This window comes from Macaca thibetana, chromosome 6, assembly GCF_024542745.1.
Source record: "Macaca thibetana thibetana isolate TM-01 chromosome 6, ASM2454274v1, whole genome shotgun sequence".
Lineage (NCBI taxonomy): Eukaryota > Metazoa > Chordata > Mammalia > Primates > Cercopithecidae > Macaca > Macaca thibetana.
The window spans coordinates 61,449,996-61,522,084 of record NC_065583.1 but is presented as its reverse complement, the minus strand read 5'-3'; positions in this window follow the sequence as shown (position 1 = coordinate 61,522,084).

Genomic DNA, 72,089 nt, shown 5'->3' with positions numbered 1-72,089 from the left:
ATTAAATTCTCTTCATAACCTTAGCTGAGTTTTTTCTGTTTGTTCTCAGGACCCTGATGAATCCCGAAAGAATAACAACAACAAACTGTTGAGAAGTAACTGTACTCTTTACCGATATATAGCGTATATGTTAATCATTTCATTTTAAATTTTGCCATTATCATTTAACAGAAAAGGAAATTGAGGCACAGAGAACTTCGATGACTCACTTGAAGCAAATCTGTCTTAAAAAAGCCACATTGTTACTGAGCATGCTGTATTTTGTAATTAACTTAAGGTTCAGACTACTTTTTTAAAGCACAGTTTCTTTTCTTTGCATGATGTAAATTTTTTCTCTTCTAAACAGGCCTGCACTCCTATTTTAAATTATTTTTTATTTTTGAATGGGGGTCAAGTGTGGGCTGTCTTACCTGTCTCTGATTGCATAAATCATCTCATTTTGTTCTACTTATAATGCTTCAAGTTACAGAACTCATAACATTATCACATTTATTACTAGCTAAGAGAGCATTAATCATAGATGGCCATAAAAGCTAGAGAAATTAACCATAAAGTTTGCTGGAAATTGCATTAATCATGTGGAATCTTGAAAATGTCAGATTACAAAAATGCTGCTTTTTTGTTAATACAAGTAGAAAAAATTGTGGAAGAGAAAAGACATCAAACAAAATTAATGTTATTCTTTAAAACTAACCAATTACGTTACACAGATATATGGACTAGGCTCTGTTGTAGGCAATTTATATATGCTATCTTTTTTAACCTTACCAATGACCCTGCAAGTTATACACAACCATCCATTTCTCATATATGGAAACTAAGATCTCCTAACATTGTCAAGGTCACATAACTATTACGAAGTAGAGCTGGAATTTGGACAGTGGTCTGTCTGATACTGAAATCCTATTGCTCTTCATTTAAGAAAAATAAAGTATCATAAAACTTTGATTTGTAGGTTGGTTAGGTTACATTTCAATTCTTAGTGCTAATGTTTGACTTCATTTGAACTGTTTGTCCCTTATGCATAGGCCAGTCCTAGTCAACATTCTTTTGTGGCCTTTCGAGTTGAGGACTCTGCTTCAGAGAAGGCTTATAAAAACTGGCAGTATTGTGGATCAGTAGGAGGTATGCAGTTTTACAGGCCTAAATTTATGAACTATTTGTAGGTCCTTTCAACATTAATGTAAAGAGACCTGTGCTTATGACTAAAAATATAAAACACATTGGCTTTAAATGCAGACCTATATTTATTATGTAGAACCTCATATGTTCTTTTATTTTGATTGTTTAGAAGTATAAAGCTTGCTGGTGGCAGTTGACCACAGTGTGACTATCGGGAGCAGTGAAATCAGCTGGAGAGAAGCCACATGTCTACATTAAAGTAATGTGTGATAAGACTGAAAGGTTCTAGATTATGTGGTGTTTCTCTTCTTAACTTTCTGGCTGCTCCTTATTTATGTTCTTATTTTGGTTTCGTCGTGTTCTGCTGACTTCACTTCCAGATGATTTCTAAAATTCTGTTCTTGGCTTTTTGCTCTTCTTTTTCCATTTCTTTCTTCATGTTTTTATCATGTCACCAAGTATACATCAAAACTGAGTTCTAGGTCTCATTTTTAAATGCCTGCTACAAGTAGAGACATCTCTTCCATAAGTACATCCAAAATGCCACACTACTTTCCCCCTCTCCAGCTGTCCTTCTATTCCGACTGTTTTGTCACTTAAACATCCTATTTTCCCTCAGGCACTCAGACCTGAGAACGTGGAATCCAACTTAATCCTTGTCTCTAATTCTCTCTCCCAAATGGTTATTCACAGAGTCCTTCCAAGACCACCTCAGTCAAGGAGACCCTAACCCAGCAGCTCTAGAGGAATTAAAGACACACACACAGAAATATAGAGGTGTGAAGTGGGAAATCAGGGGTCTCACAGCCTTCAGAGCTGACAGCCCCAAACAGAGATTTACCCACATATATTTTAACAGCAAACCAGTCATTAGCATTGTTTCTATAGATAAAATTAACTAAAAGTTTCCCTTATGGGAAACGAAGGGATGGGTGGAATTAAAAGAATAGGTTGGGCTGGTTAACTGCAGCAGGAACACACTCTTAAGACACAGATCACTCATGCTATTGTTTGTGGCTTAAGAATGCCTTTAAGCGGTTTTCCACCCTGGGCAGGCCAGGTGTTCCTTGCCTTCATTCCAGTAAACCCACAACCTTCTAGCTTGGGCATTAGGGCCATTATGGACATATCACAGTGCTGCAGAGATTTTGTTTATGGCCAGTTTATGGCCAGATTGTGGGGGGCTTGCTCCCAACAGAGTCCTATAAGTTATTCATTACACTGGATTGGCTCCTGCCTTTCCCTCTTTTCTGCTTCTATTCTAATTTAGGGATATGCAACCTTATAGATACTATAGGAAGACTTTTTTTTTTCTTATTTTGCATATCATTTAGGAATAGAAACCCTAATCAGGTTGATAAATAAATGACCTGTCTATTGTAGCTCTTGCATGGTCTTTTTATATCCACTTTCTCTAATCTTAACTCCCTTATATGTGCTCTCTTAATATTTTATAAATAATCCCCTCTAGCCGTTGTCACATATTTTGTAGTGGTAGAAGTAGGGGTGACAAGGTGGGTTGGGGAGTCCTTTGAACTCTCCTACCACAGTGAGCTCTTCAAAGTCAGGGTCATGTCTCATTCATTGTTGCTTCTCCAGTGTCAAGCATGGTGCCTGGCATATAATTGAGGACTAAGAAATGTTGAATTGAATCTACAAATGTGAAATTTGTAGGTTTAATTTATCTATAAGAAATAGTATCTCCCAGAAAAACTGGTGAGGCTTTTTGGGCTATTTCCTTGTGTTCAACGCATAGGAAACCACCAAGGGCGAAAAGGTGGTAGAGTCTAGATTGGGAAGAGACTTTGATGCTAGGCTGAATAATTTAGCATTGATATTTTTAGAGATAGCATTTTAGAGGGATTAATTAGGTAGCACTCTATTAAATGTCCTAGAAGAAAAAAGACTTTAGGAAGACAGTAGAAGTATTGAAGTGATTCTGGTGTGAGGTTACTAGAGTCTGGAGTTTGGTAATGGAAGAGAAAAATAGAGATGTGTTGGGAAAAGGAGGTTGAGTCAAGGGAAGAAAACGTTTAAAACAGGAAAAATAAAAGTTGACTATAAGATTTGAGGCAGAAGAAATCAGACATAGGAAATTAGAATTCTCTTTGGGATTTCTTCTAGCCACGCCAGTATGACTGCAGATGGAGTTATTCCCAGTAAAGTGTAAGGATGCATTTTTGGAACTTTTAAAACTATCTAGGATCTGATGCACATGAGTTGCAATCCTTAAGAGAGAGTTGGGGACTGATTTTACTTTGGAATACTTTTCATCAGAATTCCTTTTCTTCAGCTGTTTTCATTCCCTCAGAAGAATAGGATAACTTACAATTCAGCACTTACTTTATTTTTTTCCCAAATGCCAAGGTTATTTGAGAAAACAAAACAAAACAAAACAAAAAAACAAAATCCAAAAAACTTCTGTGTAAATTCTGTCCTCAGAGCAGTTAGAAGATAATATTTTGTGATATTTTAGGCATTAAGTAATTTGTTGATTTTGTCCAAGTTCCACTGATGATTTTGCTTAAAATTCTTCAAGAAACCTTTTCTAAGAATCTTTGTCCTTACGGACACTTTAGGAGTAAAAAGTTCTTAAAAGGATGATTATACGCAGTTCCAGAGAGTAAGTTGGGGGGATTCACTCTTCAAGGTATTATATAACTTTAAAGGATTTGTTTTAAAAATAGTTTAAGTCCTGTGCCATGAGCAAAATGGGGTCAGAATATATTATTCACTCCACAGCTTGGATTTCAGAGAAAATGCAATTATGCATTTTTGCAATTTTCTTTTTAACAAATCTAGTAATCCTCTTGGGGCTCATTTGTTGGAGTTGGGGAATAGAAAGCAGTGAAATAATTAAGTATAAAATTCAGTGTAAAGCACGTATGATGTGGCCATGTAAACTGTTTAGTTCGTTAATGCTTTGTACTCAGCTTGCTATCCCTATTGCTCACTACTCTCCCTAAGACAGTATGCTTTTATGGGAGAGGAAAGGGCACAGATTACAATATTTTATCATGCAGAGAAAGATATGCTGTTTATGAAGTAATCTACTTGTTCCTGGTCCTTGTCCACTGGGCAGGGCCAGCTTCATGAACATGCAGTTGTCTAGGGCCCCATGATAGAAAGGTTTTATGCTTGATTTCATGCTCTGCCGTTGCTAATTTGAACTTCATAATAATTTTACATTCGAATCTGTGTTTTGTAAGTGAATTCTGATGGGATGATGGTGGATGTGTGTAAGCAAATGTGTGTAAGCATTACACAGTATGCGTGTCCGCACTGTTCCTTCTTGCCCTATTCACATATAGCACTGCAATACTCCATAAGCACAGAATTCCAATGGACCCAAATATTAGTTTTGTGCACTGTATAATAATTTGCCACAAACTGAGTGGTTTAAAACAACACACGTTCATTACTAACACTTTCTGTAGGACAGGAATTTGGGCATTGCTTAACTGGGATCCTCTGCTTAAGGGTTCATAAGGCTGTATTCAAAGTTGGCTGGGCTGCATTCTCATTGGGAGGCTTAGAGAGGGAAGGATCTGCTTTCAAGCTCCCTCATGTTGTTGGTAGAATTCATTTTCTTATGGCAGTAGAGTTCATGGCAACTTGCTTCTTCAAAGTTTTAAAACAATGGTTCGATGGTGGGAGGGGAAAAGGAGGAGTGTAGGGAGATGGAGAGAGAGTCTCTGCTGTTGCTTGGAGTTTCTGATCTGTAGTCTCTCTTTTAAAGGGTTCATCTGATTATATAGGACCCACCTAGGATACTCAATCTTTTTATTAACTTCAACCAACTGAGTTGGGACCTTAATTACATTTGTAAAGTCCCTTTACCTTTGCCACATAACATAATATAATCATGGGAGTAATATCCCATCACATTCACACAGCCCACTGCATTTAAGTGAGGGAATTGGACAAGGTGTGCACAACAAGGGGAAGAACACGTGGGGGCCATCTAAGCATTCTACCTATCACAGTCATTGATATGTGGAGGTTCAGCAAGGCTCAAAGGAGTATACAGTAAGCATGTTACATCTACCAACGAGAAAGTGGGGATGTGAACATCCCTGAAGGCCATGCTTTCTGTTTCAAACATAATTTGCTTTGAATGTAGAAATATGTCAATGAGCACTGAGAAACACAAATGACCAGAGGACCCTATCATTTTGTACTTCCCTGCATTACCCAACCACTTCCACTAAAAATGATGAAAGAGAAGGAAAGGGAAATAGTGCAACCCATAATTCCTTTTCTTGTTAGTCCTTCTTACTCATCAATAAGGCAGAGTTAAAGACCATCAGTAGATTGTGCATACATCAAGAAGTGAAATAAAAGCAGTTGTGTTAATTTTCTGTAGATTTTCCACTCTTCTGGCAAGACTATAATATATATTCATATATGAGCTGAAAAAAGTAAAGCCTGAAATTTTGTTAATTCCATGTATGAGTTAAATGCTCTTATATTTGCATTTAAGATTGGTACTGAACAATATAAAGATGAATGGTAAAAGTTTTAGTAATAATTTAAATTTTCTTAGAATAACATTACATAGCAAATGAAAACACCATAACAAATTGAGACAGACAGACTGTGGAAGGAAGGAATGGACTTTACATTTTAATACTTTTAATGTACTTTTTCTGTACTTTGGGACCCACATTTTCATTTTACACTGAATCTTTTAGATTGTATAGCCTGTTCTGCACTTGGATGTTGCTTGCTGGGAGCTCTGCTAGCCTCCAGAAACATCTGTGACTTGTAGACTTTTAGTCTATTTTTCTTTTTTTTTTGCTTGAGTCATATTCTGAGTAGGATTCCCTGGCTGATTTGGCTTTCACTCTGATTATTCTGGTTCTATGTACTCTCCTGAGATTGGGCTGTTATTTTTCTCAGAGCTCATATCATCATTTATCCAACCATTCCAATTTCCGCGTTCCTTTTTTTATATTTATTTATTTATTTATTTATTTATTTATTTATTTATTTATTTCTTCATTTCTTCTTGGACCAGTATTACATGGGTTCTCATCTATGGCTTTGTAGTATTTCTTAATGTATGGTAAGTTAAGTATTATTTGCATTTTATGGTTGACATTGCTATTTCTGGACTTCTTTTTCTCAGCATATATTATAGAGAATATGTAAATTCACTTACCAAACATTCACAGAAGAATTAATACCAATTCTTGAACTCTTCCAAAAACCAAAGTAGCGGTCTTACTTTGAAACTTATTTTATGAGGCCAAACTTACTTTACGAGGCCACCCTGATACCAAAGCCAGAAAGATACCACAAGAAAAGATGGTCCAGTTTCTCTGATGAAATTACTAGCAAACCAAATTCAACAACACATCAGCCAAGATATGAAAACAACCTGTGTTCATAGATGAATGAATGCATAAAGAAGTTGTGGTATATAGGTACAATGGAACAATATTCAGAGTTAAAAAGGGAGATTGTGCAATTTATGACACATGGATAGACATGGAGGATATTATGCTAAGTGGAATAAGCCACACAGAGGAAGGCAAATACTGCATGATTTTAGTGAAATTTTAGGGAAAAAATGTCAAATACTGTATGTGGAAACAAAGAGTATGACAGTGATTACTGGGGCATGGAGGGGGAAGAAATGGGGAGATGTAGGTCAAGTTATATAAGATAAATAAGCCTAGAGATCTAATGTACAGCATGAGAACTGTAGTTAATATTATATATGATAGACCTTCTAAATATATATATTTTTAATATTTTGGGAATAAACGTATTTATCCTCTGGTTTATACTGAATTCTTTGGCTAAAACTTTATCTTTGATACAGATTTTATTGATGCAATTAACAGTTTCTCTTATATCAAGGCATTTGAAAATTTATAGCTATTTAAGAGTAGAAACTTAAACAAACATGAACTTTACTCATTATATGACATTATATGACATTTTTCTCCTTAAGAAATTAATAGACAAGGGAAGGATAAAAAACTGTAGTATCATCTTGAGAATTAAATTCTTTGAAGAGCTGATTAATGTAGCTATTACACATTCTTGTATAAGAAATATTTTCAGACTTCATCAAATGTCAAAATAGGGAGATGCTAGTCTTTAATCACCTACTACACATTTGGCTGCCATAACTGTCATCAGTTAGTGTGATAGACCAGCGTTATCCCAAAATACATTTTTAAATGTGAATTTGAAGTAGTAGATGGTGTAGATTCTAATTTTGTACAGTCAAGCCTCCAAAAGTGTTTTGTTTCATGATTTTTTTTGGGTATGACATCAATGTCTTTAATTTCTGTTGCCTTGAAGAAACCTTTCATCAGTGTCTGAAACATATTTTTATTCTTCATCCAAGACCTTGGGATGTAGTCGTCACTGGACAATAACAATGATCAAGCATGAATGTCATTGTATTGCGTTAACTTAATTATCTCTCTTTTTTCCATCTATTCCCCTTTCCTACTTTCCTTAAATTTTTGATTTGATTTTCAGCCACAAAATTATAGATTTGAGGTTTAAAATAAAGCAAGACATTGGGATTAAATGAAGAATTCTTCAGATTTTTCAGTTTTATAACGTGTGCTGGAGAATTATCAAACCCAAGAAGAACCGTGCACTATATTCTGTTCCAGTGATCCCTCCCAAGTTGTGGGTTTCTTCACCTTCATTCCATAACTGAAAGTATTTCCTGGAAGACCCTTTAGGATTGAGGCATGCTCAGGAAATGTCTGCATCAGGTCCATAGCGTGTTCACAAATTTGCTACGATGCTCATAAAATCCCACGGAATGAATGGGACTTGTCAATTCTCTGTAATGGGGTGTGTCAATTCTGGATAGCTTTGTGGGTTTCAAGATGCTTATGGAGGGTTTTTGCTTATATGGAGTTGGCCATTTTCTTAAATAGTAAATAAATAATTTGTGGCATATATGGTCAGATCTGTTTTTTCTTCACCTCGCCTCCATAAGTGCATATTGGGTAGTTTTACCTATAACTTAGTAATAATACTCTACTCTTCTGTTACCCTTGAGGATTTATAACGACATTCGTGAAATAGTTTTCTATTTCTACTTTATCATCATTTACTCAGGAAGAAATTAAAACCCTCTTTTGTTAAAATAAGGAGCAAACAAGCAAGGAAACAAACAATAAATCATTCTTCATTCTGCATTGGATAACATATAGAATAAGAAGCACTGTGCCAGTAGGAGAATGACATAAGGCACAGTTCCTGACCATTTGCAGTTTAAGAGAAACGTTAGGAAATTTTTTCTTTGATTTTTGTTTATTTTTTATTATAAGTTTTTCAACTTTTGTGGCATAATAACATAGTCCATCATGAGAATACAACATGTTTCCCAAGTATTAGTTTAGACTGGAGAACTTTACAGCATTTGAAGAGGTTTATTGGACTTTGGCATGCTCATTAGTTTGAACCTAAGATGGAATCTGAGTTATGTTGTATTTCCCAGCCAGCAATTTTAAAAATATTTTAATTTGAACATCTTTGGTTGAGGAATGCACTCTCCTGTTTTGCAGGCTTTACCACTTCCAGCTCCCTTGTGCACTTCCTGGCTTTTAATTCCTGCCTTGTTCTGTAGCATTTGAAGTTGCTACTCTCAGTTTACACTAAAAATGTCAATGAAAATTACAGAATTATAGAGTTTTCTGCTTAAAAGTTATCAATGACCTTGTAATTGTAAAGTAAATTAATAATGAACAGAGCAATTATATTCTTCAAGGCTAATGCAATCAGGTGTATCAATATAGCTATACCAGCAGGTTATGCAGTGCTCATTCTGATTAGACATTGCATTCATTCTGATGGTTGGTACCCATGCTGCCTCTACAGTTGTTACATATTTTGAATATCAACACTGGTTAACATAATTTCTAGCATGGAGTTATGTGTGTGTGTGTGTGTGTGTGTGTGTGTGTGTGTGTGTGTGTGGTGTGTGTTTTACATTTTCATCTATTGCAAGCACCTTGCACATGACTTTTTCTATGACACAGAGCCCTTCAGCATCAGTAGGCTCCTTGTTTAACTTTGACTGCTTCCTGCACTAACAAATGACTTTTTGTTCAAGGATGACAAGAGATCAATTAAGGAGAAAGAAGAATGTTAATCCAAGATGGAAAAGGCCCACCCTAATTGAAGAATGGTGAACAGGATTCTGGTCAATGAATTATAGTCTCATTTTAAAATTCACTCATCCATTTGATAATTAATTATAATGGCATCTTACATAATCATCAGAGGCTTTCCCTGAAAAATACATGAAGGTAAATGAACCTTTACTTCAAGCTTGACATCTATCTTTGGCTCACTGTTGAAGAACACATTATAAGGAAAGCAACAGACAGGATGCCTGATCACTCAAGTTTGGTGAAGAAGCCAGAAAGATTAATAACACTACTGTGGAATGAAATAATTTCAAAACATGAAACACTGAAAAGAGCTCTTTAATCCTGTGGATTTAGAAATATTTCATTTTCATTTTTGTGATTAGAAAAATATTAAATTCTCATTTGAGTGTGATTTCTAACTTTAGTAAAAGTAGAAGGAATGGATTAATAAAATCTTTGGTACCAGAATAAATTTGTTGTTCGAGTTACTGCTTCACTTGGTTAGAGTTCATGAATAAATTGTGACAATGGAGGATTTCACTCTCAGAATGTAAAGTTGACCCATAAATGGGAGTCAGGAGCTGATCCAAGGGAGTATCCAGACAAGCCTCACCATATTATAGGAATAGTTATTGCATCCTTTGAAGTCAGTCCCCATTGCTTACAGAGCTTCATGTACTAATAGAAGCTCCCTGGGGCATATAGGACTCTTTGTGGTTACTTATCATTAATTAGACTCAGGGAACTAAAATACTGCTGACCTCCCTAAGATGTGCTACCAAAAATTAAGTCATAGTCCTAATATGGAGTTTAGAGGGTGCTCCAAATACTCTAATCATGAAAGCTTCCTCTTTCAACCTCCCTAGACAAAACTGTTCAGGCAAACTAAAGCACTCACTTTTCTCAGTATTTGAATAAGACCCTTTCTTATTGGATTATGGATGTTAATATCCAGAATTCAACATGGCAACATCCAGTTTGCTACTTGTCCTGTAGTAATGAATCTGTTTCAAGCAGAGGCCAATGGGCTTCATCTAGGAGCCATGGGAATCGATCTGATAGTTAGCAATCTCACTGGACTGGACCTGTCTTAGTGGGTCACGGTTTTAACATGCATCCAAACGTGGGAGAGTTGTGTTGGATCTCCAGCAAGCTCCAGACCAGTAGGATGGGTCCTTTGGTGCAGTTCCTCTCCTCTCACAGGTTTTGATCTTCTTGGACTATCTTTTTCTACTTCAGTCACCAGAAGTGGGAGATTTATTTTTTATCAGCTCATTAACTTCTGACTCCTTAGCAAGATAAAATATAGTCACACTTGAAGTAAACACATTTTTATTGTCAGCAATTGTTGACAAATACAAGCTTATGCTTGTTTTCTTAAAACAATATATTCAATGCTAAAATCAACTTGACAACTGAAAACTCCCATCTCTTCTTTCCCTAAGGCAAGATATTTGCAAACAAACATTTGTTACATACATGTCCTTGACAACTGGCAACTCCCATTTCCTCTGTTCTGAAAGCAAAGCACAATAATCACAGCAAAAGTTGTAAAGAAAATCCCCATACATTCATTTGAGGTCTAAGCATTGCCTTGCGTGCTAGAGACAAATTGGATCAGCAGAATAAGGAAAGAAGGAAACGGGTGCAAAGGACTGGGGTTTTTCTGTTCTTTGAAACATTAAAAAAATTCTTGACAACCCAGAATTATCCTTTGATCATTTATTTTTCTGTGTAGTTCTTTCCTTGTAACATTAATTATCTTTGCTGCTCCCTGTGTCTCTTACCTTTTTAATGTGATATCTTAATATTTAATGTTGAGATAGGCTTTTGGAGACATGGTTCCAAGCTTCAGCTATAAAATTATCATTCATAGTATAGTGAATCGTGGTTAAATCCCAAGGCATTAAATAGAAAATGGATTTATGATATAAAAGAAACCAAAAGATGAAAAACCTGACCAATGGCTTTTATTGAGAATAAATACGAATGATTTCCTTTATTTTATTCTTTACTTAAAAATATCATAATTATTTAAAATATAGACATACGTGTATATTTAAGATAGATATATTTATGAACCTAATAATTTAAGACAGATATAGAGACTTACATTGTATAATGAAGTACAAGTAAAAAAGTCATGTAGTCCAAATCTGGGACTTCTGAAATGTGTTAAAATGTCGGTTCCTCTTTTGCGGAGTTTTGTGCTATTATCAACAGACCCAGCAATTGAACCTAAATTCTGAGTGTAATGGAAGCCATTAATCACTATCAAGTTCATCATTTTTTTTCATGGCAAGTAATATTCATATCAGTGATTGCTATTCCACTAAGAAATTCTAAGTGTTCCATAAAAATGAAACACCACATAGTAAGAAACTAAATCATATGAAACAAAATTTTGACTCTTGAATGTATGATCACTCAAGGCTGGTGGATGATAATTTCTCTTTATGATTCTACAGGTAGCTCATTTATTTTTTTCTCATATATTTGACTTATTATAGGGCCCTGCAGCCCTTTCTGAGCATCATTAAATATATTTGTTGAATCATTAATCTAAAAATTAAAAGCTATTTAATACTTTTGTTTCATCTGCTTAACTAATTACACAGAAATAAACCACATTTTTCTATTACTTTTCTTGGTGCCTTCTGCATTTATATAGCCTTAATGCATTGTGCATATGTATAGGTCTTTCTCTTAACCCAAACCCCTGCTGTTGTTCTTTCTGCACCCATGTTAATGACTCATGATCACTATAACCTCACTAATCTTTTATGTCTTCCACTCTAATGACCTTGATCAATTCATTCACTATATAGAGCTTGTTGTCACCTGGCTTTGACTTACTAAACTTCAAAGTTTCACCCCTGATTACTCTTCTTTTCTCATTTTCTTCCTCCTCTTCCTTAAGTCCTTGATGATATCATTCCCTCCACCTCTCTGAATATTTTCAAGATATTTCTTTCTACCATTGTTTGCTCCTCTCTATATATTCCGAACCCACTGGGCAGATACTCTACAGTATCTCATTTATGCTCATTAATATAAAAATCACAAATATATAGTTTCAGGTTAAACTTCTCTCCTGGGCCACAAACATATTTTTCTAGTGTGTTTTCTCAAATACACTTCCAAATAAAAATCCTTAATACATCTTCCCCATCTTGTGTTCTTTATTCTACTTAAAGCCATTCAGAATACATACTTTATCATCTCTATTTCTCTCCTTTCTCATAATTTTATTCAATCATCAAGACTTGCTAACTCACTTTCTATGAATATATCAAGCTTATATCAAAAAAATTCCTTCAGCATTGCCTAGTTAAGTACCTCACAATCTCTCACCTGAAAAATTGCAACAACTTTGTAGAATAGTCTCCTTTTTTCCCTTTCTCCCTACTCCAGTGAATCTCTCCGGTCCAATTTTATCCTTTCTGTGTTTAAAATCCTTTACTAGTTCCATACTGCATTCAGAATGTTGTGTAAACTTTGACTCTGACGTTAAAGTACATTGACTATAAATCCTATTCCATTTTCCAGCATTTTATCTCAATTTTTCTACTCCCAAAGTTTACATTCTACTCAAACCAAACTACTTTTCCCTTTTTCTGTCTTTCATTAAGATGAATTATCATGATAATATAATTTGAAAAGCTTTGGAGTTTTATTTTATCTTATTTTAGATTCAGGGAGTACATATGCAGTTTTGCCACGTGGGTAAATTGTGTGATGCTGAGGTTTGAACTCCTTTTTTTAAATTTATTATTTGTTTTATTATACTTTATGTTCCAGGGTACATGTGCACAACGTGCAGGTTTGTTACATATGTATACATGTGCCATGTTGGTGTGCTGCATCCATTAACTCGTCATTTACATTAGGTATATCTCCTAATGCTATCCCTCCCCCATCCCCCCACCCCACAACGGGCCCCGGTGTGTCATATTCCCCTTCCTGTGTCCAAGTGTTCTCATTGTTCAATTCTCACCTATGAGTGAGAACACGCAGTGTTTGGTTTTCTGTCCTTGCGATAGTTTGCTGAGAATGATGGTTTCCAGCTTCATCCATGCCCCTACAAAGGACATGAACTCATCCTTTTTTTATGGCTGCATAGTATTCCATGGTGTATATGTGCCACATTTTCTTAATCCAGTCTATCATGATGGACATTTGGGTTGGTTCCAAGTCTTTGCTATTGTGAATAGTGCCACAATAAACATATGTGCGCATGTGTCTTTATAGCAGCATGATTTGTAATCCTTTGGGTATATACCCAGTAATGGGATGACTGGGTCAAATGGTATTTCTAGTTCTAGATCCTTGAGGAATCGCCACACTGTCTTCCACAATGGTTGAACTAGTTTACAGTCCCACCAACAGTGTAAAAGTGTTCCTATTTCTCCACATCCTCTCCAGCACCTGTTGTTTCCTGACTTTTTAATGATTGCCATTCTAACTGGTGTGAGATGGTATCTCATTGTGGTTTTGATTTGCATTTCTCTGATGGCGAGTGATGATGAGCATTTTTTCATGTGTCTGTTGGCTGCAGAAGTGTCTTCTTTTGAGAAGTGTCTGTTCATATCCTTTGCCCATTTTTTGATGGGGTTGGTTGTTTTTTTCTTGTAAATTTGTTTAAGTTCTTTGTAGATTCTGGATATTAGCCCTTTGTCAGATGAGTAGATTGCAAAAATTTTCTCCCATTCTGTAGGTTACCTGTTCAGTCTGATGGTAGTTTTTTTTTTTTTTTTTGCTGTGCAGAAGCTCTTTAGTTTAATGAGATCCCATTTGTCAATTTTGGCTTTTGTTGCCGTTGCTTTTGGTGTTTTAGACATGAAGTCCTTGCCCATGCCTATGTCCTGAATGGTATTGACTAGGTTTTCTTTTAGGGTTTTTATGGTTTTAGGTCTAACATTTAAGTCTTTAATCCATCTTGAATTAATTTTTGTATATGGTGTAAGGCAGGGATCCAGTTTCAGCTTTCTACATATGGCTAGCCAGTTTTCCCAGCACCATTTATTAAATAGGGAATTCTTCCTCCATTTCTTGTTTTTGTCAGGTTTGTCAAAGATCAGATGGCTATAGATGTGTGGTATTATTTCTGAGGGCTCTGTTCTGTTCCATTGGTCTATATCTCTGTTTTGGTACCAGTACCATGCTGTTTTGGTTACTGTAGCCTTGGAGTGTAGTTTGAAGTCAGATAGCATGATGCCTCCAGCTTTGTTCTTTTGGCTTAGGATTGTCTTAGCTATGTGGGCTCTTTTTTGGTTCCATATGAACTTTAAAGTAGTTTTTTCCAATTCTGTGAAGAAAGTCATTGGTAACTTGATGGGGATGACATTAAATCTATAAATTACCTTGGGCAGTATGGCCATTTTCATGATATTGATTCTTCCTATCCATGAGTATGGAATATTCTTCCATTTGTTTGTGTCCTTTTATTTCGTTGAGCAGTAGTTTGTAGTTCTCCTTGAAGAGGTCCTTCACATCCCTTGTAAGTTGGATTCCTAGATATTTTATTCTCTTACTAGCAATTGTGAATGGGAGTTCACTCATGATTTGGCTGTCTGTCTGTTATTGGTGTATAAGAATGCTTGTGATTTTTGCACATTGATTTTTGTATCCTGAGACTTTGCTGAAGTTACTTATCAACTTAAGGAGATTTTGGGCTGAGACGATGGGGTTTTCTAAATATACAATCATGTCATCTGCAAAGAGGGACAATTTGACTTCGTCTTTTCCTAATTGAATTCCCTTTATTTCTTTCTTCTGCCTGATTGCCCTGGCCAGAACTTCCAACACTATGTTGAATAGGAGTGGTGAGAGAGGGCATCCCTGTCTTGTGCCAGTTTTCAAAGGGAATGCTTCCAGTTTTTGCCCATTCAGTATGATATTGGCTGTGGGTTTGTCATAAATAGCTCTTATTATTTTGAGATACATTCCATCAATACCTAGTTTATTTAGAGTTTTTAGCATGAAGAGTTGTTGAATTTTGTCAAAGGCCTTTTCTGCATCTATTGAGATAATCATGTGTTTTTTGTCTTTGGTTCTGTTTATATGCTGGATTACATTTATTGATTTGCCTATGTTGAACCAGCCTTGCATCCCAGGGATGAAGCCCACTTGATCATGGTGGATAAGCTTTTTGATGTGCTGCTCGATTCTGTTTGCCAGTATTTTATTGAGGATTTTTGCATCGATGTTCATCAGGGATATTGGTCTAAAATTCTCTTTTTTTGTTGTGTCTCTGCCAGGCTTTGGTATCAGGATGATGCTGGCCTCATAAAATGAGTCAAGGAGGATTCCCTCTTTTTCTATTGATTGGAATAGTTTCAGAAGGAATGGTACCAGCTCCTCTTTGTACCTCTGGTAGAATTCGACTGTGAATCCATCTGGCCATGGACTTTTTTTGGTTGGTAGACTAGTAATTATTTCCTCAATTTCAGAGTCTGTTATTGGTCTATTCAGGGATTCACCCTTTTCCTGGTTTAGTCTTGGGAGGGTGTATGTGTCCAGGAATTTATCCATTTCTTCTAGATTTTCTAGTTTATTTGCGTAGAGGCGTTTATAGTATTCTCTGATGGTAGTTTGTATTTCTGTGGGATCAGTGGTGATATCCCCTTTATCATTTTTTATTGCATCTATTTGATTCTTCTCTGTTTACTTCTTTATTAGTCTTGCTAGTGGTCTATCAATTTTGTTGATCTTTTCAAAAAACCACCTCCTGGAATCATTGATTTTTTTAAGGGTTTTTGTGTCTCTGTCTCCTTCAGTTCTGCTCTGATCTTAGTTATTTCTTGCCTTCTGCTAGCTTTTGAATGTGTTTGCTCTTGCTTCTCTAGTTCTTTTAATTGTAATGTTAAGGTGTCAATTTTAGATCTTTCCTGCTTTCTCTTGTGGGCATTTAGTGCTATAAATTTCCCTCTACACACTGCTTTAAATGTGTCCCAGAGATTCTGGTATGTTTTGTCTTTGTTGTTATTGGTTTCAAGGAACATGTTTATTTCTGCCTTCATTTCGTTATGTACCCAGTAGTCATTCAGGAGCAGGAGGTTTGAACTTCTAATGATTCCCTTGCACAAGTAGTGAACATAATATCTGATAGGTAGTTTTCCAAGCCTTGGGCACCACCTTCGTCTCCCCCGAAATGCTTTTCATAAATTCTATGATGTTTGACTCTACTTTTGTTTGTCGATTTTTTTTCTTATGCTGGAATACCCTTCTCCATTCATCATCACTTGCCAAACAATTCTTACCAACTTGTCAAACTCCATTGATATTCTACCTTTTTATAGTTCTTTACTCAGTGCCTCCAGGAAGAAATAAAATCTCCTTCATTTATGTCCCTGAATAGTCTACTTACCCAACCCCCCCTTTTTTTTAAGGAAAAAAGAACAGGTGCCACATTTTACTATACTTTTTATGAATCCCAGAATAAACCCAATTGAACAGACCTTTATTGTGCATATAATATATGTCAATCACTGTTTTGGAAAGAAAACTATCCATGAATAATACAAAAATCCCTGCCCTTCTGGGTAGGGAAGACAGACAATGAGTAATACTCATTATAAATAAGTTAATGATATAGTAAGTTAGAAGATGATGAATGTTATGGAAAAGAGGACACGTAAGAGCAGGGCAAAGGGAATCAAGAGTTCTGGGGTGATATTAAGGTTGTAGGTTGAATTTGGAATAGAATGGATGGAGTATGCCTTGCTGAGGAGATAATTTGAGGAAAATCATGAATAAGGTGAAGGGAATAGTCATGTGGAAATCTGGGGAATGACCTTTTAGAGATGAACAAAATGTTGAAAACCATAGTCTTGAGTACACTTTGCTTATAAAAAGGGGGATAAAACTAGGAGATGAAGTCAGAGAGGTAGCAGGCATTATATCAGGTCTTGTGGGTCATCAGGAACTTTGGCTTTTACTTTGAGTGAAATGGAGATCTGTTGCATGGTTTTGAGCAGAGAGACAATAGTTATTATCTCACTTTTTATAAGAAGCATTCTGGCTGTTGGGTTGAGAATACACAGTAAGGGAGCAAAGAAGAAAAGAGAAATCCATGCTAGAACAGATGTTGATTGGAACTAGGATGGTAGCAGTGGATGAAGTCAGATATAATCAGTTTCTGGTTGTATTGTGAGGGTAAAGCCAATGGATTTGCTGGTATTTTGTATGTGTGGTGTAAAGGTAAGGAAGGAATTAAAGATCATGCTAAGAATTATGACCTGATCAACTATAAGTATGGAATTGCCTTTAGTAGAAAAAGGAAAAATTGGGGATAAAGCAAGTTTGGAGGGTAAAATTGGCAGTTCAGTTTTGGACATGGTAACTTTAGACAACCAAGTGAAGCTGTTAAGAGGATTGCTGAATATACTAGCCTGGAATTCAAGAGGGAGATCTGATTTTTTATATACACACACACACACACACACACACACACACACACACACACACATACATACACACAAATACATACATACATACATTTATGTGTATGCACACACACATAATTTACAGCCATGAAACTAAGTAAAATCACCAAGAATACGAGTGTTTATAGAGAAGAGACCCTAGGGCTCTTCTACATTAAGAGATCAGTGAGAAGAAAAAGAATTATTACAGGAAAAGGAGAAAAATGATCAGTGATGTTGGGAGAAAACCAAGAGAGAATGGTGTCTTGGATGCAAGTGATGTAAATACATTAAGAAAAAGCAAGTTATTCACTCCATCAAGTGTGGCAGAGAAATGATATTTGATAAAGACTAGCAATGAGCGCTGGATTTACTAACATGGAGGTCATAGGGAAAATGGGGTAGAAGTAGCAATGAGAACAAGAAGCATCTCCAAGTCCAATACTATAATGACTGTGGGAAGAAAGGAAAACCTAATGCTTGAAAGATGGGAAGGCAAAAAGTATTTTGAGATGATAATCAGATTTTTATTAGAGCCAGAAACTGAGGCAAACATTCAGAAATATTCAGATAGGGAATTTTGATAATGACGAATGATGAATTTCACAGGGCATAATGAAAGAGTTTTAGAAGTTAAGAAGGGTGTTGAGGAAAGAATTAGGGGATCCAATTTGCATTGTTGGAATAAAACAATTGTGACAAGAGTGTGAATTTCGGGGATAGGGAGTGGTTGAATTTTGGAATTCCCTGTTGAATGGTCAAGAGGATTTGGCATCATCTTGAGATGTGGTGTCCATCTCGTTATACAGTCTTCCTCTTGACCTCTGATATAGGAGGGAGAAGGCCAACAGGAGCATGATCTCAATTCATTTTGTTGAGGAATGGAGCTTACACCACATGTGGAGGCTCCACCTTAACACTTTTGATTAGACTGGCAGCTCTGGGGAAGCTGAGCATCCCACTGTGCTGGCCTCCTTTAACTCCTGGCAACACCTGTAAAAGGCCTCGGGGTGTGTGGTCAGAAGAAACAGTGACCACCTATGCTGTGTTCAGCCAAGTGTAGCCCACTGATTAGATGATGGGACAGCATGCACTGTTTGCATGCACCCTGAGGTGCCTCTTTGGAGAACACTCATGCCGAGGAAAGAAAGAGTCAGGTAAAATCAGCTAGGTGCCATAGCAAAGCGGGGTGCCAGAGGAATGGGTTATAAATAAAAATGGAAAGAACCATGTTCCCTGTGTGGGATCACAGTGCATGTCAGAATTTGAATAATATCAGTACCACCTGGGAGGAACAGAAAAGAGCACCTGGGAGACACCGTTGCAGAAATCTTTGTGTGGATTCAGGGTGAGGTGGAAGGCTATGCTTCAGCAATCAGGTAAAAGTTAGGAAAATTAGAGTTATTACTGTTAATATGAACTCTATTTATTATCACTAGACTAGTGAGGGCTGGATACATTTGGATTACATGATAATGAAGGCACATGTCTCATGTGCCTGCTGGACTGCAGACTTGAATGGAAAAGGCTATGCCAATATCCGCCACAGCGTACAGTTTAACACATTTGTTGACTTGTCTTTATAAACTGGTTATAAATAACTTCTAACGCTGAGATATGATGTTGCAGGTGCTTTGTCAGTGTTCAGACATCTCCCATAACAATTTTGAATCAGAAGGGAAGAAGAAAAGAAAACCAAGTTATGTTTATGGGATAAGCAGCCTTACAGGCTAATTCAGTTTCTATTAAAAAAAAAAAAAGATCCGGGTTATACAAGAAATTCAAAGTAAATGGTGAGAGAATATGCTTGTTTCACATCTTAAACAGCATTTTCCAGTAAAATGTGACAAAGTGATGAATATGAAGTAAATAATGATTGAAGAGTTTTGACTTGTATTTCCACATACCAGAGAAAAATGGTTGATTTCCTTATGAATTTCATCCTGAGAGGCTCGATACACAGTGACCAAGGTAAGATGGAGCAAAGAGATTGGAGTAAATTAATAAGGAAACCAAATAAATATGAATGAAAAAGAAGAAAATGCATAAGGGTGTGACACTTAAACTAGAAATTTGAAGAAATAAAAAAAGGAGATAATCTAAGGATAGCAAAAAATGGAGCAAGTAGAGACTTTCCCTATAGGACTTAAATTTTACCTTCTCTAAGGGCCTCCTTTGACCATTTTATCTCAATATGTCTCCATTTTATTTTCTAGTGGCTCAGACTATAGCTTTGCACTTTATGTTTGTTCACTTGTTTGTGGTCTATCTCCTTCACTAAATGGAAAGTTTTATCAGGTCAGAAGCCACACTGTATTTTGTTCATCACTGGGTCCTTTACACAATGCCTAGTACATAGTAGGCACAAATATGGTAGAATAAATGAATAAATAAAGATAAGAAAGGATAGAAAGAATATATATGTCAATTTCATGATTTTTCGTATTGGCAGTGAATCAGTAACAAAGAGCATTCCCTAAGGTAATTTGTTCAAATACTGTTATGACTCTGTGCCAGGAAAAAAACACCAATAGTCTTGGCATAACTTAAGAATTTCTGATAGGTTTTTAGTGAGAAATTCACACTTATCTATAGCACTCTGGGTATGGGAGATGATCTGAGACCCTGTTGGGTGTATCAGACAGAGATATAACCCTGCGTTACATAAATAACCTTAATGATAGAGTCCTGGTGATACAAAAAGTTCTGTAGTGTAGGTATTAAGGTAGAAAAGAAATTTTATTTCAAATAGATGATTGGTAAATTATACTAGTCTAAATTTTCCCAAGCACCCCCAAAAGTCACAACTTCTAGATAAGTGAGTTTGCAAAAATCACTCTTGCATAATCTGTTAAGCTTTAACATGGCATGATTGTTTTAATTACGGGATTGCATGTTTCATGGGTCAATGCCATCCTCACCCTGAACTGTGAAAGCCTGTAAGTTACATATCTGCATCTGAGGGAGGTGAACAGTGTGTGGGAAGTAAGGTGTCAGATCCGTCTTTTTCCTTCTTCAGTTGCTTTAGTAGTTTAAACAGGTGAGAATGCACAGGGCTCAGTCATGAGCTCTACACATTGTACGTGTCTCCTCATGTTGTATCACCATCCTCCCCTTCTTTTGAATTTGTGTTTCTGCTCTGCAATTTAAGAGAAGCAAATATCCTAGACTCTGCATTCAGCAAGCTTGATTGAAAACTCAGCTATGGTGACTATAAGCTGCTGCTGGTTTATAACTCTTCTTTTGGCATACTTAGCAACGAGTCCCTTGTTCAGTCTCAAGAGCGTTCTGCACCGGAGTACAAATTAGCCCTAATAGAAAGTTGTTCCTCAAGAGACTGTTCTGGTTTCCAAAATCTGGAACAGAATCACCAACTAAATACCACCAGAATTTAATCCTGGTAGGCCCTGACTAAGTATGCAAAAAGGACCCAGGAATACCAAGGCAGGTCACCAGCAATCATTTTTGGTAAAGCTTTGTAAGCAGATTTGTAAATGTTCGCGACAGAGGATTGTTCTGACTGCTCTTAGGTACCAGAGCTGGTGGAAGTCAAGACTTACAGGTAATACAAGTGGACAATTACTAGGGGCTTTAGAGTTTTCTTCACACTCTTGGAGATAACTCTTCATAATCTCCAAATTTGTAAATATAGTCATGCCATATATATCTCTCTAATAAAAAAAGGAAATGTTCAAGTAGTTTATGAAGTTTAAAATTCGATTTCTGCTAGCAAAACACACCTTACAGTGTCTTAGCTTTCTTCATTTTTATAATATTAACCTTTAACCTCCTTAAATATACAAGATGAAAGCAGGGCTGACGAGTGTCAGGGCAGTTGCTCTGGAGCACAGGGGACACATGGGAATGTTTGAAAAGACACTTCCCTCCAACAGATATGGGACACTGGTTCTGGGCCACACCCATCATCTTCAATTAGTTTTCTCAGATTGAAGGAAAACAATTCTGCAGACATGTGATTATTATATTCAACTTTTCCAGTCAACTTCATATTATATGCAACACAAGTATTTCTGTTTTCTTCCTCGTTACCTGTGTTAAAGGTTAGTTTGCCTATGTTTGCCCCATGAAAAGAATTTGTATAGGCACATGGCTTTCTAAAGATTCACATTTTTTACTAAAAGCACATGTTACCTGTGTATATTTTCACATCATAAATTAGGCAGATTTTACCTTTCATCAAAATTTTCTTTCTTGATGAGTAAGTAGGGCACTGGTAGAATAATTTCATGAACCTTTTTTCTTTGTTTGTTTTCAGTTGAAACAAATATAGATAGTAAACTTCAAAGAAGCAAGAATCATGCTTATTTTGTTCTTCGTTTAGTCTTAGCACCCATTACAATACCTTGTACATGATGGGTGCACAATTAATATTTATTCAGTGACTCAAGTATCTGATGGTTCTAAAATTCAGATCTAAGCCATAGTCATTTCCTGGACTACAGCCTTTGATACTTTTACAGTTTTTTAACTTCTACTTTTTAAATAAGAATATTTCCTTAAAACATTTCACAAGAGTTACTTTCTTTTTTTTCATTTTTTAAAATTATACTTTAAGTTCTGGGTTACATGTGCAGAACGTGCAGTTTTGTTACACAGGTATACACGTGCCATGGTGGTTTGCTGCACCCATCAACCCATCACCTACATTAGGTATTTCTCCTAATGTTATCCCTTCCCTAGCCCCCAACCCCCTGCAGGCCCTGATGTGTGATGTTCCTCTCCCTGTGTCCATGTGTTCTCATTGTTCAACTCCCACTTATCAGTGAGAACATGCAGTGTTTGCTCTTCTGGTCTTGTGATAGTTTGCTGAGAATGATGGTTTCCAGCTTCATCCACGTCCCTGCAAAAGGGTGTGAACTCATCCTTTTTTATGGCTGCATAGTATTCCATAGTATATATGTGGCACATTTTCTTAATCCAGTCGATCACTGATGGACGTTTGGGTTGGTTCCGAGTCTTTGCTATTGTGAATAATGCTGCAATAAATATACGTGTACATGTGTCTTTATCATAGAATGATTTATAATCCTTTGGGTATTTGCCCAGTAATGGAATTGCTGGGTCAAATGGTATTTCTGGTTCTAGATCCTTGAGGAATTGCCACACTGTATTCTGCAATGGTTGAACTAATTTACAGTCCCACCAACAGTGTAAAAGCTTTCCTATTTTTCCACAACCTCTCTTGCATCTGTTGTTTCCTGACTTTTTTATGATCGCCATTCTAACTGGTGTGAGATGGTATCTCATTGTGATTTTGATTTGCATTTCTCTAATGACCAGTGATGATGAGCATTTTTTCATGTTTGTTGGCTGCATAAATGTCTTCTTTTGAGAAGTGTTTGTTCATATCCTTTGCCCATTTTTTGATGGGGTTGTTTGCTTTTTTCTTGTAAATTTGTTTAAGTTCTTTGTAGATTCTGGATATTAGCCCTTTGTCAGATGGAGAGATTGCAAACATTTTCCCCCATTCTGTAGGTTGCCTGTTCACTCTGATAATAGTTTCTGTTGCTGTGCAGAAGTGCTTTAGGTTAATTAGATCCCATTTGTCAATTTTGGCTTTTGTTGCCCTTGCTTTTGGTGTTTTAGACATGAAGTCGTTGCCCATGCCTATGTCCTGTATGGTATTGCCCAGGTTTTCTTCTAGAATTTTTATGGTCCTAGGTCTTAAGTTTAAGTATTTGATCCATCTTGAGTTGATTTTTGTATAAAGTATAAGGAAGGGGTGCAGTTTCAGTTTTCTGCATATGGCTAGCCAGTTTTCCCGACACCATTTATTAAATAGGGAATCTTTTCTCCATTGCTTGTGTGTGTCAGGTTTGTCAAAGATCAGATGGTTGTAGATGTGTGGTGTTATTTCTGAGGTCTCTGTTCTGTTCCATTGGTCTATATCTCTGTTTTGGTACCAGTACCATGCTCTTTTGGTTACTGTAGCCTTGTTGTATAGTCTGACATCAGGTAGCTTGATGCCTCCAACTTTGTTCTTCTTGCCCAGGATTATCTTGGCTATGCAGGCTCTTTTTTGGTTCCATATAAAGTTTAAAGTAGTTTTTTCCAATTCTGTGAAGAAAGTCAGTGGTAGCTTGATGGGGATAGCATTGAATCTATAAATTTCTTTGGGCAGTAAGGCCATTTTGATGATATTGATTCTTCCTATCCATGAGCAAGGAATGTTTTTCCATTTGTTTGAGTTCTCTCTTATTTCCTTGAGCAGTGGTTTATAGTTCTCATTGAAGAGGTCCTTCACATCTCTTGTAAGTTGTATTTCTAGGTATTTTATTCTCTTAGTAGCAATTGTGAATGGGAGTTCACTCATGATTTGGCTCTCTGCTTGTCTGTTATTGGTGTATTAGAATGCTTGTGATTTTTGCACATTGATTTTGTATCCTGCAACTTTGCTGAAGTTGTTTATCTTGGGTCTGAGACGATGGGGTTTTCTAAATATACAATGTCCTCTGCAAACAGGGGCAATTTGACTTCCTCTCTTCCTATTTGAATATTCTTTATTGCTTTTTCTTGCCTGATTGCCCTGGTCAGAACTCCCAATATTATGCTGAATAGGAATGGTGAGAGAGGCCATCCTTGTCTTGTGCCAGTTTTCTAAGGGAATGCTTCCAGTTTTTGCCCATTCAGTATGATATTGGCTGTGTGTTGGTCATAAATAGCTGTTATTATTTTGAGATACTTTCCATCGATACCTAGTTTATTGAGAGTTTTTAGTGTGAAAGACTGTTGAATTTTGTCGATGGCCTTTTCTGAACCTATTGAGATATTAATGTGGTTTTTGTCATTAGATCTGTTTATGTGATGGATTACGTTTATTGATTTGTGTATGTTGAACCAGCCTTGCATCCTAGGGATGAAGCCAATTTGATCGTGGTGGATAAGCTTTTCGATGTGCTGTTGGATTCGGTTCGCCAGTATTTTATTGAGGATTTTCACATTGATGTTCTTCAGGGATGCTGGTGTAAAATTCTCTCTCTTTTTTATGTCTCTGCCAGGCTTTGGTATCAGGATGATGTTGGCCTCATAACATGAATTAGAGAGGATTCTGTCTTTTCCTCTCAATTGGAATAGTTTCAGAAAGAGTGGTTCCAGCTCCTCTTTGTATCTCTGGTCGAATTTAACTGTGAATCCGTCTGGTCCTGGACTTTTTTTGGTTGGTAGGCTATTAATTGTTGCCTCAATTTCAGAACTTGTTATTGGTCTATTCAGGGATTCAGCTTCTTACTGGTTTTGTCTTGGGAGGGTGCATGTGTCCAGGAATTGATCAATTTCTTCTAGATTTTCTAGTTTACTTGCTTAGAGCTGTTTACAGTATTCTCTGATGGTAGTTTGTATTTCTCTGGGATCGGTGTTGATATTCCCTTTACCATTTTTTTATTGTGTCAATTTTATTCTTCTCTCTTTACTTCTTTATTAGTCTTGCTAACGGTCTATCAATTTTGTTGATCTTTTCAAAAAACCAGCTCCTAGATTCACTGATTTTTTGAAGGGTTTTTTTTTTGTGTCTCTGTCTCCTTCAGTTCTGCTCTGATCTTAGTTATTTCTTGCCTTCTGCTGGCTTTTGAACGTGTTTGCTCTTGCTTCTCTAGTTCTTTTCATTGTGATGTTAGGGTGTCAATTTTAGATCTTTCCTGCTTTCTCTTGTGGGCATTTAGTGCTATAAATTTCCCTCTACACACCACTTTAAATGAGTCCCAGAGAGTCTGGTACATTGTCTCTTTGTTCTCATTAGTTTCAAAGAATGTCTTTATTTCTGCCTTCATTTCACTATTTACCCAGTAGTCATTCAGGAGCAGGTTGTTCAGTTCCCATGTAGTTATGTGGTTTTGAGTGAGTTTCTTAATCCTGAGTTCTAATTTGATTGCACTGTGGTCTGAGACACAGTTTGTTGTGATTTCTGTTCTTTTATATTTGCTGAGGAGTGTTTTATTTCCAATTATGTGGTCAATTTTAGAATAAGTGTGATGTAGTGCTGAGAAGAATGTATATTCTGTTGATTTGGGGTGGAAGTTCTGTACATGTCTATTAGGTCCACTTGGTCCAGAGCTGAGTTCAAATTCTGGATATCCTTGTTAACCTTCTGTCTCATTGATCTGTCTAATATTGATAGTGGGGTGTTAAAGTCTCCCATTATTATTGTATGGGGGTCTAAGTCTCTTTGTAGGTCTCCAAGGACTTGCTTTATGAATGTGGGTGCTCCTGTATTGGGTGCATATATATTTAGGATAGTTAACTCTTCTTGTTGAATTGATTCCTTTACCATTATGTAATGGCCTTCTTTGTCTCTTTTGGTCTTTGTTGATTTAAAGTCTGTTTTACCAGAGACCAGGATTGCTAACCCTGCTTTTATTTTTTGCTTTCCATTTGCTTGGAAAATCTTCCTCCATCCCTATGTCTCTCTTTGCACGTGAGATGGGTCTCCTGAATATAGGACACTGATGGGTCTTGACTCTTTATTCATTTTACCAGTCTGTAGGTTTTAATTGGGGCATTTAGCCCATTTATATTTAAGGTTAATATTGTTATGTGTGAATTTGATCTTGTTATTATGATGCTAGCTGGTTATTTCGCCTGTTAATTGATGTAGTTTCTTCATAGCATTGATGGTCTTTACAATTTGGCATATTTTTGCAGTGGCTGGTACCAGTTGTTCCTTTCCATGTTTAGTGCTTCCTTCAGGAGCCCTTGTAAGGCAGGCTTGCAGTGACAAAATCTGTCAACATTTGCTTGTCTGTAAAGGATTTTATTTCTCCTTCACTTATGAAGCTTAGTTTGGCAGTATATGAGATTCTGGGTGTTAAATTCTTTTCTTTAAAAATGTTGAATATTGGCCCCCACTGTCTTCTGGTTTATAGGGTTTCTGCTAAGAGATCTGTTGTTAGTCTGTTGGGCTTCGCTTTGTGGGTAACCTGACCTTTCTCTCTGGCTGCCCTTAACATTTTTTCCTTCATTTCAACTTTGGTGAATCTGACAATTATGTGTCTTGGGGTTGCTCTTCTTGAGGAGTATCTTTGTGGTGTTCTCTGTATTTCCTGAAGTTGAATGTTGGCCTGCCTTGCTAAGTTGGGGAAGTTCTCCCAGATAATATACTGAAGAGTGTTTACTAACTTGGTTTCATTCTCCCCATCACTTTCAGGTACACCAATCAAACGCAGATTTGGTCTTTTCACATTGTCCCATATTTATTGGAGGCTTTGTTTGTTTCTTTTCACTCTTTTTTTTTCTCCATTCTTGTCTTCTCACTTCATTTCATTAATTTGATCTTCAATCACTGATATCCTTTTTTCTGCTTGATTGATTCAGCTACCGAAGCTTGTGTATGCTTCACGAAGTTCTTGTACTATGGTTTTCAGCTCCATCAGGTCATTTAAGCTCTTCTCTACACTGGTTATTCTAGTTAGCCATTCATCTAACCTTTTTTCAAGGTTTTTAGCTTCCTTGAAATGGGTTGGAACATGCTCCTTTAGCTTGGAAAGTTTGTTATTACCGATCTTCTGAAGGCTACTTCTGTCAACTCATCATCAAACTCATTCTCCATCCAGTTTTGTTCCCTTGCTGGTGAAGAGTTATGTTCCTTTGGAGGAGAAGAGGCATTCTGGTTTTTGGAATTTTCAGCCTTTCTACTCTGGTTTATTCCCATCTTTATGGTTTTATCTACATTTGGTCTTCGATGTTGGTGACCTACAGATGGGGTTTTTGTGTGGATGTCCTTTTCGTTGATGTTGATGCTATTCCTTTGTGTTTGTTAGTTTTCTTTCTAACAGACAGGGCTTTCAGCTGCAGGTCTGTTAGAGTTTGCTGGAGGACCACTCCAGATCCTGTTTGCCTGAGTATCACCAGTGGAGGCTGCAGAACAGCAAATATTGCTGCCTGATCCTTCATCTGGAACCTTAGTCCCAGAGGGGCACCCGCCTGTTTGAGGTGTCTGTTGGCCCCTACTGGGAGATGTCTCCCAGTCAAGCTACATGGGTTTCAGGGACCCACTTGAGGAGGCAGTCTATCCATTATCGGAGCTTCAATGCCATGCTGGGAGAACGACTGCTCTCTTCAGAGCTGTCAGGCAGGGATGTTTAAGTCTGGAGAAGCTGTCTGCTGCCTTTTGTTCAGATATGCCCTACCCCCAGAGGTGGAATCTAGAGAGGCAGTAGGCCTTGCTGAGCTGTGGTGGGCCCCACCTAGTTTGAGCTTCCCTGCCCCTTTGTTTACATTGTGAGCATAGAACTGCCTACTCAAGCCTGAGGAATGGTGTATGCCCCTCCCCCCACCATGCTCCAGCATCCCAGGTCGATCTCAGGCTGCTGCTCTAGCAGCATGCAAGGCTCCGTGGGCATGGGACCTGCCGAGCCAGGCATGGGAGGGGATGTCCTGGTCTGTCGGTTGCTAAGACTGTGGGAAAAGCTCAGTATTTGGGCAGAGTGTAGCATTTCTCCATGTGCAGTCACTCATGGCTTCCCTTGGCTAGGAAAGGGAAATCCCCTGACCCCTTTCACTTTCTGGGTGAGGCAATGCCCTGCCCTTCTTGGGTTCTCCCTCCGTGGGCTGCACCCACTGTCCAACCAGTCTCAATGAGATGAACTAGGTACCTCAGCTGGAAATGCAGAAATCACCAGTCTTCTCCATTGATCTTGCTGGGAGCTGTACACTGGAGCTGTTCCTATTTGGCTATCTTGGAAGTGACCTCCGACTATCTCACAAGAGTTACTTTCTATTCCACCTATGGGTAAAGAAAAATCAAGATCACATGTGGATAAGGATATTGAATAATTTGTTCTCTCATTTGTTAGCTAATGTGATTCAAATTCTCGATTCAGCAAATCGTTACATTCTATAAACCTTCACAGTCATTCAATAGAGAAAATTACTTTCAGGTTCATGAAACTTACGATGTAGGTATTTACTATGAATACTGGCAGAATGCTTCATTAGTGGTTTTTTGGCAGGAGTAGAAGAGTAACAGAAACAAACTGATGCTAATGTTACATGATAAAATTTAACTTTTGACAATTGCACCAAGATGCAATAGATGCTACACACAAATAAAAGGTGCTATATTGAAATTTTTTTAAAAGTAAAATTAGTTTTTAGACACTTGGACCACCCTCAGGGACCATGACCCACATCAGTTGTATAAAAGTCTTAAGAGAAGAAAAAAGAAAATAATTTTTAAACTGTTGCCCTGATTCCTGCTTCTCCTTGAGAAAGATAAGGTAAGGGTGATGCTATCTCAATAGGACAACTCAGAAAACATGAGATGTATCTGCTGGACTAGGTGAGAGGCTGTTTCTATCAGCAGGTGGTAGTGGGGCACAGAAAAATCACAGAACTGTTCCAGATGTACCTTCACACTTAGGGACAGTTGTGAAAAGAAAGCATGCTTCTGTGCACCAAGGGTGGGCCTCACAGGGAAAACAGACATGGCAGCGTCATTTATTATTCTGTCCAAGAGAACCCCTCAGAGAACTTGAGTATTCCAAGAAGGAGTTTTATGAGGCATGGATTATCATATTATAGAAATTGTAGCCAGAGGTACTTAGCATGAGGTGGAAGGGATTTCTCCAGAAAGTTCACAAAGTTTCTGATGAAGCATCTGAACATCTGTCACTTAGAGGGGCCCATTGAAGATGAAACCTGTTATCAACTATGTAAGACTGCCCTTGACCCTAAGCCCTGCTCCTTTCTGGATTCAACCCTGGGGCGGTCAGTAGCTACAGTTAGCAGAGAAGGAGACATGCTAAGAAGGGAAAGAAAGATGATGAAGCCCTTCTGTTTCTCCCCCTTTGCATTCGTGAGCAACAAACCTTCAGTAGTAGCCTGAGAGAGGAAAGTTGCATTTGGACTATTGTCTTGGGCTGGACAATTTTAATAGATACAAGATAGCCTTTAGATTTTAGTGACTGGAGGGTATTTTAAACTTTAAATGAGAACAGAAAGCTTACAGGGCTTACTAGAGAAAGAATTTTATCCGAGGGCAAGAGAAAAATTTTTCCTTTACCGAATACATTTTAGGAGCATAATAGGAGGCAAAAAAAAAATGTGTTTTTATTATATCTCACAAGGCATGGTAGGTCAATTTTTCTGTTATTACAGTTTAGATTAAAAAGGAGAATATGCAAATGGTTTCTTATTGGAACTTGGTGTCAGGAAACGTAGATGTGTCTTACACAGGAAGATTACCAAAAATCGGAAAGCTATTAATAACATCATTTACTTTCTCCCAAATCATTTTTATCTGTCTGCCTCTCTGTCTTACTCTCCTCTCTCTGCAGGTCAGCTTTCTCTGCTGTTCCATGTGATCACTGCAGATAGATATATAGGTCATTTCAGTTCAGGTACCAAAGAAATTGATGGGTGTCTTCAAATCCCATTCTAAATTTCTGTTAGGAGAGAATCTTCTGGGTCCATCTTGACTTATATATCTACACCTTATGGGTACAAAGGTGTGTGATTCCAACATGACTGTAGGGATCTACTATTGTGAGTAAGCAACAGGTTCTCTGAAAATGGGGCAGTTGCTGGTCAGAAATTCCACCTTTGTTTACTGCAAAGGCATGTAATAATAAAAAGTCCACAGGAAGAATTCTGAGAATTCGCATGTTGGCACTTTATTGGGATGTAAGTGTATTGGGTTTTTCAGATTAAAATATCTTAAGAAATATCAGTGGTTGATATACATATGATATTTTGCTTATGTGTTATATATTATTTTCTGCTAATTAAACATCTTAATAAAATTTCCTGGGAAGTGTGCATATTTCAGATCTGTCTGGGATTTCTGGGAAAGGAGAACACACCAACCAGTAATTATCTGAGAAAATTCACACATATGTGCTTGAATTGATGCATACTCTTATTTTTTTGTTGTTGTTTGTTTTAATGACATGGTCTTGCTTTGTCACACAGACTGAATGTGGTACTGTGGCCATAGCTCACTATAGCCATAAATTCCTAGGCTCAGGACGTCCTCCTGTCTCAACATATTTTAAACAAATTTTGGTGGAGATAGGGTCTTCGTATGTTGCCAAGGCTGGTCTTGAACTCCTGGGCTTAAGCAATCCTCCTGCCTTGGCCTCCCAAAGCTCTGGGATTATAAGTGTGAGCCACCGCACTTTGCTGTTGAGAATAATCTTGGTGAATTTGACCATCTTACTACATTTTGTAAATTTAACCTTCTGCTCCCAATTGTAAATATTTTAAGCTGAGGAGAGTTAGATTTGAGATTTCAGGGGGGCCAACATGGCTAGGGTTCTCATGGAAAAGTACTGAAAGGAGAGAGCTACAGAGAGATAGAGAGCGAGCTACCAAGAGAGAAAGAGACACAGAGGGAGAGAGAGAAGGCGGGGAGGGCGGGGGAGAGAGAAAGACAGAGAGATTGATCCAGACATCTGACAGAGTTCCCAGAGTTGGCTGACTACTCAAGGTTGGGAAAAGAACCACTCAAAAAGAGCGATCAGAACAATTTCCTGAGCACACACAGGGAAAAGTGTTGTTGGTATTCTCACCAGAGAGACGGGGGTGGGGTAGGGTGCTCAGAAAGGTATTTGTGAATGAATGACTGCTTTGGTTTCTCCTAACAAAGCTTAGAAAAAATCCTTACAAAGATCAAACTATTTCAAAGTAATGTAATTGTTTCTCAGAATAGAGATTAGGATTATTTTTAAATACAAGAATAGCCAGTTCCCAATAAATTAAAATCCACAACTCCATTTTGCCACTCATTGTGCTGCATCCCCTTTGCTTCTAAAGTATTGCATTCTAACCTTTATTATTTCAGGATTGCAAAATTTCTATTGCTAGACCAAACCATACAGCATCTCCAACAATTACGTATGTCTTAGAAAAAACAGTCGCCAATCAATTTCTCACTGTTTCTGGCACTTCTTTCATAAACACATTCCTCATTGCTTCAGTAAACACAGAGGTGTCTTATAAACCCGTCTCTGAAAAGCAGTTGGCCAGTGAGTAGTGGCTTTGTTTGTTTGTTTGTTTTTAATTTTGCCTTATCTTACAATGCTGGCCCTAGCACTTTAACTTTTCTGACCATTTTGCTCTTTTCTTTTCTCTTTTTTTTTTTTTTTTTTTGAGATGGAGTCTGGCTCTGTCACCCAGGCTGGGGTGCAGTGGCACAGTCTCGGCTCACTGCAACCTCTGCCTACCAGTTTCAAGCAATTCTCCTACCCCAGACTCCCGAATAGCTAGGACTACAGGTGCATGCCACCACGCCTGGCTAATTTTTGTATTTTTAGTAAAGGTGGGGTTTCTCCATATTGGTCAGCCTGGTCTGGAACCCCTGACCTCAGGTGATCTACCCGCCTCGGCCTCCCAAAGTGGCGTGAGCCACTGCATTCAGCCACACCTTTCTACTGTCTCAGCTTTTCTGACATTTCTAGTTTTCTTACTGTAGATAATTTCTTTTTCCAGGCTTCCAAAAGCCATGCTAGCAATGTGTTAGCACCCATCTTCCAGGGTTCTTGCCAAATTATTAAATCCTGTGTCACTGCACAGTGCCCCCTTATTGATGAAAGTTCCCTTACCCACGCTTATGCACTATACTGCCAATCTATCGCTCTAGGGATCTCGTCCCACACACACTCCTTTGGTTCTTGCTGAATCTTGGTCCCTGGGCCCTGCAGCTCCTCCTGTGTTTCTCTTCTCTTAGCAAGCCCAGTGCATCCTTGGCTGGGTTATGCTGTAATTTGACCCTGTTTATTAGTCTTCTAGCCAGGAATGGAAGTGGGGTAGAATCTGAGAAGGGCATGTGTTCTTTTTCAAGGCTCCGCAGCATCTTCAAGTAAGGGCAGAATACCAAGCTTTACGGGAGGAGAGTGAACCACTTGTGCAGAGCTACAGCATTTAGTAAGATCGGAGGATTCAAGATTCTTGAGTATCTCAACCCACATGTCCCCATTTCAAGTCTCAGGGTCTCACTTTGGTGGCATACCAGCTGGGGTAGAGAATTCAACTTCTTTTCTCTGGACCTCTGGTTTTCATATACATTTAGAGTGGAGTCTGATCTCAAGCTATTTCTGCTATCTGGCTGTAGTAGATGAGAATATCTTTATATGCCTCCAAGGAGGCCCTTGGTCTTTTATACTTTGCCTTAAATTTGAGATTAATACCCCTCAGAGTGCCATTAAATTTCTGCAATGCATCAGTGGTAGCCAGTAAGAGCTATCTGATTCTATAGTTCTTATAATTACTTTTTCCCCTAAGCCTTTCAAATATCTAAGATACTGAACCTCCTAGTGTTTTCTGACACACTGAAGTCTTGTCTCAATTTGCCACAGGTAGAAGTTTTATTAATTTCACCACTATCTCATCCCAGGAATGATCAATCTTACAGTTATCACCAGCAAAGGGATCCTTATTATCAGCTCTCCAAAATTCCATTCTATAATTTGCTGCCTAGGACTTTATGTAGTACCAGCTATCTGAAGTTGGATTCCCTGGGAAATTACCTGAGTTGGAGATGGGAGGATATTGGGCAACAGTCTCGGATGCAACAGTTAGAATGGAGTCAGGGAGGCAGAATTGGGCTGAGGGAGGAGTTGACCTCTATTACAGTTGCGGCAAACTTCAGTGGAATCCTTAGGATGCTTTGCACCTAGGATGGTCTTTCAGCATTGTTCCAAATTGAGGCAAGAGGGCCCAGCCTCTGTATCTCTAAAGTGATCAGCAGATGGAGGCTGTTTCTTGGAAATAAGTTGCCAGTCAGATTTCTGCAGGTAATTCATTGAGAGGGGACTCAGCTGTGAGCCATTCAGAACACCAGCTGTGAGAATAAAGACTTCGGTCTTATCTGATCAGGGCAGTACAGGAACCCCTATGAAATTATACACACTAATGTAGTTATGGTCAATTGTACTCCCTATTAGTTTCATTTCCCATAAAGAACAAATCAAATGTGTAATTTCTGAATAATATGCCTTGAAAGAAACTTAACATCACATCAAGTTCAATACTCTTGGTTTTCAGATAAAAACCCAGAGGTGCCATTAAGTTCTTTGTTCAGAGGCACAGCATGTGCTGATGTTGGGTCTAGAAGTCAGGTTCTCTGCCTGCAGCCTGGTGTTCTTTCACTTTTAGATTCTTTCAAGTGCTAGAGAACTATAATATTAATTGCTTTACATGATAGAAACTATTAAAATGTAGTCCCCACTGTAACATGCTATGGTGTCAACCTCTTCTCTATAGTTTACTCCCAAGGACTATTTATTCTTTCTCCTTCATTTTCTAGAGTCCTTTTACTTTTTGTAGGACCAAGATATTAAATATTAAATAGATTGAGGTTTTAAGCTCCAGCAGGAGATTGGTGTTTATATATACTGTACTTTTTTGCTGAAAATTTTTGGGGTAAAGTTGCTTTTTTATTGTCTGAGTTTAAAAACAAAAAGCAACTAGATAAAAGTGAAGGATCAACAGCAAATCGCACAGGTTCTCTTCCTTTGACAGTGATTCTTTCTTGGACTGTCACAAGGTTGGACATTAAGCAAATTCCAGTTAAGGCATGCTCCTCCCAGAAAGGTACACTTGTTTCACCTAAGAGGCTGTTTTAAATCTACCTGCTCTCAACAGAGGGGATTTTTTTCATGAGCTAGGAAAGGCTTCAGATCCTTGACCTCACTGCCTGTTATTTCTCTTATTAGTTTAGTCTTTCCTGAAAGAAAGAATTCCCTCTGAAATGCAATTTCTGGCTTTTGCCTGAAATGGTTCCAATTTAACAGTTTTCAATTTGACAGTTGAGTTCAGTAATCCTTTACTAAGCATTTATAATGTATGAGGTATTGGACTACATCTAGCCAAAGATCTAAAGACATAATTACACTATCAAGTAATGTGTGTTAAAAAGGTGTGCACAGGAGCTGTAGGTTCACAGAGGAAGTTCAGGAATAACTTTCCTGTAACTGAGGCATTAGAGAAAAAGCCGTACTATTGCCCTCAGAAGGCTGCAGTTAACACGTGCATGGAGTGGTCATCTAGTTCCCCTAATTAGCATACTAAGCAGGAATGATTTACAATGCTAGCTAGCAAATACTTTGGACCATGAAGGAGAGGAATACAGAAGGTGAATTTCTGTGCAATGCTATGGGAATCAGGGAGCAGAGGGTTGAGTAAAGCAGGCACATGGCAGAGATAAGCCTTTGTTGGTGCGCAGAAACAAATTGAATGAATAAATACGACCATCTGCTTTAGATGGCAATCCATCTGAGCTGCGGGAATAGTCTAAAAGTGAGGAGAGAATCCTGGAATGAAGGATAAACTTGCCCATGTTGCATTTTTTTACCTGAGGCAAGCCCTGCTTAGTTTAATTTGACAATTTCCTGGCACGTATGTTCTGTAACATTACCTAAATCACCTTTGGAGTTTGGAGAAAATGTTAATGTCTTGTTAAAACTATAATTATTGTGTGTTTAGCATGCCTTTCTATAGAGACTGCTTTTAATTAGGATAGTGTTCCAGTTTGTCAAACAGACATTTAAAATATCCTGCTATTACAATATTTACATTTACGTTTGAAATGGTATCAAATGTCAACTTCATTTCCCAGGAAATCAGAAAATGTAAAATTTTGTATTTTAAACTAGAATAGTATTTTAGAACACATTATCGATAGTAAACTGTAGATGGAGTTCTGTTTGCTTTAGTCAGAGTAGGTAATTTCCTTTCTTTGGGGTAATGTGGGGGTGAGGAAAAGGCAGAAGGAGAGAGACGCAGGAGATAGCTCTATGTCTCTCATCATATATCTGCTCCTTGCTTTCCAGACTCAGCTTCATTATTTTTTGCCTTTTTCCCTATTTTTTTTTAATTTCGAAAAATTCTAAAGAATAACTGAATACCTTCTCCTAGACTTTCAAATTCTTGACATTTTGAATGTTTGCTTTATGCACATGCACAGATTCTGTGCTCTCTCTCTCTCTTGCTCTCTCTCTCTCTTAGTTTTCTTTCAGTATCATTATGGACTTAATAGATTTAAAAAAATATTCAGTGTGTTATCCATTACTGTCATAGTAAGTTTTTATGCTTCAAAGAGTTATAAACAATATGCATGTACACACTTACATACACACACAGGTACATTGTTCTGGATCATTTGGAAGTTGAACATATCATGATACTTCGCTTACTTCAGGCAACGCCTAAATATCGGGGCATTCTCTTATCTAACTGTGATATAACTGTAATATCATGATTACAACTATAAAAATTAGTGTGAGTTAAATATCATTTAATACCCAGTCCATATTTACATTAACCCAATTGTCCCCCAAATGCTTTGTATGTGTGTGTGTGTGTGTGTGTGTGTGTGGGTGGGGGGTTGCAGAGAGACACACAGGTCCAGGATTAAATTGAAGTTCACAGATGGCATTTGTCTATATTGTCTTTTTAGTTTTATCTTTCATCAATCCCCTTGACTTTTTTTTCTCCCATCATACATTTTTTAGGAACCTGGGGGAGTTGCCTTACAGAAAGTTTCACAGTTTGGATTTGTTTGGTTGTTACGTCATGATTAGTGTTAGATTAAACATTTTTCAAGGGCTGGGCTCGGTGGCTCACACCTATAATCCTAGCACTTTGGGGGGCCGAGGCAAGCGGATCAAGAGGTCAGGAGATTGAGACCATCCTGGCTAACACGGTGAAACCCCGTCTCTACTAAAAAAAAAAAAAAAAAAAAAAAAAAAAAAAATTATCGGGGCGAGGTGGTGGGCGCCTGTAGTCCCAGCTACTTGGGAGGCTGAGGCAGGAGAATGGCGTCAACCTGGGAGGCGGAGGTTGCAGTAAACTGAGACCGTGCCACTGCACTCCAGCCTGGGCGACAGAGTGAGACTCTGTCTCAGAGAAAAAAAAAAAAAGAGCATTTTTGGCAAATATGCTTCATGGCAGTATAAATGCTATACACACACACACACACACACACACACACACACATCTCAAAATATATATAGGTATATATAGTATTATATGTATTTTGCTACTTCATAACAGAAGCACCTAATCTCAGGCTGTACTAAATGATAAAAAGTACTGAATCTATTACTTAGTTAAGGTGGTGACCACCATATTTGTTAATTTGAAACTAAATTATCTCTGAGCTGATACTCTATCACTGTATGAATTTCCTGCTCTTCCAAACCATTTTACTTAATAATTTTAGCATTCATTAATGATTCTTCCATGGATCTATTATTAGACTGGGATTTTCAAAATGCTTTGTCATTCCTACAGTTGTTTATAGAAGAATTTCAGTTAATAACAGCTTTTCCCCTTTCTTTGTCTCTCTGTTTCTTTCAGTATCATCAAAGACTCAGATTTTAAAAAAAGTGAATGTTTTATCCATTACTGTCATAGTTATTTTTGGTGCTTCAAAAAGCTACAAATTTGGCCATTAGGATCCTTGTTAAACTGGTCATTTTGTTACCCCACTAGTCTTTGAGCACATTCTTGAGTCTGGTACAAGATGTTTTAGAATATTCTTATACTTTTTCTGCTTAGACCTGGAGTCAGGCATTTCTTTAGGAATTCCTCATTTCTGTTGGGGAATGTATATAGAACACAAAGTCTGGGTACTAGGTCTGCTCATTGCTATAAGGCTATTATTATTTCTAAGCCTTTCCAGCATGGAGAGAAAAAAAAAAAAATCTATACTTTCAAGTCAAATCCAACCCCACCAGTTTAGAAAAGATTTATTGTGATGTTAATGGGATCTATTTAAGGTTTTATACCTAATTTTATATTTCTAATGTTCCTTTAAGAGAGCCTCCAAAATTGTATAGGCTTCGAATCCCATAAAAATGTATCTAGCCAGTACTCCTGCATTCCAGTATAGGATCTTCCTCACGTTCAACAATTTCATATTAGTCATCTGCCTTTTAACACAGAGAAAACTCTGATTCCCAAAAAGATCAATATAATAACTCACTTGCTTTATGCTATATACAGAATAGTTTCAGAACTATGATACTAATAGCAATACCTACAACAAAACAGCTGAGTAAACTTTAAGATTTTATTGCCATTCTACCCTTCAAATGTTTTCCCCAAAGAGTATGCTTGATTACTGGAATTAAATTTTACTTTGTGTGATTGTGTTATCAATTTGATAACATATTAGCTTCATTTGTATGTGTTTATGTTTAATTTTATAGTTTTTTTATTCTCTTAATTATTCTGATTACATAAAATATTGACATGACCCCAAACTCAAAATGATAAAAATAGGAATATCTCACACCTCTCCTTATTCCCTCCAATCTGTTCCTACCCATCTTTAGGCCACTGCTCAATATCACATTATCCCTAACTACTCCTAAGAGGAAGAGCAACCATATTGCCTTGTTTCTCTTTGCCATACTCAAATAACTTGCTTTATTTTTGTTAATACTACCTCTCACTCCATGGCATAATTATGTTTATTTTATTATCTGTCTTCTTCTCCTAGAATAGGAGTTCCATGACAGTACTTTGTTTCATTCACTGCTCTATCCCAAGCACTTAGAATAGTACTTTGCCTAATAGGCACTCAAAACATGTTTGTTGTATGAATTGCATGGATGACATTTTTATTTATACAGATGGGAACCACCCTATACAGACTGTTGCAAAGCTTACCTTTTTTACACAATACCTCCTGGTGATCATTCCATGTATGTTGCTCCTTAATTTTCAAATGGCTGCATAATATTCCATGGTAGGGCCATACATTATTTAACCTGTCCTCTATTGAATGGTATCTAGGTTATTTTCAATCCTTTGCTACTACAGATGCTGCTATAATGAATGTCCTTTTACATATAGTTATGTTCACTTTTATATTTAGTATATTTCAAATATTAATATTCAACAAAAATTGGTGTTTAATGAAGAAGAAAAATTAGATCTGTTTTAAAGAATAAACATGATTTCAAAGACATTTCCTACTTATGATAACTTTTTTTAGATTAAGTTATTTAGTTACAGAAGTACATATGGGTTTCATGCATTTTAAATTATAGTGCATATAGGTTCAAATGCTTGTGAAGAATAGAATGAAATGATTTCTATGGTCCTATATTAGTCAAATAACTTTATGCTACTCTGTTATTTTGGCTCTTAGAGAATACACTAGGCTTGTTTCAATATTCTTTTCCCTTGTCTTTTAAACTGTTAATGTAGAAAATGATAGAAGTTATTTGAAATGGAGCATTTATATCTACATTTAGTATTATGTATTTTTAATTTACCCAGATGTGTATGGCTACATTAAAATATTATAAATTTTAGTTTTGGAAACAGTGGAATAGAAAATATTCTCAATTCCCGTAAATTTGCTTGAGTTCTTTGTAGGTTCTGGATATTAGTCCTTTGTCAGATGAGTAGATTGCAAAAATTTTCTCCCATTCTGTAGGTTGCCTGCTCACTCTGATGGTAGTTTCTTTTGCTGTGCAGAAGCTCTTTAGTTTAATTAGATCCCATTTGTCAATTTTGGCTTTTGTTGCCATTGCTTTTGGTGTTTTAGACATGAAGTCCTTGCCCATGCCTATGTCCTGAATGGTATTACCTAGGTTTTCTTCTAGGGTTTTCATGGTATTGGGTCTAACATTTAAGTCTCTAATCCATCTAATTTACAAGAAAAAAACAAACAACCCCATCAAAAAGTGGGCAAAGGATATGAACAGACATTTCTCAAAAGAAGACATGCATACAGCCAACAGACACATGAAAAAAATGCTCGTCATCACTGGCCATCAGAGAAATGCAAATCAAAACCACAATGAGATACCATCTCACACCAGTTAGAATGGCAATCATTCAAAAGTCAGGAAACAACAGGTGCTGGAGAGGATGTGGAGAAATAGGAACACTTTTACACTGTTGGTGGGATTGTAAACTAGTTCAACCATTATGGAAAACAGTATGGCGATTCCTCAAGGATCTAGAACTAGAAGTACCATATGACCCAGCCATCCCATTACTAGGAATATACCCAAAGGGTTATAAATCATGCTGCTATAAAGACACATGCACATGTATGTTCATTGCGGCACTATTCACAGTAGCAAAGACTTGGAATCAACCCAAATGTCCATCAGTGACAGACTGGATTAAGAAAATGTGGCACATATACACCATGGAATACTATGCAGCCATAAAAAAGGATGAGTTTGTGTCCTTTGTAGGGACATGGATGCAGCTGGAATCCATCATTCTCAGCAAACTATCGCAAGAACAGAAAACCGAACACCGCATGTTCTCACTCATAGGTGGGAACTGAACAATGAGATCACTTGGACTCGGGAAGGGGAACATCACACAATGGGGCCTATTATGGGGAGGGGAGGGAGGGATTGCACTGGGAGTTATACCTGATGTAAATGATGAGTTGATGGGTGCTGATGAGTTGATGGGTGCAGCACACCAACATGGCATAGGGATACGTATGTAACAAACCTACACATTGTGCACATGTACCCTAGAACTTAAAGTATAATAATAAAAAAAAAGAAAAAAGAAAAAAGAAACAAAAAACGAACAAACAAACAAAAAAGAAAATATTCTCAATTCTCTATTGAAGGCAACATTCTTTACTCAATTAATTTAATTTAGATATGAAAATACCTTTCTGTGAATAATTGAAAAAGACTAAATTAGGGTATTAACGGAGTTGAAAGTTTGGGATTCTGAATATTTTAAAAGACATTTGTGGAAACTTTTGCTCCTGGAATATTTGTATAGTATTGTTGGAAATTTTGCTAAATGATTCCCTAACATTTCACCAAGTCTTATACATTTAGGATTGTCATTTTAGATTTATTTTACAGGTGTCCATGGAGGCTACATTGTTTTTTTAAAAACAGCCTTTTTGAAGTATAATTTATGTCATGAAAGCCATCAATTTAAATATACTTTGGAGGTTATGTAGTTTTAAAAACTTATTTTACAGTTTTCAGGTAAAAAAGTATTTGATTACACTATTATATTAATTTCTGGTTTCATTATTACATACTTGTAAAATATTGTATCAATATATAACTATAGCCAATATGTATTTTCATAAACTTCTAATGGACATAATTTTATCAAGAAAAAGAATGCCTATTTTGTAATGCATCTATTTCCTCCTGTGAAATATGAATTCTAGTCAGCAATATGGCAATGTCTTCAGAATCAATGCTTTCAGCAGTTTTCCCTCCCTCCCCATAGAATTTGAGATGATGTTTATTTTGAACCCTTTTTTCTTCTTTAGTTTAAGGAAATTTCCTTTGTTTTTAATATTGTTCTACCTCAAACAATTTATAATTGCATATTCTTTTTCTCTTTAATTCATAACAGTTGACACTTCATGTTTGCAATACAAAAAATATTGAATAAATAGATACATTTTTAACTTTTATTACTATGGAATTTTGTAAATGTACCTACACATGTTGTTTTGTTTTAAAACATATTCTCTTTCTGTTGTAAAATTTAGACTGCTTTCTTACATTCTAACTGGAATTTAACCAAATCAACAGCAGCTACATTTGTTTCAGAACACACTTTATATATTGGCAAAGAAACTCTATTCTGTGAGTTTCAATTGACTGTAAATTTTGTCTTTAAGCCTTTTTAAAAACGCAATTTTTAAGTATTTGAATACTCAGGATGATTTGTTTCTCCTTTTATGTACTGACTACTCAGAAATTATTTTTTTCTTTCATCTCCAAAGAGGAATTAACCAAGTCAATGAGGTGATTAAAGATCACTGTAGACATTAGATATAACACAGACAATGGCATGGAAATTGGTGGCAGTGTTCAGGAAACCACGGCTACTGCATTTGGGGAGGCTCAAGTGCAGGGATGTGTGTGGTGGAGTGTAAATAGGCAGAAGAGGAGAAATTTTTTGATAGTAGATGGGACACTGCTGAGAATTTTAATCAGGAAAGACATAATAATGGGTAAGTGATTTGGAAGAGAATGAGGTCAAAGTAAGGATCTCAACAAAACAACAGTTGTATTTTTTTAAAGTAAATATTAATAAGAAATGAAAGGACTGGCCTAAGATAGTGATCATTGGTACAGATTGGTACAAGAAACATTGATTCAAGGGATAATGGGTGTAAGAGATAGCAATGAGAAAGTGTCAGATAAATGTCTCTAAACTTCCCCAGAATCATCTTTAAAAACATAAATAAATTAGGACCACGTCCAGCAATATAATAAACTAAGAGATACGCATAGGAAACTTTCCTGCTACCAACATGTGAAAACAGTGGATATAATACAGCAATTGAAAATATGTAACTGAGCTTCAAGAAAAGAACGAACACATTTAAAAAACATTATGGGAGACCATTGTTTTAGACTGAGCTCCTGCACTAGGCCCCAACAGACCAGATCAAACCAAAATGAAGTCACTCATGCTAAATGCCACATATCAAACTGAAACTTTAAGGAAGCAGATGGATCCGCAAACAGACCAGGTTTTCCTGAAAACAGGAGATTGCAGTCTACTGCAGTCAGCATAATAAGGAGGAATATGCTTCAATCGTTACAAAAAAGTAAACTGAAGTAACCTGAAGTAACCTGAGGTTAACCAATTGGCTTTTTTCCTATTCTGTTTCCTTGTTCCCACCTTGCAAAACCCACTACTTTGCTACTGCCTAGAAAAAAAATTCTCATTCTATTTTGTAGAATGGAGGCTTCCCTGATTTCTCAATCAGAAATAAAAGCCAGTTAGATCTATAACCAACTTTGTTGTAATTTTGTCTTCTGACACCTATGAGTGGTTGCTGTGTTACTCAAAGAAATTTGGGCCCTTAAAATTTTTGTTCGGCTGGGACGGGGTTTCACCGTGTTAGCCAGGATGGTCTTGATCTCCTGACCTCGTGATCCGCCCGTCTCGGCCTCCCAAAGTGCTGGGATTACAGGCTTGAGCCACCGCGCCCGGCCGAACAAAAATTTTAAGGGCCCAAATTTCTTTGAGTAACACAGCAACCACTCATAGGTGTCAGAAGACAAAATTACAACAAAGTTGGTTATAGATCTAACTGGCTTTTATTTCTGATTGAGAAATCAGAGAAGCCTCCATTCTACAAAATAGAATGAGAATTTTTTTTCTAGGCCACTGCACTCCAGCTTGGGCGACAGAGCGAGACTCCATCTCAAAAAAAAAAAAAAAATTTTGTTCAACTTCACAATACACATTCACATTCTTTAATGCTAGTATAAAGTCATTGTCCCTAGGCAATATTCAACTTATGTCAAGGGGACATCACTTATGTCAAGGGGACATGTGTCAAGGAGAACTGAAGCCCTGATGATCAACGTGGCTTGGTCAAATTGGGGAGAGTTGAAAAATTCTCATGAGAGAAATGCTACAGAGATGGACTAAGACTGAGGTGCAGACAGGACTAACTGAGGACTAACAGAGGGTAAAGACAGCTGGTTGCCTGTGTTTCACTGCAGAACTTACCTTGGTTTTCAGAGAATTCATAAATTGGTGAATTTTGTGTGTGTGTGTGTGTGTGTGTGTGTGTGAGAATATCCTCTTTGGTGCTTTGCAGGCTACTGTTTACCTAAGGGAAAGAAACAAAATTTACTGTTTACAAATCATCTAGTTTGTCTGTTCACAAACTGTTTTTTTTACTTCTCTCCATTTCTGTCTTTGATGAATGAATTTATTCTATTTAGTGGTTTTACTTCTAAATAGCAAGCCAATAATTAACAATAGGTATTAAAATTATTCTTTATTCTTTGGCATTTTCTAAATTTGTTTTAAATTCATGACACTCTGTTATGTCTGAAAACCAGTTGTGCTAGGGAAAATAGGCTTGAAAGAAAAACCAAAGATGCTGCAAGAACAATAATAACTTCCTTCCTTTAAGGATCTTTTTTGAGAATTAATGGCTAGCTGGGCTAATGACCTTAAATTTTAGGACCATCAATTTTCCCATGTATGCATTAATCCTTCCAAAATGCCCAAGACTAAAATAATTAGTATTCAAATAAAAGCAGAAATAGTGGGATCCAATAGGATGTTGGCAAGATGTCAGAGATAGTGTTTAGAGTGAAAATTATGAGAAAATGCTGAATGTATGTGATAAATTGGTTGGCATATAAAAAGAACTGAAAGCAAGTAATTACTGGAGTAAAAAGAGGAGGGGAACAGAAAATAGCAGAGATTATCCAAAGAAATAATGAATGGGTAGTTCAGTGTCATTCAGAGTGGGCAAAAAAAAAAAAAAAAGCTCACTTAAAATAATATTGGGAAATAGCATAAATTTATCCCTGGTGGAAATTTCAGCAAAGTTTCAATACTGCAAAGCTTTTTAACACCATTTGGAATTCAATGCAGGGCTTCAAAATACAATGTTACCCCTGATTAGATGGACCTATAAATTAGAGAGCAATAAAGGATAAAATTCTGGAGAATTCTGTAACTATGAATCTTGACGGCTATTAGAGCCTTATTTTCAATTGCATGATGGTAAATTAACATGAACAGTTTCTGTATGTGTGATAGACCCAAAGGAAAGTATGTACACATACTGTTGAAAATTCAGACAAATTAGAGAAAATACAGGATAAACTATCCTCTCATTCACTCAAATCCAATCCATTACAAGACATCAAACCGAAAGAAATAAGCATGCAGCTTCTTCTCAGGAGAACATATTGCATAATGTAGAGTAAAATTGCATTAGCCAGGAGTCAACAATTTGTGAAATTTGAAAAAAAAGTCTTTAGTTGATTTACTTATGCTGGACTTGTCATTCGGAATACGGAAATAATCTAGTAATCTGTAGAAATTATTTTGAAGAAGACTATTGGAAAACTGCCTAGACTTTATTTGATTTGGAGTATGAGAAAATTGGGCATCGAATATAAAGGGAACCTGGAGGGCAATTACGTATATAGATTGAATATTGTCACAGAATTGTACTGAATCACTCCTTAGCACTCAAGCAAATGATTACCAGCAGACAACGATGCATTTGAAATTCACTCCATGTTATTCTGGAACACAGTTCTGAGGGAGGCCATAAATCTTGTGTGTATGTTTAATATAAGCATGGGTCTTTCATCTTTATTTTTTGGCATCACCTTAGTCATTCTTAAGTTACCAAATCATAAAATCGGAGTTGGAAGGACATCTAGGGATGTCAACTAAATCACTTCTCTGCATCAAGTTACCTACCTTTTGTGTAAACATTTCCAGGAACAAAACATTTTATGACTCCCCCAAGGAGACTGTTAAATCATCCCAATGTTTATAAGCCCTAGCAGCCAGGAGTTCTGTTTCCATATGGGCATTGTATTTGCCCTCATTCTTCTCTTCCCTGCTTTCTTCTCTCCCACTCCATCCAGATTCTTCTTTTTTGCATGTAATATTTCTTTATTCGAGTAAATATATTTTCTTTCTTTCTCCACCCCTATTGAATGTTTTTTCCTAATGTCTCAGTGCTGCATTTGTTTTTCTTGTGTATCTTCTCAGTGTCCCTAGATCTTTGATGTTTCGTCCTGAATCTTCAATAAGTTTATTTTATTTTGGATTCAAAGCAAATAAACCAAAATGTTATAAATCAAGTGGGGAGAAAAATGAGGTATTGGGAAGTGTGAATATCTAAAGGGCTATCTTCACCAACTGCAGGATTTTAAGACATTCTTGGAGGTCTAGGAGAACCTCAGTGGTTCTAACCTAGGTACTAACCTAGGTCCTAACCTAGGCAAAATTGTTGGAGATACTTGCTGGCCAACATCTTATTAGCATATATAAAGCTCTCTGTTGGAACTTTTACATAATCAATTAGAGTTTAGAATACTTTTTTAAAAACGTGGTTGAGGGATTCATTTAATGAATTGAATTTTAGGGTGTTTTTGTTCTTGTAGGGATTGCCTATAAAATAAGAGCAGGTGGCATGTTAAGTCCATGGGAGACTTTGCACTTAAAGAGACATTCATTTAGGTAGATGTTTTCTATCTAGAAGGTTACCACATCAGTTTGGAGGTTGTAGCACATCTCAAATCCTAATTTTATAAGTTCCATAGAATTTTCTAAAGAATAATCTTTACTCAAAAAATCTACAATCACTAAGTCATTTTACAAACAAATCCAGTGATTCTTCTTTTGTGCCCTAAATTCTTGATTTTATTTATGTTGATGATACTTTAGAGTCCTGCTGAGTTTTACCATCAAGGCAGTCCCTTGATTTGCTTAGCATAAGTGGATATTTTGGTGCTAAGTGAGGAACACAATTATTCTAAAAGTCTCAGCTCCTGATAGCTATAGGATTATATTCTAGAAAGGTATTATACATATTCATCAATTTTGTGGATAAAAATAAAAGCAGTATTTTTAATTTAGCATTTTTTAAATTAATATAACTTACATAGACTGTTTGTGCTTATGGAATTATTCATTGCAGGATGCATTCAGGAAAATATCAGTGTCTGTCAGACAAGAATTTCATGATAGAACCACTGCAAAAGACAGATTACTGTTTTAGATGACCCAAGAGTGAGAGCATTGAAAGTTTGAAATCAGAGTTCAATCACACTGGACAAAGGTTTTAGGAAGTATGCAAATAAATCAAGAGGCTAATTAAAAAATTCTTTATAGCTAAAGAAATAAATGTTCTATTTCATTGGAGTGTGATGATGTTAGCTATGATGGATATCAGAATAAAAGCCACCCCCTTTTATTTTCTAAAAGTGTGCAATCAGTGTGTGTGTGTGTATGCATATGTTCTATCCTACAAAATGAGGAGTTATGATGAATATGACATAAGATAATGAGTGCTATAGTTACACACATGCTTAAAAGAACAATCTTTTTTATTCTGTCAACTCATAAAGTCCAAGTTGAAAATGAAAACTGCAACCTATTGTTCCTGCCTTGGTCCTTAAAAATCTACCTTCTACATTAGGAGTTGGAAGTTTTTTTCTGCAAAGATTCAGATAGTAAATATTTTAGGCTTTGTGGGCCATGTGGTCTCCATTGTAACTACTACTCTGCTGTTACAGTATAAAAACAGTCACAGACAACACAGAAATGAATGCTACAATGTTCCAACAAAACTTTCTTTTCTTTTCTTTTCTTTTTTTTTTGAGACAGAGTCTCGCTCTGTCGCCCAGACTGGAGTGCAGTGGCCGGATCTCAGCTCACTGCAAGCTCCGCCTCCCAGGTCCACGCCATTCTCCTGCCTCAGCCTCCCAAGTAGCTGGGACTACAGGCGCCCGCCACCTCGCCCAGCTAGTTTTTTGTATTTTTTTTTTAGTAGAGACGGGGTTTCACCGGGTTAGCCAGGATGGTCTCGATCTCCTGACCTCGTGATCCGCCATTCTCGGCCTCCCAAAGTGCTGAGATTACAGGCTTGAGCCACCGTGCCCGGCCAACTTTATTTTCAAAAACAAGTGGCAAGTGGAATTTTGTCCAGGGACAGTAGTTTGCTGACCCTTGTCCTAGGTTTTTGATTTCTGTTCATTAGATAGCGCTGTCTTTTTATACAGACACTTAGATTATTTCAAATTCTGCTTTAAGGATATTTTTAGAGGAAATTTTCAGTCCTTTTCAATCTACGTCCAGCCCAGAAGAGCCTTATTGCAGTAAGTTTTCCTTCAAGGCCAGATAGTATCTCATTGGGAGAATGAGGTACTACTTTTCTTCCTTAAGTGCTAGAATTACTCCCAGAGAAGGCCTGCCATGAGTGGCAGAAAGAGGAGTGCCAAAAGATTCAGGAAACTTGAGAACCACAGGCCTTGGTTTCCTCCATGGTAAAGGAAGATATTGGGACTAGATGTTTTCCAAATTCTCTAACAGCTCTAGGATTTTATAATGTTAAATTAAGATTCTTGGCAAAGCTGACTTTGTATGCAGTCTTGGATCACTGTGTTTCACTTTTGAGCCACTTTCCTCAGACAGAACAAACAGTAGGCACTGGTAACTTGAAGTGGAACACATTTCTTGTTTCTACCTCAGGAAATGATAGGAGCAGTCAAATTTGTTGGCAGGTTTTAACACAGTTTTTGAGTCCATCATATATATTTTACTTTCCTGCATGAGACTAACATCTCCCTCGAGGATACCTGTAGGTGGACTCAGAAGCGTTTTTCTTTTATTTATTTATTTATTTATTTATTATTGTTATTATCATTATTATTATTATTATTATTTTGAGACTGCATCTTGCTCTGTCACCCAGGCTGGAGTGCAGTGGCATGATCTCGGCTCACTGCAACCTCTACCTTCCAGGTTCAAGCGATTCTCCTGCCTCAGCCTCCCAAGTAGCTGGAATTACAGGTGCTGGCCACCACGCCCGGCTCATTTTTGTATTTTTCAGTAGAGACGGGGTTTTGCCACATTGGCCAGGCTGGTCTTGAATTCCTGACCTCAGGTGTTCTGCCCGCCTTGGCCTCCCAAAGTGCTGGGATTGCAGGCATGAGACACCGCGCCCGGTCTGCATTTTTCTTTTCAAAACGTGTAGCTATAGGCCGGGCGCCTTGGCTCAGGCCTGTAATCCCAGCACTTTGGGAGGCCGAGGCGGGCGGATCATGAGGTCAGGAGATCGAGACTATCCTGGCTAATATGATGAAACCCCGTCTCTACTAAAAATACAAAAAATTAGCCAGGTGCTGTGGCAGGCGCCTGTAGTCCCAGCTACTCGGGAGGCTGAGGCAGGAGAATGGCGTGAACCCGGGAGGCGGAGCTTGCAGAGAGCTGAGATCCCCCAACTGCACTCCAGTCTGGGTAACAGAGCGAGACTCCGAATCAAAAAAAAAAAAAAAAAAAAAGTATAACTGTAATGCATATTTTTAAAAAGTTAGCTTACACTTTATAATGTGATATATTTTATCATTTCTAAGGAGCACATTTATTTTTACATTTTAACATATGAAAAATCAGAGTGTGTCATACAATTACTGTGATTTAGGTAGATATTGTGATGTAGTTCTTGTTGCCTATACATAGACATACAAACTGTGTTTGTGTATTTATAAATTTTCTGCAGCTTGTAAGGGAATCCAAGAGACAATAGTGATGCACAATTCTTACAAATGCCGTATCACTAAGGCTCTTGATTGCTCAGAGAATAATGTTATATAGAGAATTATGGATCTCAGTTACTCTGATTTATCAGTAATTTGGATTCTGAATGTGAGAAAATTTTAGAAATACTCAACTAATTTATTTTGTTCTTATTTCTTTTTACATACATGCTAGTGAGTGATGTATGAAAGAATATGTGTTTAAATAATTTCAAATGGGCATTTTTAGTAATATAAAGTTAAACTGCAAGTGATAAAAAATATTATGACATAACTTAATTGGCATTGTTTTGTCACTCAGTGGTACATAAAATAAAGTGTATTTTTATAATTGATGGCATGTTAGATTTATAAACACAATATTATTGAGTATAGCGGGAAATGTTTGACAAGAATTAGCAAAAAGAAATACAAATTCAAAAAAGAAATAAGTAAATTACAGCAGAAAGCATATTTTATTTTTTACTTCAGCATTGAGAGGTAAAAGATGATAAAAATAAATTGAAATCTTTGTGTATGAGTTGTAAAAAATTATAACAACTGTGGAAAAACGAATTTTCCTCTGCTCTCACACCGTAGCAATCAACAAAGAAAACTTCTGTGACCATATGTATGAGGCTTTTTCTGACCAACAGGAAAGAAATCAATTCTGTAGCAGATACTAGATGGGTATTCTCTAATTCAATTCACTTCTGAAACTTCTACCTGGAGATAGCGTGTGATCCCCAAAGTTGAGCGTTCATCCCCAAGACTGCCCCCTCAGTTCAGATACCAATCAACCAAAAAGGTTGTTTTACCTGTGCTTCTAACCAGCTGGCTATAAATTGAATTTTCTATGACCCCTTTCCTTAGGTGTGACTCATTTGTTAGAGCAGCTCCCAGAACTTAGGGAAATGCTTTTGTTTACTGGTTTATTATAAAGCATATTACCAAAGATACAAATGAAGAGATGTGTAAAAGTAAGCAAATCAACATTAAAGCTGTTGGAACTTTAAATTATTTTGAGTCTTAAAAGAGTGTGATCAGGGGACCTCAGTCACATGACAGGCAGCTATAACCTACACAGCTGTATCTTTATTTATTTATTTATTTTTGAGATGGAGTCTCGCTCTGTTGCCCGGGCTGGAGTGCAGAGGCATGATCTCGGCTTACTGCAACCTCTGCCTCCCAGGTTTAAGCAATTCTCTCTACCTCAGCCTCCTGAGTAGCTGGGATTACAGGCACCTGCCACCATGTCTGAGGGGCTAATTTTTGTATTTTTTGGGAAGAGATAGGGTTTTGCCATGTTGGTCAGGTTGGTCAACTCATGACCTCAGGTGATCCACCTGCTTCAACTTCCCAAAGTGCTGGGATTACAGGTGTGAGCCACTGCAGTTAGGTAACTTTTGTTCCCCTGAGTATGGATTAGCCTTTTCTTTACCTACATTGTTTTGTAAAATGTGGTAAAAGGCTAAGGAGCACCAGACAAGATCCTTTTCCTCTTCACTGTTGATCTTCGTTATAGATTAACTTCCCTCTTCCCTTATACAAAGACCTTATGACTTTCACATTGTTTAAGATGAAATGTTAAATATACTCTTTTAAATTGGAAAAGGAAAACAGCTGTGAGTAATCAAATTGCTGTAACTATAAACCAGGCTTGTATGAAAAATGTAGTAGTAATCTGGATAAATTTCTTTGTTTTCTGCCTATACAAGCAAGATCTTAACGTTGCAACTTTGGAGCATTGACCCCATTCCTTTGGAGTATTTGCTGCCTGAATGGCTATTCTCAGATTTGCACTTGAATAAACTCTTCTCAGCTGAATTCTGATCATTTTGATTACTTCAGGTTGACAGATGCATAGCGTGAGGGACAGGAAGTGGCACAGAGCTTCCATGCTCTTCCCAAGGGTGCTACTCTTCAGGAAACTTCATGTGTTTGGCTATCCAGAAGCTCTCCCAACCCTGTCTTCTTTGGGTTTTTATGAAGGATTTATTACGTAGGCATGATTGATCAAACCACTGACCATTAGTGATCAATTTAACCCTCAGTCCCTCTCTTCTCCCTAGATTTTGTGGGGTGAGGCTAAGAGTCTCAACCCTCCAATTATACCTTGGATTTTTTCAGGGACAAGCCTCTATCCTGAAGCTACCTAGAGGCTGCCAGCCACCACTCACACACATTAACATACATAAAAATATCACTTTGGAGATTCTAAGAATTTTAGGAGTTGTATGTCAGAAAAATGGGGTCAAAGACCAAATATGTATTCTACAATACCACAGAATGCCTCTATCAATGACAGACAAATAAACTAAGATTGCCAGAATTATGCAATGAAGCCTCCTGAAGAACATGGACCTTGCCTGTGTTTGCATCAATGTCCTGAGTGTGCAGAACAATGCCTGGCACAGAGCTGGCTGCCCATTATTTTTTGTTGAATGTGAATGAGGATAAGAGGACCTCTTGAGCAAAATTGGTACACAGTAGATGATAAATCTATGCAGCCCTTCATGATGACATGAAGAGTTGGGGAAAGAGCCCTGGTCACAAAAGTAAGTCTTCTTTTGGCTCTGAAGGATTAAGAAGGTTTATAAAAAAGTTACTCTTACCCTTGAGCTCCAAATTCACATTTGACAAAGAAACATGAGTCAACAGCACTGATATTCAGAATTGTATGCATTTGTACTGAAACTGTGGCCTTGATAAAAGAAGTTATCTAACTTGAATTAAATGAGAACCAAGTATGAGTTAGCATTGAACTTTTAAAAATAATTCATCAATTCAAATTTGAGCAAAACACTTTCTAACGGTATTCTAATGATTAAGCAATCCTTTACACAGTAGCCTTACAGGAGAATTAAAAAGCTTCAGGATATCAGTTTCGATATCAATTTTGATAGAAGCAGATGCTAACTCACAGCATTCTTGTAGAACTTTCTCCATATGGTCTCCAGTATGTTTTGTTCCTGCAATTTTTAGAGTCTGGAATACTTTGGGAAGCTTAGGTGTCATCACCACCCAAGCAAAACCAAATTCTTACAAAACTCACAAAAGAATATATATATAATAATAAAGAATATATATATATTTTGCTAGAGCAATAAATTTACTTTAAAGAAGATGTTAAGATGTTGAGATAAAAGTCTTCCTGGGGTATTCAGAAGTTTAGTGTATGCATATAGGTCTTAGTTTCATCCAATATAAAATTATCTAATTCTAAATATTTATTAAGCTTCTGTTTTGACATTGTACACTCTAGGAATAAATACATAAAAACACAAAAATATGTACTTAGGGTTTAGTTGGGATGATGATGGTAATATGCATTAAGAAATTAGAATGTTGTTCTATATACAAGGATTAACAGTTTGTGGGAGAAATTTTAAGTGAGATAGAAATGCTAAGGCATGAAGGATTAGTGAGGGCAAGCGTTTTCACTGAAGTCTTGGAGGAGGTGAATCTTCATCATAATTTTGATAGACCAAGATAGAAGGGTTGACTATATCTATCAAGGGGGGCTGCGTGAAATATCACAGATGGAGATAGTTTATATTGATGTAAATGGCCTGAACGCAGTGGAGGAGAAGAATCTGGGAGTAGGAACAAATATTTAGGTGAGTAAAATAAAACCGTTGATATAATAACATTCCACAAGTAGCAATGACATGCATACCAACCTCCCCAGTGCTGGTGAGTCAATGGTAGACAAGATAGATTTGATTCCTTTCCTCATGCAACTGATATTCTAGTTGGGTCAAGCAAACAAAACAAAACAAAAACCCAGTAAGCAAAGAATGAATGGAAGCCAGTTTGTGGTAAGTCATTGTAACAACAACATCAACAACAACTAGATGCTGCAGCAGTCAGTATTGGAGGTGAAGGACATTTTAGGTAGGGTGGGGAAAGCACCTCTAAGGAGTTGACTTTGAACCAAGACCTAAAGAAAGAAAAAGAGCCAGATAAGGAAAGCAGTGGGTAGGGAAGAGGTATCAAAGAATTTGATGGGTTTTACAAACTCACAGAAGTTGAGAGCCTGGAGCAAAGTAAGAAGGGGACACATGGTTCAAGGCGAACTAAAAAGTCAGACAGGAACTAGATCATGCAGGACATTGAGAAGCAGAGGAGAGAATCTGAATTTTGTTTGAAGTGAAATGAATGGGAATTTTTTGGAGACCAAATATGACCACATATAATTTATGTTTTTAAAAGGTTACTTTGGTTTTTATGTGTAGGAAATTAGGAGATAATGTTTTTCAGAACCACCACCCCCACCACCATCATCATCAAGCTACCTACCATACCATACATGATAGCACTTACCATGTATCAAATAATATTCTGTGTACTTAAAAAATGCTGACTCATTAATCCTTAAAACAGTCCCATGAAGTAGGTACCATTATAATCCTCTCAATTTAGAGACAAAAGTAGAAAGGCACTAGGAGGTTAATTATTTTGTTCAGATTTACACAATTAATAAATGAAAAGTCTAAGCTTTGAACTGAGGCAGTTTGTGCTCCTAATCACTGTGGTGTTCTGTAAGCAAAAACTGAGAAATAATATAGGCTTGCTGTAGTCTATGAGAAATACATTAGTATCTTGAACTTGGCAGTTGAACAGACAGGACTTGGTGATAGATTAGAGGTTAAATTTTTAGGCAGGGGTGGCAATAATAAGACAGAAGTCAAGAATGATGCCTAAATTTCTCAAGCTGGGTTATAGGAAACCCTAAAAGTGAGATAGAGAAGGTTTGTGTTGATAAATAGGAATATGGTGAAACACAATAATTTTGAGAAGTGTAGTGACAGAATATGCTTGTTTAAGAAGGATGCATTTGACATGGGGTATAATGAATCAGAATTTTAAAGGAGTGAAGGATGTGCCATCTCAATGCATGATAATTGGTAAATTGATTATTTTGAGTTGAAAACCTTGGGAAAATTGTAGTTACAGAAACAAGTAGATGACCTATCTTTTCTTCCATACAGCAAGCCATAAAGATTCCTCTGGGAGATGTACCCTCACAGTACCAGGGCAAGAAAATAGCCCTTATCATCAGAGACTGGGAATTGGGGGCTGCAATGGACCTGAATAAATATACTTCCCAAATTAACCCTTGTGTTCCAGGAGTTTTATACCCTTCTGTGTATCTCCTTGTGACTACCCTAGAAATTTAGTGCTTCCAGTTAGATACCACTTTTCCTGTCATTTCTTTCCAAATTTATCATTCTTTGTCTAAGAAGTATAAAAGCATCTTGCTTTGGTCACTCCAGACTTCACTCTCTTGTGAAGATGCCCATGTACATGTAAAACTCATAACTTTTGTATGTTTTTCTCTTGTTAATCTGCCTGGTGTCAATTTGGTTTCTAGATTCAGCCACAGAGCCTAGATAAGAGCTAAAGGAGAGATTGGAGGTGATCTCTCTCTCACTCCCCTACAATTACAAAATCTGAGAGTCAAGACATTTTGGAAGGAGACTGCTGCAAATAACTCTTCTGTGGGAAGTTGGGGGGCTTGCATCATGGAATTTATATTACATATACAATTTCTGCAAATATCCCTTAAATGTCAAGCCAACAAGTAAAATATCCAGGGCCTTCATCTTAAGAGGGGGCCAGGTTTAGGATAATTTTTCTAACAGTCTCCTGAGATTTATTTCTGTTTGCATTTTGAGCAAAATGATTTCAAAACATGACATTAAAAAGTACCAAATAGCAACAAAAATTAAAATGTTTGCTTTCCTTAACACATATTGAGTGTTAGTTTTCTGTGTTCTACAAAGTACAGATAATTATACTTTGTCACTGCCCTGCAGGAGTTTGCTCTCTGCAGCAGATAACATTAACATGCCATTTCAATTTCACACAGGACTAGGTCACATAAAGTCAGAAGCTGGGAAAAGTGCTTTTTTGAGGGGGACTTTAAATGTTTTTTAAATAAAGCTGAAGCAGAAGAAGCTGGAGGCAGCGTTGGGGGTGGTGTGTGAAATGAAATGCATATGTTTCCATATCAGACAGCTCATGAAACCTCAGGGCGGGGGCCGGGTAGGACCAGAAAAGGGGAAGACTGTAAATGAGCCAATAATAAACTAAGTAGGAGTGGTCAGCCCTGAGTGGGGTGGCACGAGACACATACAATCAGAGTCTTTTTAATGGGACTTTTGGGAAAAGAGTCTGAACATTTTGGCTGTGATCGTAAGAGCCGGGAGCTCTCAGAGAAGAGCGTGACATGGTGAGAGTGCTAGATGAAGAAAGCTATGCTCCCTGAGACTATTGCTGTCAGGTAAAGAGAAATTGTAGCTGCCTAGGTGAGAAGTGGTCAAGTTTTAGGCAAAGACAGTGGCAGACAAAGGAAAGGAAAGGAAAGGAGGGTATGCAATTGTCCAATTACAGCATTTTAGAGCTGGATGGCACATTAATCATAATCTTCTGGATGAGAAATTGTGATTATATCATTTACTATTTGAGTGACATTGAGCCAGTTTCCTAATATCACTGACAACCAGTTTTACTCATTTGTAAAATAGTGTCCTGGGAATGTTGTGAGGCTCCACTGAGATGATGTATGTGTGTTGTAAACCACAATAAATAGTAGGTAGGAAAGGTATAATTATAGGAGTCATTTTGAAAAAAAAAGAAGTGATAGGTTTTGGCAATAGATTCCATGTGTGGAGTGAAAGAGATGAGTCAGAGTTTAGTCATTAACATATTCTGTTCTATTTTGGCCATATGTATTTATGAGACTCTATAAATGAAGATTAGCATTCACTAAGAGGCATATTGGTAAAACAGTTTTCTATGTTGGCCTTTTGTACTATAACTCTCAAACATTTCATAGCTGGAAAATCAGTCATTTTAGTTAAGTTTGATTATTGGGTTCCATTAGTTTAGCACAAACTGATATACATAGGGTTTGAATAAGGTATTTGATTTTGTATGAAGACCTTGGCCTTGCTCTTCAGTGTCATCCTTGGATACTCTTGTCACCTTCAGCAGTTATGGTTTACTGTTGATTGCCTTGCATAGAGAGTTTATTTATTTATTTAATTTATTTTTTGAGACAGAGTCTTGCTTTGTTGCCCAGGCTGGAGTGCAGTGGCTGGATCTCGGCTCACTGCAACCTCCACCTCCCGGGTTCAGCCTGCCTGCCTCCCGAGTAGCTGGGACTACAGGCACATGCCACCACACCTGGCTAATTTTTATATTTTTGGTAGAGACAGGGTTTCACCATGCTGGCCAGGCTGGTCTCAAACTCCTGATATCAGGTGATCCTCCCACTTCGGCCTCCCAAAGTGCTTAGATTACAGTTGTGAGCCACGTGCCTGGCCAGGAATTAATTTATTTTAGCAGAGTATTTTATAGAATCATTATGTAGCTCTTGTTTCAAATCCACCATTACAAAAAGAGTCTAAATGCTGCATTACAGTTTGCTCAAAGAAACCATGAAACTGAATCTCTCCCACAGATAGGAACCAGAAGACAAAGTTAACTATTTAGGTGTATACACTGGTGCCAATGTAGCAAAAAGATGTTTTATTTCCAAAAGAATACACAAAGAAATTCCAGTTTATTGGCTGATAAGCCAGTTCACAGTTTACTTTCACTTTTGCTAAAGATATATTTAAGTTTCATCAGTTCTGAAATCTTCTGTATTCATCCTCACAAACCCCTACTATCTACATATCATATTCTTACAACGTTATGGCATCATTCCTCTTGAATAGGCAAAAGAGAAATAGAAGAGTCTTGTGACAACTATTGGTACCCAGGTGAATATCCTGTTAAGGCCTAACTGGAAAGGACAGCTTGTAAGAGGCAGATATACTCAAACAAAGCTGTATGTGCCCACTTCTTAGATTTAGAAGCAAGGTTAACAGGTTCATATGCACCACCCTGCAAATCTCACACAGCATCCTGCCTCTGTGGCATTTTAATGAACCTGAGTATTTGACTCTCCCAGTTGCATATATATTTTTTTCTGACTCATTGTAAATTTATGGAGGCAGAAGTATTATTAGGAAAAATAATTTTGTTAAGTAACAGTAGCAGTGGAGCTCCCTGTCGCTCTCTCCAAATCTACAAAGGAAGAGTGCACCTAGTTTGGGGAATATTTAACATCTCTTAAATATTAAATAAAAGAGCAAATCATTTTTGTTCCTATAGAAACCTCAGACTGATGGAAGACCTTAAAGTTGAGCTCAAAAAAGGGCAAACTTGTTTCTCTTAGCTACATCTAAGAAACTGATTTGCCTGCCTGACACAGTACTGTCTATCAGGATCCTGTCACTTACAAAAATTGTTTTTCCTGACAGCACTTCTGCCTCCATAAATTTAATACATTCATAAAACACTTCTTCTACCCTCCCTGCCTGTGATTATTCTACTTCATTTCATCATACAGGTATGCTCATTTGTTCTGTCAGCAATCTCTCCATCATCCAAGAGATTTTTTTTTTTTTTAGTTATTCATTCAACAAACATATGCGTGTTTCCTCTGTGAGATTCTCTGTTAGACTCAGTGTTTAAATTACAATTGGCTCATAATACTAGTTAGTAAAATAGGAACCATCTGCCATAGAAGCAGAGAAAAAAATCGAACTGTACCACTGTGATTTTGTAATTTGGAAAAGGTGGGATCCATTCATGAAATGGCAAGGGGTCCAATACAAATATATTGTAGTTATCAAGTGACCAGAGATGAGTTTTCTGATTTCCGTGCCAGAATTAGCGGGTCTTCTGTGCCATGTAAAGCAAACTCTCACCTTCGGTCAGCCTTCCTGAGTTCACCTGCAGTTGCAGAATGAGACAGTTTCTGTAACATTGACAACTTTCCACCTTAGAAGTACCTGCTTCTCTCTTCTCTGCCTGAGATCTTTCTCTAGTATCATGGGAAATGATTATGTTTCAAGTAGCGCAAATTGGAAGTGGTGTTTATATGACTGAGAGCACTCTCCACAAATGGAGTTGGGAGTCAATGCTCCATCCCCAAGGCAATTGTAAGGTGTGTTTCACACACAAGGGCCTATAGTGTATTTAGCTGCAGTTGCCTGTAGTAGTAATCTACTTACTAAGGCAGCATTTGTAGACTTTTCTCCCTTCCCTGTCAAACCTTTTTCATGCCATCATTTGTACTTCCGGGATCACCCTCAAAGAACCAACCTACACCCAGATCATTGTTTCAAACTATGACATTATGATAGAGTATGGGCCTAATCTTTAGGTTATTAGGAGGCAGTTATGAATTGTAAATCAGGGAAAGATGTGAACTGATTTCCATTTAGAAACAGAAAGTTCACGGTCTGAAGTGTGGAGTATCTATGGCAGCTAGACAGGACTGGAGGCAAGAACAGTACATAGGTGAGTAAATCTTGGCAAGAAATGAATAACTGTTTGGGAGAAGAAGACAAAGAAGATAATTCCTTTTTTCTCCCAGCTTCATTAAGGTATACAAATCAAAATTGTATATATTTAAGGTATACTATGTCATATTTAGATATCCTTATACATTGTGAAATGATTACCACAATCAAGCCAATGGACATATCCATTACCTCAAATAGTTAATATTTTTTTGTGTGGTAAGAACACTGAAGATCTACTCTTAGCAAATTTCAAATATAGGATTCAGTATTATTAACTATAGTCATGCTGTACGTTAGCTCTCTAGAATATATTGATCTTGCATAACTGACACTTTGTACCCTTTCACCAACATCTTCACATTTCCCCCACCTGGCAGCTTCAGCCAACTAACATTTTCCTCCTTGCTTTTATGAGTTCAACTTTTTTAGATTCCACATATAAGTGAGGTCATGTGGTATTTGTCTTTCTGTGTCTGGCTTATTTCAATTACCATAATGTTCTTCAGGTTCATCCATATTGCCAAAAATGGCAGGCTTTTATTCTTTGTTGAGGCGGAATAATATTCCATTTTCTTTGTGAATGTGTATACATCACATTTTCTGTATCCACTCATCCATTGACACTTTGTTTCCATGTCTTGGGTATTGTGAATAATGCTGCAGTGAACATGGAAATGCAGATATCTCTTTGACATGCAGATTTCTTTTCCATTGGATATATACCCACAACAGGGATTGCAGGATCATATAGTAGTTCTGTTTTTATTTTTTTGAGGAATCTCCATACCATGTTCAATAATGACTGTACCAATTTACATTCTCACCATTAGTGTGCAAAGGTTCTCTTTTCTCCACATTCTCACCAACAGCTGTTACTCTTTCTTGTCTTTTTGATAATAGCCATCCTAATAGGTACAAAATGATATCTCATTGTGATTTTCATTAGCATATCCCTGATGACTAGTGATGTTGAACATCTTTTTATATACCCGTTGGCCATTTTTGTGTCTTCTTTGGAAAAATGTCTCTTCAGGTCCTTTGCCTATTTTTAAATTGGGTTATATTTAAATTGGGTTAAATTTGCTATTGAGTTGCTTGAGTTCCTTACATATTTTGGATATTAACACTTTATCAGATATACAGTTTGCAAATACTTCCTCCCATTCTATAGGCTGTCTTTTTAACTGGATTGTTTCCTTTGAGATGCAGAAGTTTTTAATGTAATACAATCTCTTCTTTTGACACCTGTGCTTTTGATATCATGTCAAAAAAATAGTTGCTCATACCAATGACAGGAAGGTTTACCCTATTTTTTCTTACAAAAGCTTTATGATTTCAGGTCTTATATTTAAGCATTTAATCAATTTTGAGTTTAATTTTGTATACGATGTGAGGTAGGGTCTAATTTTATTCTTCTGCATGTGAATATCCAGTTTTCCCAGTAACACTTCAATATGGTTTAACAGCATCTCCACCAAAAACTTACCTTAAATTGTAGCTTCCCAAATCCCCATGTGTCATGGGAGGGATCTTATGAGAGGTAATTTAATTATGGAGGCAGGTTTTTCCCAAGCTGTTCTCGTGATAGTGAATAAGTCTCATGAGATCTGATGGTTTTAGAAAGGGCAGTTCCCCTGCACATGCTCTCTTGATTGCCACCATATAAGACATGCCTTTACTCCTCCTTCACCTTCTACCATGATTGTGAGGTCTCCCCAGCCATGTGGAACTGTGAGTCCATTAAACTTCTTTCCTTTATAAATTACTCAGTTTTGTGTATGTCCTTATAGCAACATGAGAATGGATTAATACAGTAAATTGGTTTCAGTAGAATAAATTGGTTTCAGTGCTGTGTAAAGATACCTGAAAATGTGGAGGTGACTTTGGAACTGGGTAACAGGCAGAGGCTGGAACAGTTTAGAGGGCTCAGAAGAAGATAGAAAAATGTGGGAAAGTTTGGAACTTCCTAGAGACTTGGAGGACTCAGAAGACAGAAAGGTGTGGGAAAGTTTGGAACTTAGAGACTTAGAGACTTGTTGAATGGCTTGAATGAACTTGGAGACTTAGAAACTTGTTGAATGGCTTTAACCAAAATGCTGATAGGGATATAACAATAAAGTCCAGGCTGAGGTGGTCTCAGATGGAGATGAGGAACTTGTTCAGAATTGGAGTAAAGGTCACTCTTGCTATGCAAAAAGACTGGTGGCATTTTGCCCCTGCCCTAGAGATCTATAGAACTTTGAACTTGAGAGAGATAATTTAGGGTATTTGGTAGAAGAATTTTCTAAGCAGAAAGTGTTCAAGAGGAAACAGAGCATAAAAGTTTGAAAAGTTTGCAGCCTGACAATGCAGTAGAAAAGACATTCACACAGCCAACAGACACATGAAAAAATGCTCGTCATCACTGGCCATCAGAGAAATGCAAATCAAAACCACAATGAGATACCATCTCACACCAGTTAGAATGGCAATCATTCAAAAGTCAGGAAACAACAGGTGCTGGAGAGGATGTGGAGAAATAGGAACACTTTTACACTGTTGGTGGGATTGTAAACTAGTTCAACCATTATGGAAAACAGTATGGCGATTCCTCAAGGATCTAGAACTAGATGTACCATATGACCCAGCCATCCCATTACTGGCAATATACCCGAAGGATTATAAATCATGCTGCTATAAAGACACATGCACACATATGTTTATTGCAGCACTATTCACAATAGCAAAGACTTGGAATCAACCCAAATGTCCATCAGTGACAGACTGGATTAAGAAAATGTGGCACATATACACCATGGAATACTATGCAGCCATAAAAAAGGATGAATTTGTGTCCTTTGTAGGGACATGGATGCAGCTGGAAACCATCATTCTCAGCAAACTATCGCAAGAACAGAAAACCAAACACCGCATGTTCTCACTCATAGGTGGGAACTGAACAATGAGATCACTTGGACTCGGGAAGGGGAACATCATACACCGGGGCCTATCATGGGGAGAGGGGAGGGGGGAGGGATTGCATTGGGAGTTATACCTGATGTAAATGAGAGTTGATGGTTGCTGACGAGTTGATGGGTGCAGCACGCCAACATGGCACAAGTATACATATGTAACAAACCTGCACGTTATGCACATGTACCCTAGAACTTAAAGTATAATAATAAAAAAATAAAAATAAATAAAAAAAAAGAAAATAAAAAAAAACAATTTTCAGGGGAGAAATTTAAGCCAGCATCAGACATTTGCATAAGTAATGAGCAGCCAAATGCTAATCACCCTGACAATGAGGAAACTGTTTCCAGTGCATGTCAGAGACCTTCATGGCAGCCCCTCCCATCACAGGCCCAAAGGCCCAGGAAGGAAAATTAGTTTCCTGAGCTGGGTCCAGGGCACACTGGCTGTGTGCAGTATCAAGACTTAGTGCCCTGCATCCCAGTGGCTCCAGCTGTGGGTAAAAGAGGCCAAGGTACAGCTCAGGCCACGGCTTCACAGGGTGCAAGCCCCAAGCCTTGGCAACTTCCACATGGTGCTGTGCCTGCAGGTGCACAGAAGTCAAGAATTGAGGTTTGGGAACCTCTGCCTAGATTTCGGAGGATGTATGGAAATGCCTGAATTTCCAGGCAGAGGTGTGCTGTAGGGGTGGAACCCTCATGGAAAACTTATTCTAAAGCATTGCAGAAGGGAAATGTGGGGTTGAAGCCCCCACACAGGGTCCCCACTGGGGGACTGCCTAGTAGAGCTGTGAGAAGAGGGTCACCATCCTCCAGACCCCAGAATAATAGATCCACCAACAGCTTGCAGTGTGCGACTGGAAAAGCCACAGACACTCAACACCAGCTCATGAAAGCAGTCGGGAGGGGGCCTGTACCTTGTAAGCCACAGGGGCAGAGCTGCCAAGGATCATTAACTCACCTCTTGCATCAGTGTCACCTAGATGTGAGACATGGAGTAAAAGGAGATCATTTTGGAGCTTTACAGTTTGACTACCCTGCTGGATTTCAGACTTGCATGGGGCCAGTGGCCCCTTCATTTTGGTCAGTTTCTCCCATTTGGAATAGGTGTATTTACCCAATGCCTGTACCTCTATTGTATCTATTACACTGGGAGAAATTAACTTGCTTTTGATTTTACAGGCTCATAGGCAGAAGGGACTTACCTTGTCTCAGATGAGGCTTTGGACTGTGGGCTTTTGAATTAATGCTGAAATGAGTTAAGACTTTGGGGAACTATTGAGAAGGCATGATTGGTTTAGAAATGTGAGGACATGAAATTTGGGAGGGGCCATGGGCAGAATGATATAATTTGGCTGTGTTCCCACATAAAACTTATCTTGAATTCAAGCTCCCCAAATCCCCATGTGCCATGGGAGGGAGCAGGCAGGATGTAATTGAATCATGGGGGAGGGTTTTCCCCATGCTGTTCTCATGCTGGTGAATATGTCTCGTGAGATCTGATGGTTTTACAAAGAGCAGTTTCCCTGCACACAATCTTTTGCCTGCAACTATGTAAGATGTGCCTTTGCTCCTCCTTCACCTTCCACCATGATTATGAGGCCTCCCCAGCCATGTGGAACTGTAAGTTCATTAAATCTCTTTCCTTTATAAATTACTCAGGTTTGGGTATATCCTTATAGCAGCCTGAGAATGGACTAATAGACACCTATTGAAGAGACAATTCTTTCCTCACTGTGTGTCTTGACACTCTGGTCAAAGATTAGTTGAGCATAGATTGATTTATTCCTAGGCTTTCTGTAATGTTCCATCGGTCTATATATTTTATATCAATATCATAATCTTTGATTGTAGTAGCTTTGCAATATATTTAGAAATCAGGAAGTGTGATGCCTGCTGCTTTGTTCTTACTCAGTATTATTTTGTGTGTTTGGTATCTTTTGTGGTTTCACGTAAATTTTTGATTTTTAAAATTTCTATTAACAATGCCATTTGTATGTTAGCAGAGATTGTGTCAAATCTGTAGATCACTTTGGAAAATATGGACATTTTAACAATTGTAATTATTTCAGTCAATGAACATGGAATATCTTTTCATATATCTGTGTCTTTAATTTCCTTCATCAGTGTTTTATAATTTCCACTGTAGAAGTCTTTTACCATTTTGATTAAGTTTTACCATTTTGATTAAGTTTATTTTGATTAAGTCTTATAATTTTTGTGCTATTATGAATGGAGGTGCTTTCCTAATATCCTTTTGGAGAGATTGTTGTTTGTGTATAGGAATGCCACCGAGTTTGTATGTTGATTTTATATCCTGCAACTTTACTTCATTCATTCATTAGTTCTTGCTTTTTTTTTTTGTTGAGTCTTTAAGATTTTCTACATATATGATGATATAATCTGTGAATGGAAGTATTTTACTTTTTTCCAATTTGAATTTTCTTTCTTTCTTTTCTTTCTTTCTTTCTTTCTTTCTTTCTTTCTTTCTTTCTTTCTTTCTTTCTTTCTTTCTTTTTCTGTCTGTCTGTCTGTCTGTCTGTCTTTCTTTCTTTCTCTTTCTTTCTTTCTTTCTTTCTTTCTTTCTTTCTTTCTTTCTTTCTTTCTTTCTTTCTTTCTTTCTTTTTCTTTCTTTCTTTCTCTTTCTTTCTTTCCTTCATTCCTTCCTTCTTCTCGTCCTTCTTTCTTTCTTTTCTTTTCTTTCTTCTTTCTCTCTCTCTCTTTCCCCTCCCTCCCTCCCTCCCTCCCTCCCTCCCTCCCTCCCTCCCTCCCTCCCTCCCTTCCTTCCTTCCTTCCTTCCTTCCTTCCTTCCTTCCTTCCTTCCTTCCTTCCTTCCTTCCTTCCTTCCTTTTTTTCTTTTACTAATTGCACTGGCTAGGACTTCGAGTACTATGTGGAATAGAAGTGGTAGGAATGAGCATCCTTGCCTTTTACTGGATCTTAGAGGAAAAATGTTTAGATTTTTCTTATTGATTATGAAGATTGCTGTTATCTTTTCATATATGGCTTATATTGTGCTAAATTCCTCTTTGCCTATTATTCTTTTTTACCTATTTTGTTGGGATTTTTAATTATGAATCAATTTAAATTTTGTCAAATGCTTTCTCTGTGTCTACTGAGATGATCATGTGGTTAAATTTTTTTTTTTTAATCTCATGTATCACATGGGTTTGCATATATAGAATTAATGTTGCATCCCAGGGGAAATCTCACTCGGTCATGATGTATAATTCTTTTAAGGTGGTGTTGAATTCTGGCTGTTAGCATTTTATTGAGGATTTTTGCACCTGTGGTAATCAAGGGTATTGGCCCACAATTTTCTCTTTGTCATGGTGTCTTTGTTTTGCTTTTGTATCGGGTGATAGTAGCCTCATAAAATGAGTTTGAAAGTACTCCCTCTTTTTCTATTTTTTTGGAAGCAGTTAAAAAGGATTGATATTAATTCCTCTTTGAATGTTTGGTGGAATTTATCCATGACGGCAGCTGATTTTGGATTTTTCCAGAAGGTTTTTGATGACTAATTCAATCTTCTTGTATTGTCTATTCAAGCTTTCTATTTCTCTTTGATTCAGGTTTGGAAGGTTGTATGTGTCTAAAAACTAATCATTTCTTCTAGATTATCCAAGTTATTGGCATATAATTGTTCATAAAGGTAGTGTATGGTCTTTTTTATTTCTGGGGCATCTACTGTATTGTAATGCATCCCCTCATTTCTGATTTTATTTCATTTTAATTTGTTAACAGCTTTATTGAGATATAAGTCATATAATATTTTCCTATTTAAAGTCTATATTTCAATGATTTTTAGTATATTGAAAGTAATACCATCACTAAAATATAATTTTGGAACATTTTCATCACCCATCACCCAAAGAAAACCCATATCCATTAGCTGTCATTTTATATTCATTCTACCCCAGTCCCTAGCAAGCACTACCTTGCTTTATGTCTGGAGTAGGATTTGCCTACTCTAGACATTTCATATAAATGAAATGCTATATGTGGCCTTTTGTATTTGGCTTCTTTCTACTTACCATGTTTTCAAGGTATATTCTGTTATATTATTACTTCATTCCTTTTTCTGGCTGAATAATATTTCATTGTATGGTAATGCAACTTTTTTTTCATTCTTTAACTTTTGTTCAGGAGTACATGTTCAGGTTTGCTATATAGATAAATTGCATGTCGCAGGGGTTTGGCATACAAATTATTTCATCACCTAGGTAATAAGCATAGTACCCAATAGGTAGCTTTCAAGCCTCATTCTCCTCCCACCCTCCACCCTCAAGTCAGCCCTGGGGTCTATTGTTCCCTTCTTTGTGTCCATATGTACTCATTGTTTAGCTTCTACTTATAAGAGAATATGTGGTATTTTGTTTTCTGTTCCTGCATTAGTTTGCTTAAGATAATGGCCTTGAGCTCTGTCTATGTTGCTACAAAGGGCATGATCTCATTATCTTTATGGTTACATAGTATTTTATGACATATATGTACCACATTTTAAAATCTAGTCTCCCATTGATGGGCTTGTAGGTTGATTCCATGTCTTTGCTATTGTGAGTAGTGTTGCAATTAACATATGCATGATTTTATTTATTTATTTTTTTTGAGTCTTTTTCTAGAGGCTCATCCCAAAGGCCTCAAGAACTGGAAAAACAAACAAAACTTCAGTAAAGTTTCAGAATACAAAATCAATGTACAAAAGTTGTGGCTGGGTGTTGTGGCTTACACATCTGAGGTCAGGAGCTTGCAATCAGCCTGGCCAACATACTGAAACCCTATCTCTACCAAAATACAAAAATTAGCTGGGCATGGTGGTGTGCGTCTGTGTTCCCAGCTACTCAGGAGGTTGAAGCAGGAGAATCACTTGAACTTGGGAAGTGGAGTTTGTGGTGGGCTGAGATCATGCCACTGCCCTCCAGCCTGGGTGACAGAGCGAGACTCCATCTCAGAAAAGAAAAGAAAAAGTCACTATCATTTCTATATACCAGTAATGTGTAACTTGAGAGCCAAATCAAGAATGTAATTCTATTCAAAATAGCCATGAAAAGAATAAAATACCTGTGAGTACAGCTAACCAGGGAGGTGAAATATATCTCCAATGAGAACTATAAACTACTGCTGAAAGAAATCAGAGATGATGAAAACTCATGGAAAAACATTTCATGCTTATTAATAGGAAGAATCAATATTGTTAAAATAATCATATGGCCCAAAGTTATTTGCAGATTCAATGCTAGTCTTATCAAACTACCAACCTCATTTTTCACAGAATTAGTAAAAACTATTTTAACATTTATGTGAAACCAAAAAATAGCCCAAATAGCCAAAGCAATCCTAAGCAAAAGGAACAAAGCCAGAGGCATCACACTATCTGAATTCAAACTATACTACAAGGCTACAATAAGCAAAACAGCAGGGTACTAATACAAAAACAGACACATGAACCAATGGAACAGGTTAGAGAATTCAGAAATAAAGCTAATCATGTACAACCATTTGATCTTTGATGAAGTTCACAATAATAAGCAATAGGGAAAGGACTCTGTATTCAGTAAAGAGGGCTGGGATAACTGGCTAGCCATATGCAGAAGATTGAAACTGGACCTTTTTCTTTCACCATATACGAACATCAACTCAAGACAGGTTAAAGACTTAAGTGTAAGACCTAAAGCTATAAAAACTCTAGAAGAAAACCAAGAAAATACATTTTGGACACAGGTCTGGGCAAAGATTTCATGATGAAGTCTCCAAAAGCAAGTGCAACAAAAACAAAAATAGAGAAGTGGGACCTAATCAAACTTTTGCTTTGCAAAAGTTACTATCAACAGAGTAATCAGACATCCTAGAATGAAAGAAAACATTATGAACTATACATCTGACAAAGGTTTGATATCCAAAATCTATAAGAAACAAATCAACCAGCAAAAAACAAATAGCCCCAATGAAAAAATGGGCAGAGAACATGAGCATATAATTCTCAAAAGAAGACATACATGTGGCCAACAAGCACATGAAAAAACGCTCCAATCACTATACATTAGAGAAATGCAAATCAAAACCACAATGAGATACCATTTCACACCAGCCAGAATGGCTATTACTAGAGAAAAAAATAACAGATGTTGGAGAGGTTGCAGAGAAAAGGGAAGGCGACACACTGCTGGTGGGAATAGAGATTAGTTCAGCCACTGTGGAAAGTAGTTTGGAGATTTCTCAGTGAACTTAAAACAGAACTACCTTTTGACCTGGCATCCCATTACTGGGCATATACCCAAAGGAATATAGATAATTCACCAAAAAGGCACATAAACTTGGATATTCATTGCAGCAATGTTCACAATAGTAAAGATGTGGAATTAACATAAATGCCAATCAGTGGTGGACTGGATAAAGAAAATGTAGCACATATACAGCATGGAATACTACACAGCCACAAAAAAGTGAAATCATGTCCTTTTCAACAACATGAGTGCTACTGGAGGCCATTATCCTAAGTAAACTAGCTCAGGAACAGGAAAGCAAATACTGTATGTTCTCACTTCTACGTGGGAGCTAAACCTTGAGTACACATGAACATAAATACGGGAACAATAGATATTAGATCCTACTTGAGAGGAGATGGTGAGGATTAAAAAACTAACTATCAGGTGCTATGCTCACTCTCTGTGTGACAAAATTATTTGTACACCGAACCCCAATGACACATAATTTATCCCTGTGACAAACCTGTACGTGTACCACCTGAAACCTAAAATAAAGAAGGAAAAACAGAAAAATGATAGTTGTAGGATGACACCAGCCCTTTCCCTTTCATTCTGCCTTGAATGTGTGGAGCTGCAGTGGCCATGATGTCAGCACATGGTAACAATCACGAAGATGAAAGGTCTGGCAGAACAGAAGTATGGAAGATTCTGAGCTCTTGTTTGAGATGTTGAACAGCTGAGCCAACTGAAAGAAACGCCTCTCTCTAAAATTCTTGTTATGTTGGAAAAATACATTCATATTTATTTATAAATTTTTTCTTTGTGGTTCATTGTTTGTTAAAGTGTGTTATTTAGTTTCTATGTATTGCAAATTTTGATTTTTTCTTAATGTTACTGATTTCTAGTTTCATTTCATTGTTGTTGAAATTCCCCAAAAGCCTTATGAGCACTTCCTTGTATGTGATAAGTCATTTTTCTCTTGCTGCTTTCAAAATTCTTTCTTTTTCTTTTTGAATTAATGTTTTTTTAAGCAATTACTCTTTAATAGCTATTGACAGATACCAAAAAGGACAATGTGAGCAGAACCATGGTACAGATCACTGCTCTGTTGTTAGTCCTAGGAATAGAAAGGAAGATGTAATGATTTCTTTTCTTTATTTTTCTTGTTTTATTTATTTATTTTATTTTTTAAAAATTACACTTTAGGTTCTGGGGTACATGTGCAAACGTGCAGGTTTGTTAGATAGGTATATGTGTGCAATGGTGGCTTGCTGCACCCATCAACCCATCATCTACATTAAGTATTTCTCCTAATGCTATCCCTAACCTAGACCCCTACCCCACAACAGGCCCTGTGGTATGATGTTCCCCTCTCTGTCCATATGTTCTTATTGTTCAAGGCCCAGTTATGAGTGAGAACAAGTGGTGTTTGGTTTTCTGTTCCTGTGTTAGTTTGCTGAGAATAACTGTTTCCAGCTTCATCCATGTCCCTGCAAAGGACATGAACTCATCCTTTTTTATGGCTGCACAGTATTCCATGGTGTGTATGTCCACATTTTCTTAATCCAGTCTATCATTGATGGGCATTTGGGTTGGTTCCAAGTCTTTGCTATTGTGAATAGTGCTGCAATAAACATAAGTGTGCATGTGTCTTTATAGTAGAATGATTTATAGTAGAATGATTTATATCCTTTGGGTATATACCAAGTAATGGGATTGCTGGATCAAATGGTATTTCTGGTTCTAGATCCTTGAGGAATTGCCACACTGTCTTCCACAAAGGTTGAAATAATTTACACTCTCACCAACAGTGTAAAAACATTCCCATTTCTCCACATCCTCTCCAGCATCTGTTGTTTTCTGACTTTTTAATGACCATCATTCTAACTGGCATGAGATAGTAACTCATTGTGGTTTTAATTTGCATTTCTCTAATGACCAGTAATGATGAACTTTTTTTCATAAGTTTGTTGACTTTATAAATGTCTTCTTTTGAGAAGTGTCTGTTCATATCCTTTGCCCACTTTTTGATGGGGTTGTTTTTTCTCGTAAATTTGTTTAAGTTCTTTGTAGATTCTGGATGTTAGCCTTTTGTCAGATGGATAGATAGCAAAAATTTTCTCCCATTTTTTAGGTGGCCTGTTCACTCTGATGATAGTTTCTTTTCCTGTGCAGAAGCTCTTTGGTTTGTCAAATTTGTCAATTTTGGTTTTTGTTGCAAATGCTTTTGGTGTTTTCATTACGAAGTCTTTGCCCATGCCTATGTCCTGAATGGTATTGCCTAGGTTTCTAATAGGGTTTTTATGGTTTTAGGTCTTATGTTTAAGTGTTTAATCCATCTTTAGTTAATTTTTGTATAAGGTATAAGGAAGGGGTGCAGTTTCAGTTTTCTGCATATGGCTAGCCAGTTTTCCCTACACCATTTATTAAATGGAATCCTTTCCCCATTGCTTGTTTTTGTCAGGTTTGTCAAAGATCAGATGGTTGTAGATGTGTGGTGTTATTTCTGAGGCCTCTGTTCTGTTCCACTGGTCTACATATTTGTTTTGGTACCAGTACCATGCTGTTTTGGTTACCGTAGCTTTGTAGTATAGTTTGAAGTCAGGTAGCGTGATGCCTCCAAGACTAAACCAGGAAGAAGTCGAATCCCTGAATAGTCCAATAACAAGTTCTGAAACTGAGGCAGTAATTAATAGCCTACCAACTAAAAAAAGTCCAGGACCAGATGGATTCACAGTCGAATTCTACAAGAGGTACAAAGAGTAGTTGATACCATTCCTTCTGAAACTATTTGAAACAATGGAAAAAGAGGGACTCCTCCCTAACTCATTTTATGAGACCATATGAGGCCAGCATCATCCTGATACCAAACCTGGCAGAGACACAACAAAAAAAGAAAATTTCAGAACAATATCCCTGATGAACATCAATGTGAAAATCCTCAATGAAATATTGGCAAACCGAATCCAGCAGCACATCAAAAGGCTTATCCACCACTATCAAGTCAGCATCATCCCTGGGATGCAAGGCTGGTTCAGCATTTGCAAATCAATAAATGTAATCCATCGCATAAACAGATCCAATGACAAAAAACACACGATGATGTCAATAAATGCAGAAAGGGCCTTTGATAAAATTCAACAGCCCTTCATGTTAAAAACTCTCAATAAACTAGGCATTGATGGAACATATCTCAAAATAGTAAGAGGTATTTATGACAAACCCACAGCCAATATCATACTGAATGGGCAGAAGCTGGAAGCATTCCCTTTGAAAACAGGCACAAGACAAGGATGCCCTCTCTCACCACTGCTATTCAACATAATATTGGAAGTTCTGGCCAGGGCAATCAGGCAAGAGAAAGAAATAAAGCATATTCAAATAGAAAGAGAGGAAGTCAAATTGTCTCTGTATGCAAATGACATGATTGTATATTTAGAAAACACCATTGTCTAAGTCCAAAATCTCCTTAAACTGATAAACAACTTCAGCAAAGTCTCAGTATACAAAATCAATGTGCAAAAATCACAAACATTCCTATACACTAATAATAGAAAGCCAAATCATGAGTGAACTCCCATTCACAATTGCTACAAATAGAATAAAATACCTAGGAATCCAACTTACAAGAGATGTGAAGGACCTCTTCAAGGAGAGCTAGAAGCCACTGCTCAAGGAAATAAGAAAGGACACAAACAAGTGGAAAAACATCCCATGCTCATGGATAGGAAGAATCAGTATCATGAAAATGGCCATACTGCCTTAAGTAATTTATAGATTCAATGCTATCCCCATCAAGCTACCATTGACTTTCTTCACAGTTAGAAAAAACTACTTTAAATTTCATATGGAACCAAAAAAGAGCCTGTGTAGACAATCAGTTTTTCTTCTTTTGACTTTTGATAATTTAGTTATAAATGTCTGTCCTCAATATAATACCAGCAGCTGTAATTTAACCTCACATTAAAATGATTATACATCATGAGTAGTTAGGATTGATCTCTGGTAAGACTAAATCTAGGATATGATCGAGTGAAGCTGGAGCTGAGTCACAGGGCTGCTTCAGGATCTGTAGTGAGGTAAAGGTCTCCAGGCTTATTACTGGGGACATGAAGAGGTGTGTCTCCCACCAGGTTCCTGGGTTGGCAGGACTGACTCTGGATTATGGTAGTGAGGACCTGCTTCAGAATCCTGGATTGGATCTGAGGTTGGAGGGCCTGTTACTAGGGGACATAAATTGCAATGGTGGAAGGAGCAAGTTTAGAAACTACAGCCAAGTAGGGATGAAGCGGAGTGCAGAGGGAGGTGGGACTGCTTTTGATCTGCAGCCAGGACTATGCTCAGCAAGCCCGCCACTCACGTATGGGTCTGCCTTCTCCACATGGCTATCCTCAGTATTGGGCTTCAGGAGGGTTTCACAATATACCTGGATTCAAAAGCTCCCACAAAGGCACTTCTGCCTCTGATAGCTGTAGTTTGTCATTCATGTGGGGAGAACATGAGCTGGGAATCTTCCGTTATCTTGCTAAAGTCACTCTGAGAATATGTTTCTTTAACCCTTAACACATTAGCCCCACTGACCAATTTTGGGCATAGTCTTTGTCATGGGTATAAATAATCCAGCTTTGTTCCTTGGTTAAGTCTCAACTCTTTTACTCTCATTTATCATTATTCTATTGCTTAGTTACTCGTTCTCAAAATTGTTATATGATTTGTGTTTGTGTGCAGTCTCTCCTCCATGTCTAAACAGAATGGTCAATGCTTCAGCAGAGTCCTAACATGCTTGCAACCCCACGTAGAACAGAAAGAAGGGTTTGGCACACCTTTTCCAAGAGGTTGCAACCTGGTTATTAGAAGATCGTGACTCCATTACTAGG